Here is a 72,089-nt window from a genome sequence, read left to right as displayed (position 1 = left end):
TTCTGCAAAAAAGAATTCAAAAAAAAAATTGTAGGAAATATGCAAAATTCTAGTAGTATATAATTTTTTTACAAGATATTAAATATTACTATTATTGTAATTTATTAATTAATTGTAGTAAATTTTTATTTTTATTTTTATTGCAAATGGTCTCATCTTCTAGGCAAAGAAGGGTCATTAATCGTGAAATAGATGATTCTTCATTGCTTCACTTTCAGAGTATTTATATATCTGAGCACGTTTGAAATTGTTAAAATCACGTCGTTTTGAAGATTAGAAAGAGCCAATTTAATTTAGCTAGTTTGGAAGGTGTTCAAGTTAAAACCCTTCCTCATTTAGAGCTTCCTAGATTTGTTAGAATTTCACAGTTATCTCAATTCTCACTATTATATGTACAATCACTCCACAAGATATTTCCATTCTTTTGGAGTTTGAAGATTAATGGTACCAACAATAACACTTATTGGTGGTGACTATGTGTAGATGATTAAAGATAGCCTTAGGATTCCACTTGAGTGTGATGCTTTTGTAGGTATCTTTCTAACGATAAGTTGGCTAGACCAATATTTTACTCACATTGTGATGCATGATCACTCATTTTGCTAAAACTTACATGTTGTGGTTGATTGGACAGTTTATGTTTAATGACAACTCTGATAACAAGATTTTAGTGAGGTATTTACCTTTACTTCAGGATTTTGTTGTCATCGGTCAATATAGTTGAAGTTTTGTAGTTTTGGGAGTTTTGTATCAAGATTTCCTCGTGGCCACCAACATGATTGAACAAGTATCATTCATCCCTTCATTGAGTCCAGTGCTGATCATCTTAGTCACCTGAAAAATAAATGTAAGGGTGAGTACTCTACACTACCAAATATATACAAGCATAGAGACTCACTGTGCATGTTTCCACACATTTCCAACATCATTCAAATCATTTATCAATATACACAAAGTAATAATTTCAGTATTTCATTCTCATTCATACACAAGTGTGCTCACTATACGTTAGTCACGCTTACTGTGACACTATGATCACAGATTTCTTATGTCCTCAATCTCAAGGACTTACTCAATTTTACACCATGGATGGTTGCCGGATAGCTCCCGCCCCACGGATACAACGTGTGCAGTACTGAACCCCTAAGTAAAGGTGTTAGTTAAAAGTCAAGTCAGGAGGAAAGTGTGTGGCCTGTGGTGCACCCACGCTCACTGTAAATGTCACCATCACCCTCTCTTCTCTAAGATATTTCTACCGGCTCTATCTTCCATGCCCCAATATATCGCTAAATCATTCACAATTTCCAACCAATTCACAATCACAATCACACTCACATTTTCATGCCATTTCCACACACATTTATTCATACTCCCAATCATATCATGGCATTCGTTTTCATCAAATGGCACATATGCACACATTCAATCACATTATACTCAAACACATAATATTTTTTATCACAATATTATACCAATCCATTCATTTCATCACATACAATAGTCAACACCCAAAACACAACATTCTACACAATCTCACTACAATCAAATCAATTCCATTAAGACACACATATTTCCAACCATTCATATTACAACACATAGCAAAATAATTGATTCAAACACAATGAGATATGGTAGAGTCCCCCTTACCTCAAAATGAAGACCCACAACGTAAATCAACAATGAAAGCGTTTCCTACATGTATTTCATCCTAAATATAGGAAAAACCCTATGAGAAACCCATAAATAAGAAAAAGGGATGAAAACTTGAAACCCTAATTCATAGAACTTACCTCCAAGCGTTCCAAACATGATTTCAATCTTCAATCTAGCTCCCAAACAACTTTGGAGGCAATTTAATCAGTAAAATAGGGTTTTGAGTTGAGAGAATCAAAGAGAGTTTGAAGAGAAGGATGAGAAATGAGCTTCTTAAACCTCTCAAATACTCTTCTGGTCGTGACACTCTCGCTGCAGCGAGATTCCCTCGCTATAGTGACACCCCCTCGCTACAGCGAAAATCTCAGAAAACCTGTATTTTGGTTTATATTGAATCTCGCTACAGCGAGTCACTTTCACTATAACAAGACTACACTCAGAAATGCACTCTTCTCTGTTGCCTTCTCGCTACAACGAGGAATCTCTTACTACAACAAAAATGCAACAGAATCACCCCTTTCTCCCAAGACCCTCTTGCTACACCGAGAGTGCCACATACTCATGCTCTATGCCTAGGGCCTTCTCGCTACAGCAATAACACCCCTGCAACACACACTTAGCTTATATTTTCAATTCAACCACAAGTCCACGTTCATCTTTCAATCATATTATACAAATATATACATATCTATACGTATTTACACACATATTCATATTACCATTCAATACTCATCATTATCATATTCACGTCCAACTCATCACGCAATCAAATGCACATTCAAGCATCAATTCGCACATATATATTAATAATCAAATAATATAAAATTAAGGGCGTTACAAGACTAATGAATTTAAGCCATTTGTTTCAGACAGTTATAAATATGATTTGTAGTAGAGTCAATAATTGTTTCAAAAACAATACTATTAAGTAATAAAAATATTTTGTTAAAATATATAAATATGTACTTATTTTTATATATTTAACATAATTTTAAACATTATTTATTAGTTTCTTAACTATAGGAGTCTTCTATTTTTTTTTGTTTTATTTTATTAATCTTATAAAAAATTATAAACAATACACATTTATTATATTAAATTTATAAAAATATAATAAATATATTTTAATATTATTAGTTGCTTAGCTTAAAGGTAAATAAATTTTTTACTTTAAGTTAGGTCAGTGTATATTTTAAATTTAAAATAAAATTTGAAATGAGTATCATTTAGCTTAAAAAAATTATCAAAACCAACACCACTGTATGTCAATAAAAAAATACTATTTATTAGGAAAAATATATAATTTTTATTGATAAAATAATATTATTTTATATATATATACTATAAAAATATTCTTTTATTTTAATTATATATATATATATATATATTTCATATATTTTACGATTTAATTATATAAAATGTGAAAAGTGATATATTTTATTTCTACATTAAATTGATATAATCCTATCTTAATTTTATTTAATTAAGATGAATTCGAGTAAAAAAATAATTTTAAAAAAACTCAAGTCGAAATGTAGACTCCTAATAAAATGTATAAAACATTACTCGTATAATATTATTGACAAAACTAAATTTATATTATAATTTATTATAGCTATATGCAGACAGAAAATATATGAATTAAGACGTTACCTTCGAGTTTGAAGGTATAGGTTTGCTTGCTCACTTCTGGTTTGAGTCTCTTCTTAATTTTATTTTACTTTTCTTCATCCATTTAAAACAGTAAATATATGAGAGTAGAACTATTACTTAAAATATATTTTTTAATTTCAAAACTTATTATATATGAATTTTTATTATTATATTAATTTTAAATTAGCAACTATAAAATTAATGTTTTCATTATACTTCACTTCTCAACTTATGAAAACGAAATCAAAGGTCCAGCCAGGTAACAGAGAGGACAATGTGAAGATAATACAGAGAAAACAAAATTCATAAAAGAAAAAATTCAACGTTCTTATCCGGTGCACGCAACTAACATGATTGCGTCAACGCCAGACGGCAAAACCTAGGTGGGTCCCCCACACCTTCCACAGAAAAGTAATAAATTAATAATATTTGGTAAAAAAATAATAAATAAATAAAAATACAATATGTTTTAATAAAAATTGAAATATCAGTTACATTTTCAAAATTTTTGTATAAAGCTGTAAACTTAAAATAAGGTATTAAAGAAAGCGAGTCCCAACTCGTAAGTCACTTTGTATTCTTAATCCACACCACAGTTCCACTTCGACCCGTGGAAGCAAAGGCAAGAAAGACAACACACAGAATCTATCATCTACTTGCCTCCCTTTGCTTCACTCACACAACTCCAACCCAATTTTACTCTATAAAGATAAGAGACACACTCAGAGATTCAGAACACCCACACCCTTTTTAACTCATTATTTCCCACTTTACCCTTCTCAGTTCTTCTTCTATCTCTCTCTCAAACATAATATTCATACCCGTGAGTTTTTTAGTTTTCAAACGTTTGAACTTTATTATTATTATTATTATTATTATTATTATGTAACATGGCGTGGGTGTAACTGCCCGCAATAATTTAAATTCGTTTATTTGAATGTTTTGAACATTATTTGAATTCACAATATGTGTCTTGGATCATAATAATGATTGCATTCAAATGCATTTCAAGATCTTAAATTCAAGCGCAGTGCTTGTTACCAACTGTATATTATTAAATCCATGTTTCATTTTTTATGTGTTCTATGTGATGAATTAGTCTATGCATTATTTAAGAACTTTCTTTTTTCTCCAACTAACTGAGATTTTTAGATAAGTGGTAGCTGCACCTATCTTGTGACTTAGTTTTGTATTTATACACCGAAGGTAAAGAGAAGAAGGTGAAAAAAGAGTTGGTGTTTATTGGCATATTGTAGGATCAAGCGGTGGTGACGCATTAGGTGTTGGATGATTCTTTGTTGCATATGTTTACTTTTTGTCCATCTCTGAATACATGAAATGCATGTTCTTTTGTTTTAACTTTTTATTTCCTTTTTCATCTATATAATCTTCGTATTCATGTTAATTTCCGTTACCTTATGTTGTTCAGACTGCAGGTAGATTGAATGTTGTGACAAACAATGGGTTCATCCAATGCCTCATGCAGTGTTTCTCTGCTCCAATTGTTCATAGTGGTTTGCCTTGTCTTCCAATGCTTTGCTGCTGAAGTACATGCTGACCTGAACGCAACTCTAGTCGTAGATGCTTCTGATACATCTGGAAGGCTAATACCGGAGACACTTTTTGGCATATTCTTTGAGGTGAGGATGAGCCTGCATCTAGCAATTGATCCTTGTTATTTGTGGTGTATTATTAGAGTGTCCCCTTTTCTAATTACTTTTACTTCTGATTCCTGATTGCTATTTCTGATGCATTGTTGGAGTTTTCTTTTAAATGGACTAGAATAAAATGTGTGCCATCCAAAGGTTATACAAAAGATAAGTATGAAGATAAAATATGAAATAATGTATTGTATCAATGTTATTAGTTATTGAATTAACTGCATAGAACTTAGGATTATGTAAACAAACCTTTAAATTTGAGTCTGCATGTTTATGTTCAATTTGGTGATGCCTCACATTCAAATGTTAGAAGATGACCAATTTCTTGAAATTCATCTACAGGAGATCAATCATGCTGGAACTGGGGGATTGTGGGCTGAGCTTGTGAGCAACAGAGGTCATTTTCGTATTCTCTAAACTTTTAAATGAAAAACCTAGCACTGAGGTTATTCCATAATATTTCTTTTCTGTTGTGTGTGTGTGTGTGCTCCAATTTTTTTCAACTGCAACTTACATGTTCAGAGGCACAAATGCAACATTCCTGCAATCTGTTGTACTTGATAGGAAACATGATAATAACAGAAAAAGAAAATCAGAACAGAAGAGATGAACATAGAATTAATGAGATAAAAAAGTGAACAAGTAAGGGTACAGCCACCCTTTATTTAAAGTGCATTGTGATTGTTACCGATTAAACTTTAAAGGTACACCCTTGCTTGCTCACTTTAGAGCTTCTTTTTCTAAATTGAAGACATGCACTTGTTAGGGTTTGTGCTTTTTCTTTTCTTAGTTATGGTGTCCATCAAAACATTCTGATAGTTATTTCACTGATATTCAAGTAATTTTGTGTTTTTTTTAACAACCTGTTAATAAATATGAAATAATAATTGAGCATTTTAGCCACTCCACGATCAGCTTTCTGTTGATTTTATTTTATTTTATTTTGGTTCTCTTGTGCTTCTTCTCTTTGTTCTTCTAATGTTTGATGAAAAGGAGAGGCCTGAGGTGTCTTTTTGTCGCTTTGCTAAGGAGATTCTGCTTTAGATATGACGGATTATCCTACTTTATCAAAGTTCAAATGTGAAAAAATGAATGGTTTATTGTTTACCTTGTTTCATTATATGGAGGTCACTGTTTTAAAGTATAAATGAAAAATCATGAATTCTTGTTTATCTTGTTTCAGGATTTGAAGCTGGGGGCCCTAACACTCCTTCAAATATTGATCCGTGGTCAATTATTGGAAATGAATCAACTATAAATGTCGAAACTGATCGTACCTCTTGCTTTGACCGTAATAAGGTTGCACTTCGTTTGGAGGTGTTATGTGACAGCAATGGTGACAAGATTTGCCCAGCTGATGGTGTTGGTGTGTACAACCCTGGTTTTTGGGGCATGGTGAGACTGATTGACACCCTTTCATCAATTAGGTCACAAATCCTATATGCATATATTTCCTGAATGAAAAACAAAATTTGAATAACATTAATTATAGACTTAAAGTCTATGATGTTATTTAGTTTCAATTTCTGGGCTATAAATTTTGTTTATCCTTCTTTGATTACTTCATTCTGAGATTATTCTTTTCAATTTCTTCACTGCTGAGACTTCAAGTAATATATTTACTACTTTATTCTTCTTTCAGAATATTGAGCAAGGGAAGCAATACAAAGTGATCTTCTATGTTCGTTCAACTGGACCACTTAATCTAACAATTTTATTGACTGGATCAAATGGTGTGGGAAACTTAGCTTCAACTGTGATCACGTGAGCTCCAATTTTATGTGCTATGGGGACTAATGTGCAACCGTTTTATCCCAGAAATTATCTTTTGCATCTGTAAATAATACTAATTACTGATCATGCAGGGGTTCTGCTTCTGATTTTTCAAACTGGACCAAGGTGGAGACTTTATTGGAGGCCAAGGCAACAAATCACAATTCAAGACTTCAATTAACAACAACTACCAAAGGTGTGATATGGTTGGACCAAGTGTCTGCTATGCCAATGGACACATATAAGGTTGTGTTACATCCAGAAATTAATTCTCTTTTTATTCACATGTTTGAATGGAGGGAGTTACTTTACTTTCTCCTTTGGACTGTTGTTTATTATAAAAGAAGGATTTACTTTTACATGTGCTACTCTATCTCCACAGGAGTAAGGTTGGGTGTATCTAGTCCTCCACCTACCTCCATGATGATGGGAACCTTTTTAATGATAATGGGAACCTTTTTAATGATAATGGGCTGCCTTAAATTGTTTTAATTTGAACCCCCTAACCTTTTATGGCCAATTAGGTTGTTATAGGTGTCAAAGCTTGATTTTGATATTTGTATAGCGCATTAATTTTATGTAACTATTACTCTTGTGATTATCGATGTTAATGTGTCTTGATGATAGTAAAATTAACCTTGTTTATTCATAAGTAGTTGTGGTGGTAAGAGGAGGGAGGGGAAATTAGGTTTTCTCTTAAAAATTGCTTGTTAAGGAATCAAGTTCTTCATTCTTATCTGTTTCTTCTCTCTCTACTTTTTATTTATACATCATTCTTAAACATACCTTATATTTCTCTTCATAAGGTGCTGTGATTGCCATTGGATGTGCATGGTATGAACATTATCAAAATGATGTTTACAAAGACTTAAAATCTTATCAGTTTATGTAAATTATTCCTTCCTAATAAAAGAGATAGCTATTCTTTAGAAAGAAAATATTTTACGATGAAAACAATTGATATTGAATCAGTACTTCAATGATGGAACTTTGCTTCATTTACCCTATACAGTCATTGCCTATGTGACGTCACTATTGGTAATACTGCTTGTCCTCCCCCATCCCTATCAGTAACATCATCAACCTTGACCTGTTGCAGGGACATGGTTTCCGAAGCGAACTGGTTGAAATGCTGGCAGCTTTGAGGCCAAGATTTATCAGATTTCCGGGTATGCATATAGTGGTTCAGATTAACAAACAACATTTTTCTTATATATCTTTTATATTGCTTTTGTCCTGTGTTATGTGCTCCTATCTTGCATCTCCAAAATGTCTAGACTTGAAAGGATGGTGTGGTTAATTGAAAGGGTGGAAAAGACAGATGATAGTGAAAAACAGGATATAATAACTGATAAATACTTGTTAGAGTGTGTACAATAAAGAGGTTAATCTATTTCAAACTATTCAGCTTTATTTATTTTCCTGTGTCAATTCAAAGTGTAAAATAATTTGCATCTGAACATCAACTGGTGTATTATGTTTCACTTTCAGCTATACCTAGTAAATCCTTAGTGAGCTGTTTGAGCTAAGAAATTATGGACTTGTTTGTATCTGAACATAGCTTTTCCTGTTTTCTTTGGTACTTGCTTTTTTGTTATGTTCAAGTTGGCACTTTGCATGGCTCCAGACTCCAAAATTACTTATGCCCTTTGTGATAAGTTGTAAGCATATTATCAGTCTTACAGGAGATTATAAGTTAGCTCCGGCTTTCTATGCTGTCTGGATTTGTGATTTGTCATATTTCTCTCAGTTATTTATTTGTTGAACTGTTAAGAATTCGAATTATTAATATCCTAATTATTTGCGTTTATCCGGCTGTTTCAAAATAACTGTCCAAATAGCAATCAACTTTATTGCTCAAATAGATGGAACTTTTCTCAATTTCTCTCTAGTATGTATGATAAAGGATCATATTCTTTTCTTCTACAGAAGAAAAAATTAAGTGGAAATTTTGTTAGATGGCACTAGAAGATAAACATTTTCTGACCTGGCATACTCTAGTTCACTCTTCTAGCTTGGATATAATTCAGCTAACATCTGGAAATGCTATTTTTCATTACATGGAACTAGGTGGTTGTTTTGTTGAAGGAGAATGGTTAAGAAATGCATTTCGTTGGAAAGCATCTGTTGGACCATGGGAGGAGAGACCTGGGCACTTTGGTGATGTTTGGATGTACTGGACTGATGATGGACTTGGCTATTTTGAGTTTCTCCAAGTAAGTGTCTCGTTTTATATGTTGGTTCTGAGGATTGTGATTTTCAAATCTAGTTGAATTGCTTTCAGTTTGTGATATGAAAGTGAAATGATACATATTATTGTTGAGCAGCTAGCAGAGGACTTGGATGCAGCACCAATATGGGTATTTAATAATGGTAATTTTATGTTTATCTCTGTTAACTAAGCTTCTTACTACAGGGTGAATTGGTAAAATTGTCTTGCTTTCTAATTCAATATTTCATTTTAGGTGTCAGCCATAATGATCAAGTTGATACATCTGCTGTCTTACCTTTGGTGCAAGTATGCTATCTCACTTGTTTTTCCCTGTTTTTCCTCTTATTTTTCAGTTTTTCCTTCTTTGTTAAAGAAAGTTAACTTAAGAATTTATAGAAAGATCTTGATATCTTGATTGTAGGAAGCCCTTGATGGAATTGAGTTTGCAAGAGGTGATTCAACTTCAAAATGGGGTTCCCTTAGAGCTGCCATGGGACACCCAGAGCCATTTGACCTAAAATATGTTGCCGTTGGAAATGAAGATTGTGGAAAAAAGAATTATCGAGGTATGCATATTTTTCTTATTTATTCCAGCCTAAGAAAATGTAAAATGCTCTTTGTTGACATGCACTAACACTTTGGAATCTATTATGGATTTATTATTAATGTGTTACATGCAGATTTCTAACAAAAAGTTCTGAAATTCATATATCTTCTGTTTAATCTTTGATTGACCAGGAAACTACCTGAAATTCTATAGTGCCATAAGAAGTGCTTATCCAGATATCCAAATTATCTCAAATTGTGATGGGTCTTCTCGACCTTTAGATCATCCAGCTGATATATATGATTATCATGTAATGTCTTCAACACTATTTCTTTTATTACAAATCTCAATGGGGTTTTGTTTTTCACTTCATTTGTGTGTGTATGAAATTGGTCCACTAGTAGTATCTTTCTCATACTCTGTTTCTATAATTAGGTTTATACAAGTGCAAATGACATGTTTTCTAGGGCTAACACATTTGATCGTGCATCACGAAGCGGTCCAAAGGTTTTATGATCTCTGTCAACACCTTTTTGTTTTATTGGTTATTGGCATTACATTTGTGCTCAACCTGTTCAAATACTTTGCAGGCTTTTGTAAGTGAGTATGCTGTGACTGGGAAAGATGCTGGAACGGGAAGCCTTTTGGCAGCCCTAGCTGAAGCTGGTTTCCTTATTGGACTGGAAAAGAACAGGTTTACTGGGGCCTATGAAATTTTCATTAAATATTTTACACAGGGCCAGGTTTGGAATTTTGTACTGTTCCCCAAACCAAAAATGCAAACATATGCAACAGATTTTTTTATAATTTATGGGGAAGTTACCCTTCTAACTGAGCTTTGGGCAAGGCCAAAAACAAGTCCCAACAGGCTACATATGAACTTAAGTAAATCAGGTCTGTCATGAATGTTGTCAAGCAAGCTTGACTTATCTGTTACACAAGATTCACTTCAAGTTTTACAGGCATTTTTTTAATTCAAAGGATCTTACTCTAGTGCTGTCAATTATTTGAGCTAGTGTGTAAATCTTGCAAATCAATTTATTTCCATGAGGCAAGCCTTGGAAGTTGGCCCAATGATAAGGTTACTTCCTTGTGACTTGGAGTCATGAGTTTAAATCCTCCAAATAGCCTTCCGTTTGCACAGATAAGGTTACGGACATCTACCCTTCCCAGACCCCCACTAGGCGAGAGCCTCTTGCCCTCATTCACCCCTTTTTTTATTTAATTCATTTCCGTGTGTCCTCAATGCTTTTATCTTATTCTAGTTCACTTAATAGTTTGTACTCACCATTTTTATTTTCTCTTTTTGGTGCAGTGATGTTGTCAAAATGGTTAGCTATGCTCCACTTTTCGTAAATGCCAATGATCGGAGGTATAATGATTTTATCAGAAAGTTTCTGCTATCTATTCTTCTTTGCTTTTTGGTCTAGCTGTTAGCCTGTTAGATTATGGACTATGCTCTGTTCTGAATTCTAAGTAAAAGTTTTATTGAATGGCTCCATCGGAATGTAGACAAGTAATTTGTTGATTTCTGCGAGGAGGCGTGGTTGTACTTGTGAAAACAAAGACCATAATGAACTGCTCACACCTAATGTCTTTCAATTTCATTCAGATGGCTGGGTTTAGACCCTTTATTTTACGTTCAGCCTTCCATTAAGCCAGAAGTAAATTTACTAAATTCTAAATAGATAACTATTAGCTATAGGATGGTGTAGATTATTAACTATTTAATGTTCTGCTAAACAATTGCTTGAAGAACAAACTGTGACCTTTTTGTTCCGCATAAGTTTAAAAAAGAAATTTAGAAAAAAAGTGTCTTTTGAGGATTTCAGTACTCTAAATATCACTAGAATTTTTCATTTCAACTGCTAAGGTGGTTAACAAATTAGGTATTATTGTTCCTTGATGATGTCCAAACTAAGATTGTGTTAAATTTCTGTCCTTAGGTGGAACCCAGATGCTATTGTATTCAATTCCTTTCAGCTCTACGGAACTCCTAGCTATTGGGTGCAGCTATTTTTCTCGGAGTCAAGTGGAGCAACACTTCTAAATACATCACTTCAAGCAACTTCCTCAAATTCACTTGTTGCATCAGCAATTAGTTGGCAAAATTCTGTAGATAAGAATAATTACATACGAATAAAGGTAATGGGGACAACTTTGCATAAAACTTAAGTGTAAACCATTATGCTTTTTTGGTGTTGTGTAAAATTAAGCATAAAAATCGTCATCAAAATTATTATTCAACTGGAAATTAATATAAAGAATCCAAATTTAAACCTAAGAATTGAAGTGTAGGATATAGCTTCTCATCACATTTAGCATGAATAAATTAATTTCTTGAGACACATTTTGTTTTCCCTGTTCTTCAAAATTCTGAAGTGAAAAATATGACTATGGTTGATTGAATTTTCCCTTTTTTAAGTGTAATTTGCAGCATTGGGTCCTATGGGTGGCGTTCTTAGTTGCCTTCTTGATGCTTTTGCTAGCACTGTCATCACTCAGTCTGAAGCAATTGACTTTTTCAGGTTGTGAACTTTGGTGTCAACACTGTGAACCTCAAGATTTCTTTTGATGGACTGGAACCAAACTCATTGCAGTTGTCTGGGTCAACAAAGACTGTGCTTACATCTTCAAATGTAATGGACGAGAATTCCTTCTCACAGCCAAAGAAGGTATCTCAAGCTTCACTCTTTCCAAGCTTTTAATTTATATTTGAGCTAATTTTTAATATGCACTTCTCAATATGGTTCTGTGGATTATACTAATTTTCAAAATCCTTGCATGAACCACAGTTACTAGGAAATCATTTCAAAGTTTTGCCTTTTTTGTTTCTCTGTTTCAGTGACCTTAAACACCTTTCACAACACGAAAGTAAATTTTGTTGAGGAACCATATCAAATTAGCTTATGCTTTTGTTATTTTTTACTATGAATACAGGTGGTGCCAATCCAGAGTCTACTTCAAAATGTTGGGAAGGACATGAATGTCACTATCCCACCTCATTCGTTCACATCTTTTGATTTGTTGAAAGAATCAAGTAATCTAAAGATGCCAGGGAGCGATTCTTCGACGAGGTCTTCTATTTAAAATAATGAGGTATTAGACCGAAAAAAGATAAATAAATAAATAAATAAAGGGAAAGGAATGGGGTATAAGCAATAGTTGCAATTATCTATACAGGGTTGGCGTCTTTTGCATGTCTAATTTGTCATGTAATTGAACAATGTTGCTGTAAATAATATTTATCTGGTTTCATTTATTCTCAGCTCAAAGCATTTCAAGTGAATCTCTTTTCTTTTAATTACTCGAAACCATAATAAGTTGGCTTGTTCGTTTGAGATTAACATGAAAGCGTTCGATGTATACTATATTGCTATTTAGAATTTACAGCAAGAAAGCATTGTGGTCCCCTTTTAAATTCTTTTGGAAATAAACTGCCATCGATGATTACTTTAAAGTGTTTGGGTTATAAAATCTTTTTCAGATCTTAAAAATTATGTTTTTTGGGAATCATATTTTTTGAGATTTTTATTCTCTGCAAATGTTGAATATACATTTGATATATTTTAAATATTTTAAAAAATGTTAATACAATATGTTCTAGGAATGTATCAACATTGAATTTAATTTAAATACTATTTTATAAAAATATTAATGCTTCCTTCAAAAAATATATTGTTTTTAAATATCTCTTTACTCTGTATAATAATTGCTAAATTTTAATCATACTATTCACTAAATTTATTCTTAGTTAAAAATTTTAAAATGAAATTAAAGTTTAAAATAAAAGAATGACATAAGGTAATTATAATATGAAAAACATAGGTGTATCTGTTGTATAAAAAAAACTTTTATTATTATTAGTATTATATCAACCATCTCTAAATTTGCACCACGGGGCCAAACTCCTGCCTTTTATTTCATTATATATTATTGTGTGTGTAGTTCATTTTTAAAGTATTTGAATATTGTTTGAACAAAGATGAGAACAAAAAAAAATTCTTTTTATTTGGGTGTATATTTTTTAAATGCTTGCGTGCAAAAAGTTTTGTTTTTTTTTTAAAGTATTGTATTTAGTGTTGGATATGATGCTCATTATTTAATATTCCAATAAGTTTATCTTTAAATTTACTTATTTTAAAAAGTATGCTAACTCTATTTAACTATAAGGCTTCTATAAATGACTTGCTTTAATTTTTTAATTAAATAAACTGGGATAGGTTAGGTTATAAATGAGTTAGGCCATAGGCTCTAGAAGGGTGACATAGCCTATTTTCACCCTTACAGGAAAATGTTAGGCAGTGATAATGGCTATGTTGGTGGTAAAAAAATTTCAGTGACAGTGGTAAAGAATTCAAGTGAGGGTTGGGAAAGTGGATTAGGCTAAATAGGCGAATCTATATAACCCACAAAAAATAGTAGGTTAAATTGAGAGTTTTACACCTGTCAAATTCACCTTTTTAATTTTTTAAATTAATTATTTATTAGTTAAATACTATTTTTATTAATATAAAAATGATTTTTATAAGTTTAATTATTTTAAATTTTTTTATAATAATTTTAGTGAACTTACTTACCGATAAACGTATTAAGCTACGATTTCTAACGTACTTTTAAAAATAGGAGCAGGATGAATTGATCCTTTTTTTATCTGAACTTTTGATGGAGTGAGTTCACGTTATCCATATTTTCAAGTTAAGTGGCACTCTTTTAAGGATAAATTTTAATTAATAACTTATTAAGGGTGTGGTTTGATATATTAATTAAACGCTCACTGCTATTTTAAATGGTAATTTTTATCTTCAATTTAAATAAGTCTTTCATGATACAATTTATTTTATTGAATTTTTTTAAATATTCCAAAAAAAATAAAATTCCTCTAAATATTACAAGTTTTTTTATTTGGTTTCCTTAAAATAAGAAAGTTAATGAAAAATATATGATATTTAGATAAAATAAATAAATAAATAATCATTTGGAAAAATAAAAATAGAAACCAAATAAAAGTTTATAAATTTTTAAGAAACAAAAAAATTATTTAAACCTTTTAAAGATAAAACACTAGAAGAAATTAGAGAAGTAACTTATTAAGGGTGTGTTTTGATATAAAATATAATCAAACGCTCACTGCTATTTTAAATGATAATTTTTATCTTCAATTTAACAATAAAATTTATTAAAATAAATTAAAAATAACTTATTCTAATAGTTTTAGTAAGAAATAAACTAATAAAATTATAGGAATAATAAACTATTTTCATAAATTGTCAAACGAATCCAATTTTTTTATTTATTTACTTATTTTTAAAAAAATTATTTTCATAAATTGTCAAACAAAGTCAATTCCCATTTTTAATTCTTTCTAAAGTACATGTCTTAAGATTAATTCTTTTCTACAACCTCAACAATAACATTGAAGTGAAAAAAATTTAGTTATTGACTCAATACGTAATTAGTCTCGTCTGATTCATGAGAAGTCCTAATAACTAAGCCATCAGATTCACCAATAAACTCTTTTTGTGGCACATTCTTGCCTCCTGTTGATTCTATCAATAACACTCAGTTGCTATAATTCTTTATCAGCTTCCATATCCCACCAATTCTCTTCTTCATAAGTTTTGATCAACAAAGGCTCACCTCAATCAGTCTCCTTATGCATCATCACCCAATCGCACAACATCTACATTATTATTAAAAATTAAAGCATTATTGATATTCACTTCATAATTTGATTTCTCTTTCATTCACGCATCTGTTACGTTTTCCATGGAATTTGATTTCATACTTTCAAACTCCTCCTGATATTATGCAATATCCTTAACAATAACATTGAAGTGAAAGAAATTTAGTCCTTGACTCAATACGTGATTAGTCTCGTCAGACTCATGAGAAGCCCTAATAATTAGGCCATCAGATTCACCAATAAACTCTTTTTGTGCCAAATTCTTGCTTCCTGTTGATCTGTATCAATAACACTCAATTGCCATAATTCTTTATCAGCTTCCATGTCCCACCAATTCCCTTCTTCATAAGTTTCGATCAACAAAGGCTCACCTCAATCAGTCTCCTTACGCATCATCACCCAATCGCACATCATCTACATTATTATTAAAAATCAAAGCATTATTGATATTCACTTCATAATTTGATTTCTCTTTCATTCACGCATCTGCTACGTTCTCCATGGAATTTGACTTCGTACCTTCAAACTCCTCCTAATATTATGCAATATCTAGCACGGAATCATGTAAATTTTGTCCCAATAATTCACCCCCTATTCCCACTCCTCCATGCTTTCCACACCATCTTTGGTCTCTCTTTTTTCTTGTTTTTTTTTTGTGCTTCCTATCGTTAGATCACAGTCTTTCTCACCATCATCTAAACTTTCATCTTCCAAACCGTCCAAATCCAATGAAGCGTCATCATAACTCTTCAACGATGAAGTATTTGAATCATGATACCACCACCTTCCTTAAAAGAATTCTTTCCTATGTTCCTCAACCATCCGGATTGAGAACACAAGATCATTAACATGAATCCTTAAATCTTCATTAATCAACACATGTGTTTGATTTCGTAGGTGAACTCTTGAAAAATTCATACGTCTTCGGGAAGTCATATTACCGTCCATGCACACAAAAATCTCCTAACAGTAACACCATCTTTAAAAAAAAACGTCTCTGATCAAGCATGATATGACACGCCGTACAAACAAACCCATGTTTCCCTATAGCAGCCACCATACGAGGATGTCACCAATCAACGGCGTAAAATAGCTTAGACATGCCATTTTTATACCTAGCTATAACCTCCCCCAGATCCTTTGGACCATTCAATTCCAACTGAACCATATTGTCACCAATAGTAATGGCCTTAACATTCAGTATGATTCCTATAAAAGGAAGTTAGCAACATTATTGAGCTATTTTGGTCGGTGTAAGCTTGCCACCATCACCTTGCAGCACCTCTCAACTGTATCCTGATCAATATGGAACTCACTATGACACCATTGTTTTTTCTTAGATACCCACACCGCATTTTCGTCTGGCCCTCCAATAGCACCCTTTCCCTTCATCATAGCTTTGCCCACCAACATTACCTCTCCATTCCACCTTGGTCCCAACACTGGTCAATAGTTTCGGCACCTTTTCACACACAACATCCTGAGTTTGTCTTGTGATTTTCTGTTTATTGCTAGCTCTGCTATATTGTCATCTGCATGTTGCCTATCGTATGAAACTAAGTCTCTTTTCCATGTCATAGACATCCCTGAGCTTTGCAAACTGCACAAACTCGAATATGCGTCCATCCTTGTCTTATTTCTTCATAATAAATAAATCCTCAATGCTCTCATGCCTCTAGAATATCTCTCATAGCGCTGACACTCCATGATTATCCAAAAAGGTTTTAAAGAAAAAATGTTAGTAACATTTGTACATGACCAATGTAACTGTTAAATTTTACTTGAGATTTTTTCCGTTTAGCTGTGTCCACACCCAAACCTCCACCCCTTCTCACACACTCCTAGTCTCATTTGGTAGTACAATGCAAACTGTTCTTCCACAACACCCCTCCTTCTCCTTCAATCTCAACACTCCTCAAGATCCTTATGATTCATCCACTCTAATTCCCTACACCCAAACATCTCCAAAAAATGATTCTCCTTATAAAAATCACTTTTCTTCATAAAAAGGATTTTAAAACTATATATATATATATATATAAAGACAGTGAATTTCTAACAAATGATGATGAATTAAAATTTTTTTAATGAACAATAAATAGATTCCATCCTTTTAATGTTTTTTTGAGAGAAATAAAAATAGAATTTAAATATGAAAGAGAATTTAGAGAATCATTCTATTCCTTCAATATAAAAAATGACATATCATTTTTTTATTAAATACTAATATTTTATTAAAGATAAATTTAGAGTATAAAAAATACTCTAACTTATTACGATGACATATTATTTTTAAGTTTTTATTTTTTTATATTTTAAATTTAATTTTTTTAGAATAATAATTCATATATCATTTAATGTATTAAGGTTTTTAATCAACATACTGTGGATACTATTTGAATAATTTATGAAGTTTTAGTGTATTCTTATGTAAAAATAATTCACAGTCAATTAATTAAAATATATTATAAATATAATTTTAAATTAAATATTGTAAAAAGATTTACTAAAAAAGAGTTACTTTTTTGCTAATTTAGGGTTTTCAAGACTCATTCTTGAGTAAAGCATCGCATTTGATCTGAGGGGCTCTGCTAGGGTTTCCTTTACCCTTAGTCCCTCCTGCACTCCCATCTTGCACTGCCAAGCTCCTGGCAGTTCTCTAGTGACCCAGTCAGGGGCTTTCCTTACTAATACCTCGATCTTCTCTGGGAAACTACTGATGGAATATGCTTCAACGGAAAAACGCTCCTCTAAAGAGCAAGATCTATTGCGACAAAATACGAAAAAGGTGAATGTTTCTATTGATCGTTCCTCTGAAGCCCTTCAATTGCTCATACAAGATGTTGTCTAATCTCATATGAAAGATATTCCTAGTGTCGACTTCTCCCCCCCAGATGTTACCTAAACTTGACTCTCCTACTCTGTTGTCTTATAAAGATTCAATTTTAGGGCACAAAGATTTTGATTTGGTGTTACGTGATAATAAAATTGTTCAGTCAGTCTTAGAAGATTTAAATATGCATGTTGAATCTGATGATAATGAATCTATTAAGGATGATAATCATTCTTTATGTCCAAAGTTAAAAATTGCTTTAGAGGATTACGAGATGTGGTGCTCCCCTTGGTCCTCAACCCTAATTGTTAAGTTGTTAGGTAAAACTGTGAGCTTTAATTTTCTTAATCAGAAGCTGGGAAACATTTGGGGTAAAAATGGTCCCCTAAAAATCTTAGACCTAAATAATGATTTCTTTATGGTAAAATTTGATAATATGGAATACTATAAACATGCTCTTTTTGAGGGTCCGTGGTTAATCCTTGATCACTATTTGCTAGTTCAGTAATGGAGACCGTTATTTAGACCTAAGGATCAAAATCTTCGAAAAATTGCTGCCTGGATTAGAATTCCTGACCTTCCCTTAAAACTCTATAATGACAAGTTCTTATGGCAAGTACGATTTTGCTTAGGTACAATGCTAAAAGTTGATTCTCATACTTCTCTAGTTTCTAGGGGAAGATTTGCTAGGATATGTATTAAGCTTGACTTAAGAAAGAAGCTAATCCCTTCCTTTAAAGTTTTAGGGCAAGAATTTAGAATTGAATATGAGGGTTTACACCTCATTTATTTTAATTGTGGGAGGTATAGGCACAAGCATGAGTCCTGCCCTGAACATCTTAGTCCTAAAATTGAATGCTATACATCTGTCTCTATACCTATAGATCCCTTAGTAGAACAAAGTAGTGAGCCAATTCTCCAAGAATTGTCTCCTGTGGAAAGGACCCAAGGGATTGTTGAAGGCAATCTAACTAATGAACAGAGAAAGTATGGTCCCTGGATTCTGTTAAAAAACCTATTAGGAAAAGAAAGGGTCAATCTAGAGTCATGGGAAATTCCAATCAAACCTTGAAAGGGAAAGGCTACCCTCTAGGGTCCATATTTAATATTTTAGACACCTCTCTTCCTGAGCAAGATCAGGGATCAGTTCTCCAATTTTCAAATTCTGCCAGTCTATCTAAGAAACCAACTTCTATTGATTTGAGTCAAATTGACTCTACTAGTCCTCAGCCTTCTAGGAAAACTTGTATGTAGATAATTCTAATTTCCATCCTGAAAAAGCCTCAAAGGCTAAGGTTAGACATAAGCCAGAAATGAGCATCATTGAGAAAGGGGATAACATCTCCCTTAATAATGATGATTCTTCTTCTCTTAGTATACAAGCTTTGGGGAATTCTAATCAGGAAGAAAAAGAAGTTTTTAGATTAATGAAAAGGCTAGAACAAGAGCTTGCTCATAAAGCTAGGGATGGCTCCATTCAGGATTTGTTAGGTATAAATCTTGGAAGGGTGGGAGAAGGTTTGGATAACTTAGCACCTAAACTCCCTGACAATTCTTCTATTCATACTCCTTCTGTGGATATTGATTCCTCTATTGTTAATAATGAGCCAACCAGAGATGAGCTAAGGCCTCAACACCTTAGAGATGCTACTGTTTAATTTTCTCTATATTGCTATGAATTGTTTTTTTTTTGGAATTGTAGAGGAGCTGGAGGGAAGACTTTTCCCAAACTTATTAATGACCTTATCAAGATTCACAACTTAGATTTTTTAGCTTTATTTGAACCTAAAATTAATGTGGCCAAAGCTGATCTAGTTATTAATAAATTTAATCTAGATGGTTCTAGTAGGGTGGATGTTATAGGTTTCTCTAGAGGAATATGGTGTTGCTAGAATACTAGGAAAATGAAGGTTGATGTGTTAGAAAAGAATAAATTTTTTATTCACCTCAAGATTAGTAATGGGCAGAATTGCTGGATTCTTTCCGCTATCTATGTTAGCCCTCAAGAAGGGCTTAGGTCTGAGTGCTGGTAACACCTTATTGAATTTAGTTCTAGGCTTCATTATCCCTAGTGCCTTGCTGGAGATTTTAATTCTGTTCTATTTGACACAAAAAAAAAGCTACAGGTAGACTTGTAAATTTAAATCTGATGAATAATTTTACTGATTGTCTTAATAAATGTGGCCTCCAGGATTTGGGGTTCAAGGGTAACTCCTTTACCTGGCAAAGGGATAATATTAAAGAACAAATTGATAGAGTTGTGGCTAATGATGCTTGGAGGGCTTTATTCTAGAATAGTTCTCTTATTCACCTCCCTATTCTTAAGTCTGATCATGTGGCTTTGTGGTTAAGAATTAGGAGTAGGCATAGTAGTATGTCTCAGTCTAAACCTTCTAAATTTTTGACTCCTTGGCTTTCGCATGAGGGCTTCAAAGATCAAGTTAAAAACTCCTGGTTAGACTCCAGGTCTTGGGTTGAAAATGTTGATAATTTCATAATTAATATATCTGATTGGAATGTTACTATTTTTTGGAATATTTTTAATAGGAAGAGAAGATTGTTAAATAGGATTAGAGGTATTCATTGTAAATTAGCTTATCAGGATAACCCCTATCTTTCCAAGCTCATGCATACCCTTTGGCTAGAATATCAGCAAACTTTGGATCATGAGGAAGTGTTTTGGCTTCATCACTACAAATCCAATTGGCTAAAGTTAGGTGATAAGAACAATAAATTTTTTCATAACGTTGTTAGGATACGTAGACAACAGAATCAAATTCTTGCACTTAAAGATGATAATAATATTCTAGAATTTGACTCTTTGAAACTCCAACATCTTGTTGTAAGCTATTTTAAACAGATTTTCTCTTATCCCTGCCCTAATAGTGCCCCCCTCCACACTATTTCTAGTTTTTCTTCCCTTAAGGAGTCTGATAACTTGATCATCAATTTTGATATCTCTTTAGCATAAATTAAAGCGGCACTTTTTAGCATATGGAATCTAAAATTCTCTAGATCTGATGGTCTCCATGCTTTATTTTTTAAGAATTAATGGGATCTTTTAGGCCCCTTTATTGTTAAATTTGTTTATGATATTTTTTATAACCCCAATAACATTTCTGCTGTAAATGACACTATTATTATTCTTATTCCTAAGATTGATAATCCTGAACATATTAAACATTTCAGGCCTATTTCTCTTTATAATGTAAGTTATAAAATTATAACTAAATTGCTAGCTAACAGAATTAGGGGGCTCTACCCTATATCATCTCTGCTAATCAAATTAGCTTCATCCCTGGCAGGCAAGACATTGATAACTCTTTTATTTTGCAAGAACTTGTGCATTCTTTTAATGTCTTAAATAATCGGAATGGGTATATGATTATTAAAATTGATTTAGAAAAGGCTTATGATAAACTTAGGTGGAGTTTTATTAATGATACCATCCATGTTGTTGGGTTTAGTTCAAAATTTGCTAATATTATCAACCAATGTATCCCAACTTCCTTAATGTCTATTAATTGGAATAGTAATAGAACTAATGTTTTTAGACCAAGTAGAGGTATTAGACAAAGGGATCCTATATCCCTTTATTTTTTTGTTATGTGTATTGAAAGACTAGCTGACTTAATTAATGATAAAGTTAGTGATGGTTCATGGATCCCTTTTTCGTCAGCAGCATGGGTCCTAAAATTTCTCACCTTTTTTTCATTAATGATATTATTTTGGTTGCTAAAGCTGATAGATATAATGTTGAAACCATAATTGCTATTTTGAATGATTTTTGCAATGCCTCAGGATTATCCATTAACAAAGAAAAGTCCTCTGTATATTTCTCTAAAAATTATGGCTCAAGATCTAAGCAGTAGGTTAGGTTTTAGGAATTCTTTCCAATTCGGTAAATATCTAGGAATTCCTATTAGTCATAGTAGTCCCTTTAGGAAAGACTTTGCTTTTTTTATTGATAAAATTAGAAAGAAACCTCTATTTGGAAAATGAATTCATTGTCTATGGCAGGTAGAATTACTCTTGCTCAATTCTATATTATGAGTATTCCTAATTATTTTATGCAAACTACCTTGATTTCCAAATCTATTTGTAAAGAAATTGACATTATTTGTAGACAGTTCATTTGGGGCTCTTTGGGTGGTAGAAAATGTCACTTAATTAGTTGGGAGAAAATTTGCAGACCTAAGGGGAAAGGTGGGCTAGGTTATAGAAACATTTGTTTTGTGAACCAAGCCTTCATTATGAAACTTTGTTGGAGACTTATTAATTCTCCTAAGGATTTATAGTCCCAGGTTATTTGTTACAAATACAAATTTTCTTTGGGCAACATGCCTACTTTTAAGAATAATCAAAAGTGATAATCCCTTTGGAAGAGTTTGGCTTTTGTTTGGAACTCCTTCTATTCTGGGTTGGGTTGGACATTAGGGAATGGAATGTTAGTTAGATTTTGGAAGGATAATTGGCTGCCTAATTATCAGAACCTGTCTAGCTTTGCCACTCACCTCATCCATGGGGCTGATTTGGAGGATTGTATGGCTCATTATGTATCTTAGGGTAAGTGGGACTGGAATATGTTATGTCAGGTTCTTCCAGATTCAGTTTGTGACTTAATAGCCTAAATTAATCCTCCTTTAATAACCAGTACTCAGGACCATTTTTTCAAAACAATGACTAGTAATGGCATTTTTTCAATAAAGTCTGCATTTAATCTTATTTCTGTTGGTGCTCAGATTCCTCAGAATGATAATTGTATTTTTAATCTTGTTTTCCTTTGGAAAGTGGCCCACGGTAGGCTCTTAACCAATGCTGAAAGATGTAATCGAAATATGGCTAACTCCTCTCTGTGTCCTAGGTGTAATGAGGCTCCGGAAACTGTGATCCATGTTCTTAGGGACTGTTGGAGCGCTGCTCAGATTTGGGACCATTTTATTCCTTCTAATAAAAGGTTCTGTCTAGTTGGTTGTTTCTTAATTTGTCTAAACAAAATTCTTTTTTATGTTTTTATTGGCATAAATTGTTTGGGGTTATTAATTGGAACCTTTGGAAGAATAGAAATAATTTTATTTTCAATAATTTGCCCTTGACTAATGATGTTTTGCTGTATAAAATCATGTCTGATTTCGAATTTTTCCATTTTTGTGGCAGGAACAACCAAAATCCTAGTGCTAGCCTTGTGGAACTGTATAGCCTTGTTAGGCGGCAGCCTCCCTTTCACCAGCATTTTAAGCTCAACTCTGATAGGTGTGCTATGTAGAATCTGGGTCAAGCTATTGAATTGTGGAGAATTTTTTGGGGTCTGTAGCTTGTCATCTCCAAGAATATTCAAATTATTTGGATTGAGTGCGATAGCAAGGAGGCGATTTCCTTAATTGTTAATTTTCAAAGCTATTTGCATCCTTTATTTTCTGTTATTAATAGAATTAGGATACTTCTTAGGAGGATCAAATTTATTAGATTTTCTCATATCTTAAGAGAAGCTAATCAATGTGCTGACTGTTTAGCAAAATTAGATACTGATTTGGGTATGTCTTGCATTTATTTTGATAAGGCTCCGTCTTCTTTAGAATCTTTGTTAAGGTTGGATTCTCTTGACTTATTATGACTTAGGTTATTTGATTAGACTCCTTTGTTGTTTTGGATATTTTTAAACTTGTTTATTAAAAAAAATATTGTAAAAATTAATAATTTTTATTAATATAACAGTCTAAAAGTAAATGATAATACAAAAACAATTTATATTGTTAATTATTTTTTTAGCTAATTATTGTTAATATATTTTAAACATTCATAGCTAGGAATGTTAATGGAACAAGATGTGTACGAATAGTAGTTACTACTTAGATGTATCGGTAGATATTTATTAAAAAATATACTTTTTTTAAATAATTTAATTTAAAATAACTTATATAAAATAACGATTAAAAATAATATAATAATATAATAATAATATTATTAAATTAAACACATTAAAATTATCATAAAATAACAATATTAAAAATGTTTGCTTAAATATACATAAAAATATTTTAATAATTTTTTATACACGAATACTCGTAAGTACCTGCGAGTGTACTTATCTTACTACCTGCATTTACGCCTACACCTATTAAATGCACACATTTCCATGGGTAATGATAGTTTTATTTGTGGAAAATTTTTATATTTCAGGGTTGGTAATTTTGCCCTTATTTACAATTATAAATATATATTTTATAAATTTAAACATTTTTCTCTTAGATATGTTTCCATATTTTATATTTTATTTAATTTTTTTATAATATAAGCAGGTTTTTTTTAACGTGTGATAGAAACAAAGACACATAATAGAAATTTATATATAGTAAATTTTTATTAAAAAATTTAAAATTTTACAAGATCCAAACATTAAAAATATTAAATGTTATAATTTTTTAAAAACTATGATTTATTATTTTCTTATGCTGTCTTAAATACAGTTGTTAAAAAATATGTATGACATGCATATTTGCAAAGTTGACTTTTAATTTTAACTTTATTATATTTTTAAAATTCTATTTGAATTAATTGTGAAAGGCTTCTTCACAGTTTTAAACATTTGATTGTCTTTATATATATTGGTTTACTTCAATTTATTCAGTTCCCCATTTTATGTGATGAAATTATACTTGGAGGCTCCAGCTCATACCAGCTTCATATGACACTGGTAATAATTGTACAGTGCAGTGATAAGTATAAAATGAAAATATAGAAGTATTTAAAGTTTTCACTTTATACTACTTAAGAATATTTTGATTGAGATAATATTTTAAGAATAGTTTCCTTAAATTTAAGTAGTTTGGTTTCCCTTGCTTATATATATATATGTGATTTGTTAAACCAGGACAACATGACTCAGAGATTTTGTGACATAAACCTTGTCAATAATGGCCTTGAGTTCTTTCAAAGCTTCGTTCGCTGTTCTGCTCTATATTTTCGTGCTTTATTTTCTTGCTTTTCAACGTTGTTATTGCGCTGAGGCAAATGCAACGCTAGTTGTAGACGCTACTAACAAGGAGTCTGCAAGGCGAATTCCTGACACATTTCTTGGAGTATTCTTTGAGGTAAGCAACAAAACTAGGAGCAGTAGTATATGTACATTTTTTAAGAAGTTCTTGTACCAAAAAAATTATTTTTTTATAAATTAGAAACAAATCTTACTATTTTTTGAGAATTTTTTTTTAAGTTTGAGAAGATATAAATTATTTTTAACGTGTGAATGAAATTTTATTTATTTTTTATATTAATTTTTTTATCATTTAAAAACTTTTCTTGAAAGTGTATCTAAATTCAATCAATGTAAAAAAAAATATTCTGTTTTTAGTGTCATCACTCTATTTTATTTATTTATAGCATTGAAACTGTTCAGCATTCATTATTTTTTTTAATATACTTTTATTAATCAGAAGTTTATGTTGATTTTCCAAATAATTTGTACCCAGTCCTTTTTTTTAGACTATTATAAGGTTTTATTTATCAATATCTTTTTTCTTTATCCTTTTTATTCACTTCTTAATAATTAATTACATTGAGGGCCTTATTGAAGTAAACTTAAAAAAAAAATATAAGAGAAAAAAACAGTATAAAAAGTGAATAATTTTTTTCCATAAATTAAAAATAACTTATATTTTTCTAATTTTTGAGAAGTTCAGATAAGCTCTCTTTTTTAACTTCTCTAGAGATAAATTATTTTTAAATTGTAGAAGAAGTTTTATTTATTATTTATACTAAATTTTTTCCTTCTATAATGACTTCTCTAAAAGTTCACTCAAATGAAGCCTATAGTAGTCACTTAACTTTTGATTTTATTTTGCTTTAGTCTTTTAAAAAAAAATTCTCATTTTAATTCTTTAACTTGTAAAAGTGTTTTAAATAAGTCTTTTTTTGTCAAAAACTTTAATTCTATTAAAAAATTATTTTTTATTTTTTTCTTGTAAACTTTAGCAAAAGTAAAATATATTTCAATTAGTTTTTTGGTTGTTGTTTTTTTTTTCCTCTTCTTACCTTTCATCTATGCCTTTATGATCATTTCTCTCCTCCTTTAATTTTTTTTTCTTTTCTCTTCCTCATTATTTTTCCCTCGTAGCATTCATACTCTTTATCCTTTGGAACATTAAAAATAATTGATAGATTTTTTTTGTTGGGTTATTATGGGATCATAAGATAAAGACAGGAAAAGACAAAAAGTTAAGCAAGGATAGATAATCGTATCATACTAGCCTTGATGTCATTGTCTTAAGAAAAAAAAAAGGAAAAATTTTGTTGTAAGAGGAGTAAAAAGGAAAAAAATAACTAAAAATTTACTAAAATATTTTATATTTTTGCTCGAAATTCATAAAAAAAGAAAAGGATATTTTTTAATAAAACTGGACTTTTTTTATTAAAATGACTTATTTAAAATATTTTTATAAATTAAATAAATGAGATAAGAAAAAAAAATAAACAACTCAAAATAAAACTAAGAATTAAAGAACCAATCTGTTAATTTAACCAACATTTTATTTATGTGATATAGCATAATAATGAAACAATAATAAGATAAAAATGATAAAATTTAATAATAAAATGTTATTTATTAATCAATGAAAATTTAAACAGTAAAATTACTTTTTTTTAACAAAATAAAACTACCATATATTAGTATGTAGACACTGTGGTACCCTATTTTTTACAAAATTAAACAGTATTACCATAAACTAAACGAATCTCATTTCAATTTTCAAAAAGTTTTTACCAACTTCTATGAATTTATTTTTCAGGAGATTAATCATGCTGGTGCTGGAGGACTATGGGCAGAGCTCGTTAGCAATAGAGGTCATTTTCATATCCCTAAATCTTTCTAATTCCATTTGTTTTTAGTTCAAGGTTCATCAATTAGATTTCAATATTTTTCAAGTGACTTTTTTTTTCTATTATTACGAATTTATGTTTAGGCTTTGAAGCTGGAGGCACAAATAATACCTTAAATATTGATCCATGGTCAATTATTGGAAATGAATCAACCATTTCTGTATCTGTTAATCGTACCTCTTGCTTTAGGCATAACGAAGCTGCATTGCATATGAAGGTGCTTTGTGGTGGTGACAAACCATGCCCGCCAGGTGGTGTTGGAATCTCTAACCCGGGTTACTGGGGCATGGTGAGAAATAATTAATATATATTTACCATTCACACGTTCACATGACCTCCATATTTTATTACAAATGGTCATCATTAAATATAAAAGTCATAAGACTTTTTTAAAAAAATTATGTGATTTATTTTTAAAATTAATCATATAATTTTAATCAATAGTAATAATTCATTTATTATATGACCTAAATTTATCATCTTTCTATATAAAAATGAAATTTTTGCAATATATATATATATATATATATATATATATATATATATGTATGTATGTATGTATGTAAATGCAAATGATTGATATTGATTATATAATTTATTCTATAATTTTTCTCGAGTTTGTATTGCATTTTAAAGTTGAAATCTACAAAAAAAATTAAACATGAAATAAAGAAAAGACTCGTATAATATCGCACTTTTATTTTTTTATTAGAAAGTAGAAAAAATATTATAGTTGATAGTATAAGGCAACTTTTATCTTTCTAATATCCTTTTTCATGCTTAGAATATTGAGCAAGGGAAGAAATATAAAGTGGTCTACTATGTTAGTTCAGAAGGAAAGTTTAATTTTCAACTTTCATTCACTGGTGTTGATGGCATAAAATTGGCATCGAATAGTATCAGGTAAGTTCCTTTTTATTTAGAAGATGTAGAGATTTATGATCTACACCCAATGACCCATAAAATTATTTGTTGTAATGATTAATACAGCTAATCAGTGGTTCTTGGCAGGCACGATTTTAAAGTTAGAAAATGGAAAAGGGTGGAGACAATACTGATAGCAAGAGCTACTAATCATCATGCAAGCCTTCAAATAACCACAACTAGCCAAGGCGATTACTTGCTAGACCAAGTATCAGCCATGCCATTGAACACTCATATGGTTAGTAGTATTCACACCTCATAAAGCAATAATAAATTTAATGAAAATATGCTTGCAATGTATTGTTAGATGGCCTTCTAATAATTAAAAGTAATAAAAGAACTAAAATTGAGATACGTTAAGTAGTTCAAAAAATAAATTTACAACAAAATATTTTGGAGAATTAAAGTTAATAACGATGCATGTATTGTTTAATTTAAAGAATGACAATGAGAATTCAATTAATAAGAAAATTAAATAATTAATAATAATCATGATAAGTCACACTTGGTGCCTGGCGATGCAATATTCCAGTATTTCATTCTTGACTTGATTCTTCTCTTGAGGCAGGGTCATGGCTTCCGAAACGACCTTTTCAAAATGGTGGCAGATTTGAAACCAAAATTTCTCAGATTTCCGGGTATGTATAATCAATTATAACTCTTCGAACTTAGGTGTGCTAGTTGCTGATTCCATACAACCTTGTATTGAGCTAGAACACTTTTTGAAACCAATTGATAAAATTAATTTAATAAATAATTAAATCAGTCTGTGGATAACTGATGAAGTATAATTACATTAGCTCAATAAATGATTTAAAACAATGTCTTTGCATTAGGTGGCACTTATGTTGAAGGAAATCATCTGAAAAACCAATATCGATGGAAGGATACTGTTGGACCATGGGAAGACAGACCTGGGCACTTCAATGATATTTGGAACTATTGGAGTGATGATGGAATTGGTTATTCAGAGTATCTCCAAGTGGGTATCTCATTTTACAATTATAATTGAATGAGTCCTATACTTAGTTGAAATATTATTAATTATATAATGTTTCATGAGCAGCTAGCAGAGGACCTTGGTGCATTGCCCGTATGGGTTTTCAATGCTGGTATATTCTTCTTGTCCTAAACTCAACAATATCAGATACTTGAATTTGTCCCTTTTTTTTTCTAATTAATTGAATATAATTTAGGTATCAGCCGTCATGATGCGGTTAATACATCAGACATATCACCTTATGTGCAAGTATGATTGTCTTCTCTCGTTCTTTTCTTCTTATTTTATGTATAAATTTTTTTATTCTGTCTGAAGTTACATATTAAAAAAGAAAAGATATAGTAATTTTTTATTAAAAATTATAATTATTAATGCATTAAATTTTATAATATCCTATTATTTTCAATAAAATTTTATTAGTCATAAATTTTCACTGTGTGTTGTTAAATACACGTTAAACAAACTGGTTATGAATTTACATACTATTATTCTGAAATCTGTGCACTTACACAGGATGTCCTGGATGGCATTGAATTTGCAAGAGGCTCTCCTTTCTCAAAATGGGGTTCTTATAGAGCTGCAATGGGACATCCTAAACCATTTGACTTGAGATATGTTAGCGTTGGAAATGAAGATTGTGGTCTTTTCAACTATGAAGGCATGCAGTTTTGTTGTTTTTAATTCTTATTCTTTGAGCATATATATGTGCAAACAATTAATTATTCTTCACATATATATATTAACCGTAAAAAAAAAAATTGTATGATTCAACGATCAACACCTTTGATATTTGCACGATTCTGAAGATGTTGATTTATTCAATTATTAACAATTTTTTTTGTTTCTTTTCAGCAAATTACATTAAATTCTTCGATGCTATAAGATTAGCCTACCCAGATATTCAAATTATCTCAAACTGTGATGCTTCCCGTAAACCCATAAATCAACCAGCTGATTTGTTCGATTATCATGTAATTATAGCATTCTAACATTACTTGTTGAGTTTTCATTTGTTGCTACAACTATGGCTAGCGAGTTTATCTTTTTCTCATTTGTCAATTCTTTCCCATCCTTCTTCATGCTTTTTCATTTTTTGATAACCGTGTTTTAGTTTTTATTAGATTTATACAAATGCCGCGGACATGTTTTCTAAGTCTACTGCGTTTGACCGTTCATCACGATCTGGTCCAAAGGTTTGATTAATTTTTGAATTTTAATGAACATTTTTTCAATTCATTATTAATAGATTGTTGACTTTTGCATAATTCGATTGATGAATGCTCAACATCATTCTACAGGCTTTTATTAGTGAATATGCTGTGTGGAAAGAAGATGCTGGAAATGGAAGCCTTTTGTCTGCTGTGGCTGAAGCCGGATTTCTTATTGGGCTAGAAAAAAACAGGTTTACTATATAGTTTTTCTATGTACTTTATTTACAATTTTTTTAAAACTTTTTAACCTTATCTATGTACAATTTTTCATTGATTATATTTATTTTTGTGTTTATGATGCAGTGATATCGTGAAGATGGTTTGCTATGCACCACTTTTCTTAAATATCAACGACAGGAAGTAAATTTCTTATGCTTTTGCTGTGAAACTTCTACCCTTTGTCATATTTTTATGATGTAGGATAAGCACAATTTATTTTGGTAAATTAATTGTGGATTTCCAATGCATAACATGAAGTTTTGTAAATGTGTCATTGTAGGTGGATTCCCGATTCAATTGTGTTCAACTCTCATCAACTTTATGGAACTCCTAGCTATTGGGTGCAGAAACTTTTTATTAGGTCTAGTGGAGCAACACTTCTTAACTCAACCCTCACAACTTCTTCACCCAATTCAGTTATTGCATCTGCAATTATTTGGCGAAATTCTATACATAAGAAGAATCACCTTAGAATAAAGGTAACACAAGTTCCTTTTTAACTAAACTGAAATTCTGAGTTTTGCTATATGCAATGTCCTTGAAAGTGACAAATACGAGTATATATTAGTTCTTGGACTAATATGTTTCACGACAAAAAAAATTATTGAGTGACTCTTTTGAAAAGATTAAACTGGATTTAACAAAAAATTTCAAGAATTAATTGAAATGTTTACTTTTTTTTTAATCTTTGAACAGAATTTCCATATGGTGTTGTTTTTTTTTTTAATAGTACTTTAACTTGGAGTTGTTGACTTCCGCAGGTAGTGAATTTTGGAAATGTCGCTGAGAGTCTTAACATTTCTATAAAAGGTTTGAACTCAGAAGTTCAACAAAGTGGTTCAACAAAGACAGTGCTCAGATCAACCAATGTAATGGATGAAAATTCCTTCTTAGAGCCAAAGAAGGTACAATTTGGTTTGTGTTTACTTGTGCATATATGCATATAGTTGCCCTAGCATGTAAACTAACTCATGTCATTTTTGTGTTCTTTTTTTCATTTTAAATTCAGGTGATACCACATACAAGTCCACTTGAGAAGGCTGGGCAGGAAATGAATGTGATTCTCTCTCCTTATTCTGTGACATCATTTGACTTGTTGATATGAATCGATCAATGAATCTATTAGGAGCACAGGAATGATGTCTAAAACAAAAACGAAGACAGATGTGAAGGAGATCGTACTTTTTATTTTATTTAACTTCTTACATTATCAAGAAATGTAATATCCTCTTTTGTCCCCAAAGAATAATAATTTAAGTTTTTTCAATATTCTTTTTTACTATTTTCTATTATTTTTCCTCCGTTTTCTCTGATTAGATGTTTTTGTGGTAAAAATTATGATACATATTGGTAGTGGGTCAAATTTCCTGCAATATCACTAAAAATAATTTATTTACTAATAGTTTATATTAGATCATGTTTGAATCAAACTTCTTAATAAGTATTTAAAACACTTACTAAAAATTTAAATATCTTTCATAACTTAAAATCATTTTTTATTCCTTTATTTTTTTAAAATCACTTTCATGTACCTTTTATAAAATTTGAAATACATTAATTAATTTGAACTCATAAATTCTTTTTTATTTCTTTTATCTTTTTATTTTCTTTTTTTAAGTACTTCTTTAAAAATTTACTCATATTAGACTTTAGTTAATCTTATTAATATATATATATATATACATATATATATATATATATATATATATTATATAGAAATTGTGCTATTAAAATAATCATTGAATATACACTAATAGTCAAATACATTATACTAACAACAAAACTAGTGATGAGCGATGATATAGATACATAAACAAAATTATTTGATATATAGACTTATAATTAAGGACTAATTTTTTATTAAATAAATTAGTTCAAGATTTTTTTTAAAGTTTATTTAAATAAAAGATCAGGCTTCATGTCATCTAAAAAGCTTTTTACGAGTAATAGGCCGATTTATTTAAATAAATGTAAATAATATCATATTATTATTATTATTATATTTTTATTTAAATCTTAAATCCGTTGATTTATATATAAATGTATGCCCTTTTGTCAATTTAAGGATAAATTTGTCTAATTTATTTGAATTAAAAGCCTTTTAAAAAAATTAAATTTTGAATAATTGGCCTAGACCTTAAAAAAATCTATAAGTAATCATAACGAACTTGAGCCTTAAATTAAGAAGTTGAGATTAGGCTTAAATTGCAAAACCTAACTATCCCATAAGGAATAAAAATAAAAATAAAAAGCCACGAGCCTTAAATTTAGAAGTTGAGATTGGGCTAAACTTGCAAAATCTAACTTAACTCTATCTATTTTCATTTTTATTTGATAATAAATATTTTTTTTAATGTAAGCTTTTAGTCTAGTATTATTTGTTCACATTTAGTCTTTATTATTTCTTAATTGTTCGAATTGAATTTCCCTCCTCTAAAATTTCTTTCAATAATTATAAAAAATATAACAAAAAAATATAATATATAATTAATTTATATTAAATATATATAAAACAATAAATAAATAAAATAGGTTTTTATTATATTTTATTTATTATTATCATTTAGTAACGATAATATGTATCTTGAGATATTATGAAGTGATAGTTATAAAAATTTTAATGACTACTAATATTGAACCATATTTACAAAGATTACAAACATACTTTAACCTTAAATAAATGCACATAACATTTTTAATTAAGTAATTATGTGAGAACTATAAGTTTTAGTTTTAACTATTCGTAAATTACCGCATGATTAAAATTTATTATTCTCGTATTCTATAAAAAAAATTATTCTCATCATATGTATGTATATATCTAAACAAATTAATACAGCCAAAATGACTGATTCCTAAGCGCAATATATGGGGGTCTATGACTATGTGCATCAGAAAAAGCATAGATCTCGGATCTCACTCAAATAACTTGAGACTCGGACCTGTAATAATTTTTGCAATGTTGTGACTTATGATAAAGTTTATAAATACAAGCAAAAGAGTAAAGAAAAATAAACCAAGACAACAAAAGTGTTGGCTTATGGCTGAATCAGAATAAAAGTGTGGAGAAAAAATAAAATGATTTTTTTAAAGGGTTATTGCAGTTTTCTTTGGCTCTACCTCATCATAGTGACTTGTCTTGCATTACAATGTTATGCTGATGCTAACCAGACTTCAACTCTAGTTGTAGACGCTTCTAATAATGCATCTGGGAGGCCAATTCCTCACACTCTTTTTGGAATCTTTTTTGAGGTGGGAAAGGATTATGGTGCTAGCTAGGAACTGCACAACTTCTTCTTCACATCTTTAAAAGTTAAATTTTTTAGTGTCACGAACTTAAGGGTCATTGAAAACTTTTAAATATTGAACTTTCCTTGACAGTATAAGGTTATATATATTGAACTGAATATCCTTTTTAAGTGAAATGTTTCAAAAGTGATCAAAATTTTAAACATCTTTTACAGGAGATTAATCATGCTGGCGCTGGGGGATTGTGGGCAGAGCTTGTGAACAACAAAGGTCATTAAATTGCCATATTATCTAAAACTTCTTTTTCTATGAATTCTAAGTGATGACAAATTTAAACAAAAAATATTCATCTAACATAAAAATTCTTCTAAACTTCTCGTAGTTTCTTAGATGCCATTTCAATATTCTCGTTCTAAATGACCAAAACATAACTCTAAGATACCTTTCTGGAAACTCTTGTAGAATTATAGAGTGCAACAAATAACTTCAATTGATGGCATAAATTACTGTTGCATAGTCTACTTCATTGCATTCTTATGGCAATATAAAGTGATTGAGCATTCAGATATAAATTTGTATTTCAGGTTTTGAAGCCGGTGGCACACAAGTTCCATCAAATATTGAACCTTGGACAATAGTTGGAAAAGAATCAGATATTGTAATACAAACTGTACTTGGTTCTTGCTTTGAACGCAATAACGTTGCATTGCAAATGGATGTCCTATGTGACAATTGCCCTTCTGATGGTGTTGGTATCTCTAATCCAGGTTTTTGGGGCATGGTGAGAGTAACAAATTATGTCTCACATAAACTCCTATTTCTTTGTTCTTTACTATATTTAACAATTAAAATTATTTTTCTGTTTTGTTTTTCCAAGACAAACATTTTTTATCAAGTTAATTTTTTTCCTTGCCAGGATTGAAAATGATTTGCATATTTTAACAATGAAATTTGTTTCAGAATATTGTGCACGGGAAGAAATACAAAGTTGTGTTCTTTGTTAGTTCAACAGGACCATTAGATATAACAGTATCATTCAGAAAAGCAGAAGATGGAGGGGTATTAGCTTCTAGTTATATCAAGTAAGCACTACGTTCTAACATTCTGAAGATACTTTGTGCTCAAAAACCATTGAAAAGTATATTTATTGTATCTGAGAATGCGAGAAATATGTTGATCTTGAAGAGGTTCAGCATCAAAGTGGACAAGGATGGAGACTACATTGGTAGCTAGTGCATCAAGTTCTAATTCAACATTGTATTTAACAACAACCAAAAAAGGGGTGATATTGTTGGACCAGGTGTCTGCTATGCCTGTGGACACATTTAAGGTGAGTGTTCATGGATTTACTGTTATGAGACTTTTCTAATTAATCTAGCTGCTACTCTATTAATTTCTTACTTGAATATTGGAAACTCTTGTCTTTGTTTATTGGCAATACTTAAGTATATTTTATGTTTTTTTAGTCAATGTCAAACTTATCTTGGCACAGGGACATGGTTTCAGAAGTGACTTGACCCAGATGTTGGTAGAGTTGAAACCAGCCTTTCTCAGATTTCCAGGTATGCATATATAGATCCAAGTAGAACAAGAGATGTCACGGTTTTAATTTTATTGCATGCTTTAGTACCTTGGTGTAATTTAGAAATGCATTATCTTCTTATTATAGTAGACAATTTGAAAAAGCTTTGCCAAAAGTTATGTGAAAATGAAGTGCCATAATGATTATTGATGTAGTATTACTCTCCTTTTTTTTCTTTCGAGAGCTTGTTTGCAAATTGATTGAAAAAACAATTCTCACACTTTGTAATACAAAGCACGTCAGCCGATAAAAATGTATGGTTGAACTTAATTTATACACGTATCCTATTACATTTAACGATTTAAAATTAATTTTATATAAAATAATTTTATTCAACTTTAAACCAAAAGAGCTAATAGGACTCTTCAAAGACATTTTACCATTTTATGATTTACATAATCTAACTCTTTCCTTCCTCTAGTTTGTCTTGAAGTCATGCCATCAAACATTCAAATAACTGGCAAATTTGATGCAATTTTTTGTCTTGTAAAAGGTGGCTGTTTTATTGAAGGACAAACATTAAAAAATGCATTTCGGTGGAAAGAGAGTGTTGGACCATGGGAACAGAGACCTGGGCACTTTGGTGATGTTTGGAGTTATTGGACAGACGATGGATTTGGTTATTTTGAAGGTCTTCAAGTAGGTCCATTTAATTGGGTTATGGATTGATGATAGCAATCACATTTTGATTTTATTATGAAATTCAATCATGACATATAATTAAACCATTTTTCTTGTGTAGCTGGCAGAGGACATTGGTGCAAGGCCATTGTGGGTGTTTAACAATGGTAGTTTCTCATTTATTGCTACATGCTATGTATGTATGACATTTAGTAGTGTAAGGACCATCACTGAATTTGTCTTTTTGTGTATGTTTGATTCCATAACACAGGCATAAGCCACACAGATGAAATTGATACAAGCATGATCACACCTTTTGTGCAAGTACATTTTCTTATTTTGTTTCTTCCTCATTCCATGTTGTTGTTTCTTATTCCTTCTCTTTGAAAAAATGTTCACAATGTCACTTTTTCTTTACCTTAATTGTAGGAAGCCCTTGATGGTATTGAGTTTGCCAGAGGTGCAACCACTTCAAAATGGGGTTCCCTTAGAGCATCTATGGGACACCCACAACCTTTTGATCTAAAATATGTTGCAATTGGCAATGAAGACTGTGGAAAGCAAAACTACCGTGGCATGCTCTCACTTTCTCTCTCAATTTATTACTTGTATTTTTTGGTTATGATATTTATACTGACTAATATTATTGATTTGATAATTCTCTTATCATCTTTTTTTTATTATTAGTTATATATGTTAATGATCCTTTATTACTCTTTATTTTTACTTTCAATGTGTAATAACTGATAAATAAATGTTAATGGGTTGGTCTACTTTTTTAAAAATATTTTTTACTGATTAGGAAATTACTTAATGTTCTACCATGCAATACGGCGAGCTTATCCAGATATTCAAATTATTTCAAATTGTGATGCTTCTGCCAAACCATTAGATCACCCAGCGGATATCTATGATTATCATGTATTATCATATCTCTCACATTTAACATTCGTCATTTAATAGTTTCATTTACTTCGAAAAATAAAGTGAATATATCAGTTTCATTTTTACCTTTCAATAACCTTTTTTCATGCTCTAATATTATAATCTTACTTTCTCACCAGACTTATCCTACAGAAGCACAAATTATGTTTAATGATGCTCATGTGTTTGACAAGACACCACGCAACGGTCCAAAGGTTTGGCAATCCTCACCTTACTCTATATGTTAATTTGCTTATATTATGTATGCATCTGATACTTGAATATTAATACCTCAAGTGAAATAAATACCATACAGGCTTTTGTGAGTGAGTATGCTCTAACTGGAGACAAAGAAGCTAAGCTAGGAACCCTTTTGGGAGCTATCTCTGAAGCTGGATTTCTCATTGGATTAGAAGGAAACAGGTTAACTACCACTTAATTTCCATTAATTAATACCTTTAGCTTATTCTTGCGCTACTGGTTGAAAGTTGACTACCTGATCAGATGAAGGGATGGATGTGCTCAAATAATACTATAAATAAGTTTAAAAATTTTAATTATAAATATGTAAAAATACCAATTTTTCTAATAGGTGTCCAAGACAATATATATATATATATATATATATAATGCATTAGTATTTATTGATATCAGTTTATTAGAAAATGATATAAATTTCTAGAATAGTCTAAAAAAATATATAGAATAATTTAGAAAAAATTATTTTTATCTTTTAGTTTGTAAATACTTTTAGAGAAAATTCTAAAATATTATAAATTTTTTAGTTTCAAGATAGTTCTAAAATATTGAACTATTCAAATATAATGGTAGAAGATACATATAAATTGGCATGCTATTACATTGTAAATGTTAAGAAAAAATAATCAAACTATTATTTTTGAAATTGTAAATATTATCTCTTGAATCTTTTACTAAAACTTTTTCAATTATCATTTTTAACTTTTTTAACTAATATATTTCAATTATTTTACTTATCACGTACACCAAAGACCATAACATCCGTTAAACTTGAACTCTGCTTAGTAACTTTTTTGAGATTCATCATTTAGTTTCGTACTCATCATTCTCATTTTCCATTTCTGATGCAGTGATCATGTGATAATGGCTAGCTATGCGCCTCTGTTTGTAAATGCAAATGACAGAAAGTACGTCTTTTTACCTCAATTTCTATCATCTATCTCTCTTAATTTTCTTGTAAATCTATAGAATAAGCACCACGCTTTTTTTCATGCTTATTAAAAATAATAGTATGAAGCTAGGGAATACACAATTGCCACATTTATAAAATGATAGTCAATTTTCCAATTGAAATGCCTAATAAGAGGATTTTGTAAATGAAGTTAAAACAATTGCGGCATGCATAACGGCCACATTGAGATATATCATGTTTTGTCTTTATAGGTGGAACCCAGATGCAATTGTTTTTAACTCCAATCAGGTCTATGGAACTCCTAGCTATTGGGTGCAATATTTGTTTAGAGAATCAAGTGGAGCAACACTTCTCAAATCACAACTTCAAACACCTGCACCATATTCAACTGCTGCGTCTGCAATTTTTTGGCAAAACCCACAAGATAAGAAAACTTACTTGAAAATAAAGGTAATATATACTCTTTGCTTTATTTATTTTTTTTGTTTTCTTACACTACATGCACAAATTATACGAGCAAGTTGGGTTACATTGAATGTTAACCGTGACGTGACTAAACATTATTTGTAATAACATTGACATAAGATTAAATCTTAGAATCATAGAGGATTTTATGTAAGAGAAATTCTAAATACATTCTTGAAAATACATTTTATTATTAATTAAAATTTATAAAAATTACTTAAGTTTCACTATTAATTGAATAATTATCACTCATACTTATAGAATTTTTAATAAATTCTAATTAATGAATGAAAATACAGTAAAAGATTATGTACTTAGCACCCTTCTTTTATCTAATCACCACTCTTGTTGTTACTATAAAAATACCAATCAAAGACAAAAGAAGTAATGATAGCATTCTATCATATATCTTTCTATGTTACGGTCTTAATAAATTTAGATAAATGTTAATGCCTCCTAGAGAATTAAAAGTGAAAAACTTGTCAGAAAATGTAACAAATAAATATTTTTCCATAATTTTCAATGCAATAAAATATATTTAATCACTTTTATTCCTTAACCTGACCTTTAGCAAAATCCATTATCTGTTACAATTGTTTTTACTAGAAATATCGTCACCTTGTTGCAATTGACTTGTAAAGGTTGCGAATTTGGCGAACAACCAAGTAAATCTCAAGATTTCTCTGAATGGATTTGCGAGCTCAGATCTAACCAAGTCCACAAAGACGATGCTTACATCTGCAAATGCATTGGATGAGAATAGCTTCACAGACCCTGAAAAGGTTCACTTAACATATAGTATATGTTTATCTTTCTTTTGATACATATGAACTAGCTAAGTTATACACATAATTATAGGCTAGTATGTGGATTTAATATGCATTTATCTTATGTTTGTTTCGCATACAGATAATACCAAAGCAAGGTCCACTTGAGAATCCAGGTAATCAGATGAATGTGATACTTCCTCCAGTTTCATTGACGGTAATTGATTTGTTAAAATAATCAATTATTAGGAGACCATAGAAATAGGTAGCGATACAACTGTAGGCCTTAGTTTATTGTACGTGTTCAATGATAACATGCTCTTTATTGATAAGGGTCAAGCATGTTTGAGCATTGGTGTATAAGGGTGGCCATTCATGTACTCTCAGACCCCCCATAATTTTTTTTTTCTTTGTAGTAATGTTCAATTTTTTTTTTAAAGTTTAGATTGACTTAGTTTACGTTCAAAGTATTTTATGGTCAAAATATTAGTGGGAAATCTTTTTAAGAAAATCAAATATTTTTTGGTTCTTCAATGTTTGTGATCTTATTTTTGTGTTGGTCTTCTTTATTAACGTGGTTTCATAATAATAATAATAATAATAATAATAATAAATAACTCGTAACAGTCTCTCAATTAATTACATGAGCAAGAGAAATCCAATAAAAACATATACAAGCATGTAAAGACAAAAATAAAATAAAAAATTCTCAAAATGCAAAGAATCAAAATCAAATTATCTATACAAATATCTAAAAACTAATAACCCAAAACACTTGCTTCACCTTTAATATAAAGAATTGTAATTTCATGAAATCAAAACAAAAAAGAACAATTATAGGCTAAGTAGGAAGACCATCAATCATTTTGGATGAAGCAAACTTTTGTTTTAGCAACACACGGTTTGCAAGGGATGCTAAGGTTTAAACAAATAAGCACTTTCTAAATTAAGGAACCAATTCACCTACATATGTTAGTAATGTTCTTGTTAAATAAGGATATCATTTCAAAAAGAAAATCTTAGAAAAGTATTATTCAATCCTTTCTTGCGATATTTATATCTTTTTTAGTGTATTTCTTTTCCTCAAGTCTCAAAATACTTTTTAAATAAAAGAAATACTAATTATAAATAATGCAAAAGTAAAAATCACATATGACAATTAAAGTATTTATAACCCACAGACAGTTAAAAAAATTCTAGATAAATCAAAATCATAAACAAATCCTATGTAATTAGATACATAATATTGATAAAATATAAATTATGTTAAATTGAAATCTTATTCAAGCTAAAATTGAAAGAAATTAAAAAATATATATTAATAATTTTAATAATTCAATTATCATCTGATTCATAAATTAAAGCTAACAACTATTATTTGCTTCAATCATCTTAATATATTTTACTTTCATTAAGTTAAAATTTACAAGATCTGACTCGAGTCGCGTACATGTATATAGTAATATTTTATTATTAAATTTTTTTTTTGCATATACAAAAACTTAAATCCAAAATTTTACTTAAACGATACTAAATCATTTATCACTCAGACTAACTTCTGTTACTAAACATAATAAATTTTTCATACAAAAAAAGGTGTGTTACTAATAAACAAAATAGTTTATTAAATTTTAGACTACCCATAATTCACTTATTTTAATTATTTAATGAATTTTTTTATGTTTCTAAAATTTTATATGTTATATTTAATGGCGCGCTATTAATAAGAGACGACCAGTGATTTAAAATCACCTATGCATTTCTATTAATAAAGTACAACATACTTATATTTCATTTAAGGATGTAAATATGTAATTCGTTTGATTAATTTAATTTTAAGAATTAAATATTTATAAATTAATTAAAATTATTTGATTTAATTTGGTTAAGTATGTACATTTTTACTGTAAAACTTAAACCAAATCAAGTTGATTTTAAATAGGATTAGTTTGGATTAGGTACTCAAGTCTCTTGTTTTATTTTAAAAATATTGTAAAAATGCCACCGAAAAATATTGTAAAAAAAAAACTAGAAAAACTGGAGGAAATGAGAAAATTTAACAAAAATAAAACAAAATTTATAAGTATATTCTTATTCAGTTATATATAAAGACATAAATCTTAATTAGTTTTACTTTTAAACAATAATACATAATATATAATATATTGTCAAGAGTATGGCTGGAACTTCTTATTTCATTTTTTCAAAAACAACTGGAGTCACAATGAGACACTACCAAGGTACTTACCAATTGAGTTTATATGTTTTGTTAGACATTTCTTTCTAATGAAAAATGTTAGATAGTAGAGATTCATTGTTTGTAATACTAATTAAAGGAACTAAACCAATATACAAATCTTGTATTTTTCTTGTCTTTTCTGAAATTTAATGTGATTGAAAAACATATGTAACATCCTTCTTCTTTTTTTTAAATAATTTCCTTAAAATAATATACGTCATTAAAATATCATTAAAAAATTGGTAATAATTTGTTTAATTTTGTAAAAATAGTACAATATGGAAATATTAATTAATAAATTTAATAAATTTATAACATTTTTCAAATTCAAATTTGTCCATCAATGAAATAAAATACATTAAAAGATTTATACATCTATTACATTTAATTTAATTACATCTGAACAGTTCATTTCCCACAATCTTTGACAAGTATGACCCTAGAACGGACCAACCATCTCTATCTCCTTTCTTTCATTATCTGAAAATATCAGTAAGGATTAGTATTTCCCGCTCCACTAAGTCTCTTTTATGATAAATTATCTTAAAAGAACTAAAGTTATTGCCTAATATCCTATTCAAATTCATTACCAATAGTGAACAACTCATATTAAAACTTATCATATCCAAGCACATGCAATAACGCAACCATCAATCAGAGCATGTACAATAATTCATTCGCTATACATATATTTTTATATTGACATGTATGTTATTATACATGTATCATATCATTTCAATTAATATGTCACAATAAATGTGTTCCAATCACATCCGTCTATGTATTACAACACACATATCATAACAACATAAATCGATATATTACGATACATATATTATAATCATACGATTTCTATACTATATCACATTCATTACACTTTCACATTCATTACACTTTCATATTCATTGTCCCTGGAATTCCTTGAGTACTTCATAGCATAGATAGCTGCTGGTTAGCCGCAGCAACACGGATACACACGTGTGCCGGCAAGGTCCCTTTTAGCAAAGGTATAGTCAGGGGTTTAGGTTAGGAAATGAGTGTGAGGTTTGTAGTGTCTTTTCTCTCTATTTTCATTAATTCTTGCGCAATCGTGGGAAGACATACACTACCCTCATTTCTTCTAGATTTCTCAATCGTCCCTGTCTTCCACACCCCCAGTGTATCTCTTTGATATCTATACTTATTCTATTTCTCTTACTCAATATTTCACATTTCAATATTCTTTCCATCAATCAGCAGATCATGATACGTGAGTTACGATTTATATAAATTCTTAGATCACAATATATATGATAATACACCCTTCAGTGGATTATAATTTATATCATAATCACCCTTTTCAAGTTACTTAGACTCACGTATCATAATCACGCGTCATATTCTTTCTCAGTCATATTCCCCTTACTCGTTAATATATTATATGCTTTCAAAATCAACCAACACTTCAATCATTCCTATGATTCTGCTCATATTGTATACATTTCAGCTATCAAATTATATCTATACTTATTGCATTATGACAATCCAACATATAAAGTTATCATACAATATCATATCATGCAATCAATACAATACATCAATCTTAGCATAGAGATTACCACACAATATCACACTATACAATCAGTATAATATGCCGAAAGTCGGACACCTTCGAACTCAACCTAACTCGTACAATCTCAATATAATCTTCTAACCTAAAGTTCATTATGTCTTTTATTACTTAACTCATATACATCTTAAGTAACCAAGTTCTAAAATCTCTTAATGCTACTCAAGCCCATTTTTTTCTCTAAAAATTTTGTTTTATTAGTTTAAAATAAACCAAGAACCTTTCTATATATCAAAATACATTTTCACAGTATGATTTCATAGAAATTATGAATTATTACTAAAATAGGTTACTCAGATTCTCCTAAGATCTTTGTATATGTATATAAAACTAAAGCCCAAGAATACTCCCCTTACCTGGTAACGGTTCCTCCAAACTAGTTCTCTGAGTGATCTACAGAGAGATTCTACAATATCCACAGAAAGATCTTTCAAAAGATAAGATTTTCTAAGTATTTCGAGGGAAAGATCTTAACATGAGAAGAGAACCGAAGAAAAGTAATAAAATAGAGATCTGAGCTTCAAGAAACTTACTTAGATTTGAGAAAAACGGATGTTTGAGCTCAAACCTAAAGGAGATTCAAAGTTATTGGAAGTTTTCTCTGATAAGGGAGAGGGAGAGAATGAAGAGGATGAAGAGAGATATGTGATTTGGTTGAAAATGGAGATTTTAGGGTGAGAGTTCTTTAAATATTTCTCAAACTCATGACTTTCTCGCTACAGCGAAAAAATCAGAACTTTTCTTCCTTTGCTGTCTGTCATTCTAGCTACAGCGAGAGAAGCATCATCGCTACAACAAGAGATTTTAGCTACAGCGAGAGGGCTTCAGAATGTTCCATTTTTACTACCTTATTCTCGCTACAACGAAATATCCTACAGTTTACATCAATTAAACACTTCTAATTTCAAATAACATGCACTAATAACTAACATTAATCGCAATAATAATAAATTACAAAATGAGGGTGTTATATCATAAATTAACTAAAAATTAAGAAAATCACAATAATTAAGAAAACAGCTAGAATTTAAAATTTTATAAAAAAAAACTATTACTTAATTTTCTATTATATCCTCCATTTAATAATTAATAGTTCCCTTATTTAGTATCTTCTATTAAATACACATTAATTATTATGAATAAATTTTCAAAAATTAAATAATTATTTACGTATTTTAAAAAATGATAATAAAAAAATTAACAACCATTCAAGAAAAAAAAAACAGTCGTCAATGTTAATATATGATTTTGGAGAGAATTTACGCGTTCAGGTGGAGGGTAATTCAAAATGTAACGTTAACATGATATCATTAAACATAATTTAAAATATAATTAAGCTTAAACATTGCCAACTAATATTTGAAAATTAAAAATAATACATTTTTGGTATTTTAAATAAATTCTGTCAAATCTGCGTTATATTTTAGTGATGATTAGATAAAATTTTGAAATATAAGACTTAATTTAATGTTTAAAAAATAAATATAAAAAATTAAAATTAAAAAAGCAAAATTGCACGTCCATTTAAAAGATAAGAACTAAAATTATAAGTAACCTAAAAAAAGTTTTAAAATATTTAATTAATTCATTTTTCTAAAATTTAGAGTAAAAAATTAAAATTTTGAATATTTTAGATAAAGAAAATTAATTAATACACTAAATTTGTATAATATTAAAAGTATAAAAAATGAATTAAAAAAATTTAAATCACATGAATTAAATCAAAAGGAAAAAATATAATGAAATAATTTTTTTATTATAAATTATAAAAGTATATTGTTATATTTAAAAATATTTGTTTTTTATTTCTAATTCGGTAATTTAAAACTTTTAAGCCATACATTTTTATATTTAAACAATAAATTAAAGCTTAAGATTATTGAGTATTCCCCCAGTTTATGTTCATAGATTACTTTTATTATTAAATTTGATATCTTTTGTAAAAGTCAATTTAATAACAATATATGTTAAACTCCATCTAGAATATAAAACAATTTACCCTAATTAAAAAATTGAAAAGCATTGATTAAATTGAATCATGATGACAGAAAGGAAGAACTGTGATCAAAAGAGTTGTTAATGTAAAAGTCAACAAGAGTAGCTAGTTGCTGCTAAAGCACTAGCACTACTAGACACTGATATGATTTTGATTCATCTTAGCCAATGATTGTTACTCACCCACGCTCGTCGAACCAGTACTATAGCCATTAGCCACACTCCAGTCTCCACTTTTTATTAATACTTATTTTATAAAATGATTGTTAAGGGGATAAATAAAAAATAGAACAAAGGTTTAGTTAGTATAAAACAAAACAAAACAAAACCAAACCAAGCCTGGGGTCATCTCGATTCGACGTCGTTTCACTCCCGAACCCCACCTTTCCCAGAATCACCATTCACCACCACCATCCCCACTTACTCCTCCTAATTCTTCTATTTTATTCAAACCTTTTCGCTCTCTCTCTCTCTTGTTTTTCTCTCTCTAACATGGAACAGCAGCAGCAGCGCCACGTCAGCACTAGCGGAGCTAGTAATCCTGTGCTCCGCTACCCAACCGTGCGCGCCACCTTCACCCTCCCCTTCGCGCGCCTAATCGCCGCCGACCGCCGCCGCCTTTTCCTCTCCGACTGCGCCGACCATCGATCGGACGACGAAGACGACGGCGACGGCGGAAACTGCGCGTACTCGCGGCCGGTGCTGGTTCTGGACATGGTGTGGAACCTGGCCTTCGTGGTGGTGGCCGCTGGCGTGCTTCTCTCCACGTTCCGTGAGCGACCTTCCACTCCTCTGAGACTCTGGCTCTGTGGCTACGCCTTCGAGTGCGTCGTACACATGGCTTTTGTGTACTACGATTATCGCACCTCAATTCGCGATTCCTTGTCTCACACTTCCTATAGGTTAGTAACTCTACCTCTGTTGTTACTATTTCAATTACTGTGTCAACTAACTGAAACAATTGATTAGTTGCAAACCTTTTTTTTATAAATTTTTGTGTATCATTTGTTTTTCTCCTGTGGAATTTTTAGTGTATTTCCTTGTTTATTTTTATGTTGATTTTTTATAATTTTTTTTATTTACAATTTTGTGTGTGTGGTTTTTGGTAGTCACACGTAATTGTTAAGGTTACTACTTGAATGCACAATCTATGGTCAAGTAATTTGGTTATATATGAATTGTGACGAGGAGTTTGGGATATTATGTGCCATTAGAAAGTTGATGGTGTTGGATTTGATGTAATGATGGCTCATTACTAGTGATGGATAAAGTAGAAATTAGAGTCTGCTGAATTTTGTGTCTAAGATAGAAAGTTTAGGGGCGTAATTATGCTAGTGAGGTATGGATTACAGTTATTATTACAATAGTAATTGCCTTCTAAAATTATTCATTGATTATTATAGTGTATTAGAAGGAGTTGAGTTTACATGAACTTACTCCCTTTTCAACTTTCGTTGTGTAAATGGGTCAAAAGGAAGGTGCGTTTTCTTACTTGAGGCTGCATCTGAATCAGATGCTGAGACATTATCACCTAATGGTGATGAACTAAATGTGTTCGAAGAAATGGGGATAGATCTTGCAGACTATCTTTTCCTTAGAATATCTTTACCCCGTTTACACCATCTCTAGAATAATAATGATCTTATGTTGTCATGTGTGCTTTCCTTTCTTGTCCTTTACATTGGAAGATAATTGAACTCTCATTTCAATTTATTCTGTATTGTTTTTAGCATTCTGAAGAAATTAGAGCCTATTAACACTCTGGCATCATCTGTTTGGTGGGTATTTGGATTTTATTGGATTGTTGTGGGTGGGCAAGCACTTTTAGAAGATTCTCCGCGTCTCTATTGGTAAGTGAGAACCTTAGTTTGGATTTTGTTTTCCTTTTCTCATTTTTTTGCCCCCGGCCTGGGGGGGGTTGGTTAGATAACAAATGTTATTATGTATGCCAAGAAAGCATAATTGAAGTAGTCAAAATTTTACATGTGGGTAACCTTTTGTCTCTATGTAAAATAACAATTCAAATTTTGGTAGAGTTGAGATGAAGTTATGCAAGATTCATCTTTTTTTTCCTTTTGGAAAATCATTATTATTTCTCATTTCTAAATTTCTCAAGCTGGCCTAATAATTTTCATTTGTCTTGCTTTTCCAACCTTGAAACTAGTTGATGAAATACCATATCCCTATTGCTTTAACTAAATAGCTCTACTATATGATTTGACCCTTGGTCAGGACTAGCAATTGTCATAATGTTTCAATTTTATATATAGTTCTTGCTCTGGAAATTTGGGGTTACCTTTTCCATCACATGACACATGCAAATCCTTTTGGAAAAGGCTCCTACTTTCTTGTCTGAGATGAATTTTGAACAAAAAGGTTGCTCTTGTGAGGTTTTGGTTAATATGACTATTTCAAACTAGACCTGTCCAAGCTGTAGCTCTATTTTATTGGGATTAGGCATTTTGTTGATCCTATTGATTCAGACTTCGTCTTTGTAAAACTGAAAAATGATAAGCCCCAGCCCAAATAAATAATGATATAATCTGTTAGTATTTAACTAATACACTACCTGCGTACTTCATCTTCTTACATAGTTCTTTACTGTTATGTTTTCTAACAATTTATTGGGTATATGGGATGCTCAACGATGTATTTATCACATTTTTTCAGGTTAACAGTGGTCTTTCTAGCATTTGACGTTTTTTTTATTATCTTCTGCATTGGGATGGCGTGTATAGTTTTCTTTGCTCTCTTCTGCATCATCCCAGTAATAGCATTAGCTTATGCTATGAGAATTAGAGAAGGTGCATCAGAAGAAGATATCAGGTTACTTCCAAAGTATAGGTTTAGTCAGTCAAATTTATTGGAGATGGTTAATGACAACAAGAAGCAACTTGTTAAAGCAAGAGTAGATTCATGCACCGGAAGCCATAGGAGTGAACTTTCTCTCCATCCAGATGATTCAGTGAGTACTGACTTTGTTCTCATATCTCCCATTCAGAAATTATTTGTTGGTTGCACCTTGTAACTGATTTCCTCGTCAAACTTCATTCCCTTTACTGCACAGTTATTTTTTATGTTAGTCTGATATTCTTGGTCTGATATATCATTCTTTAATTACTCCTTTTCATTGCCTGTCTTCTTTGTCCAGTGCATTTATCTTGTTCATGCATAAGTTTTTGAAAGGAAACCTGGAATTTGCTTTAAGTTTCCAAGCTCCAAAGTAGATTTCTCGAGGATTTTAAAGACATTCTGTCAAGGACCTTAAACAGTGACATGGAGGAAATCCCCCATCTGAAATGTGGAACTAAATTGTGCCAATGTGGAAAAACATTTACGCATTTCTGATGGGGGATTTCTTCCCTGTCACTGTTTAAGGTCCTTGACAAAATGTCTTGAAAATTTGATTTAGACGATGATGGGTAGATCTAGGGTTTCATGGAGGCAAGGGAAGTGGTTGTTGAGTGGATGGGTGGATGGATCTTAATGGAAATGTTCAATACGCAAATAAATGGAATGTATTGGACTTTATAATATATGGTTGAACTAGTTGGATAATGGGTTGAAGATCGTTTTGCACCCCAGAATGCATTAATCGATACACCCTCATTGTTACCCTTGATTCGACTCTAAATTTGCTTGTGTTCGTTGATTTAATATTCATATTCAGGAAGTATTATCCTGATTCATCTAGGTTTATTTCAAACTGCATTTTTTCCTCACATGAAGGAGAACAGGGTAGTGAAAATTGATGTGAACTTGTTGCGACCTGAAAATTGCTTAGCATATAATTGAAATAGATCATGAAAGTATGAAACTACTGAAAGATAATTGAACTGCTACTGATTATGTTATATAGGAATGCTGTATCTGCCTATGTCCATATGTTGATGGAGCAGAACTGTATCGCCTTCCCTGTACCCACCATTTTCATTGTGAATGCATCGGCCGTTGGCTTCGGACCAAAGCAACCTGCCCGCTCTGCAAATACAATATCCTTAGAGGCGATACATTGGTTTGACCCTTCTTCGAGATAAAGATTGTACAACTGTGAGGTGCATTATCACTCCAAACAAACATGACACTGGGAACCAGAACTTTGATAATCTGATGACTAGTGTTGGTGTATAGTAAGTAGAAAAGAAAATGAAGTGCTCCACCCTTTCTGCTTTGAAAGGGTTCTCTAGTCTTAGGATTTCAGTATCCATGAAGCTCTTGCATCTTTAGAGTAGAATGTTCTTAAGTTTATGATGGGGGATGTATATATTGTCGGTTTCCCCATAATTTGTACTTACGAGGGGATTTATGAAAACAATTTTTCTGTACAGAGATCATCTTTTCGTTGTGTACTTTCCCCACATCTACCATCAAATAAATTCGAGTATAAAGATGACAAAATTGCAGACTAATATAAAACGTGCTCTTATTCTAGCTTGCCAAAAAATGAAATAGTGAACTCAAAGTTTGGTTTTCCTTACTTTCACTTCAAAGATTTTGATGAATTAACAAGATGCTAAGTGAACTATTAATACTTTTATCGGCTGACAGAATTTATTCCTTCAACATGCACATATAGACTCTTTCAACATGAAAATAAAATATTCATTCCTAACTTTCTTCTGAGTGATACGACCGAATTTGGTCATTTCTTTACTTATTTCTAATATTTGAAATGCACATAAAATATTCATTCCGTTAACTTTCTTCTGAATGAGATGACTGGAATTTGGTCACTTCTTTACTGATTTCTTTTCATTATTTAAAATGCACATAAAATATTCCCAAGTAATATACAACAATGCAAAATGGGATCAATTGAGAAATCCAAATAATATAGAACAATACACCTATAAAAGTTATGGCGGCGTGTATTCCTAATCAAACCCCTCTTTCAATATTAGAACCAAAGGAACTGCACATAACATACTTTTTTATAATTTTTGCATCCATTTTTCACCTTTTATCGCTTTCTTTTTTCAATCACGTCACATCTCCTCTCTCTCATAAAATAGTGGCAATGATATATCGAAAACTTAGACCGTAAGTTGATGTTTGGAGTACTATTAGATGCTGTAATCAGGCATTTGACCGTGAACAAAGCCATGAATTTGGAGGATTAACAAAAGCAAAAACCAACTGTATGTTCTTCGTTCTGGGAGGCTCTGCCACATGATACTTCTTTCTACCGTTTGGTAACTGCAAAACTTTGAACCATAAACATAATCTTTCAGTTGACCCACAACAAGAAAAACATAAACTTTTCGAATCGCTTTGTGTGATCGAGCTATATCTGCCAGCCAAGAATGAAGAGGTCAAAATGCCACCATAACATTATACTTGTCCATCGGCCCAAATGAAAAGGATTTGCCTAATCAAAATGAGTTAACCAGAATTCGGCTCTGCTTAAATTCAATCCAAAATTTGGGTAAAGAAAACATGGATAATTACATGGCAAAAACAAGATACCGAGTTAATTATCCACACTGGCATTAGAAGACACGACTCATTACATTCCTCAACTTTCTTCTGCACTAAATGATAAAATTTGCTCCTTACCCTTTTTTCATTGCTTAACCAGCAAATAACGTGGACAACACATTGCCAAGCTTTCTAAACACTGCAAAATGCGATTAACTGAGGTGCATTTGACATTGGACCAATAAAAAAGGTTCCATTCTCATCTATTCTAAAAATAGAAGAAACATAGAACAGAACCCGTTTATCATGTCCTATCCCATTCTAACCTGAATATCCAAACGCAATAGCCATTTCATCTATATGACGACACGTGAATTTCAAATTAAAACCCTAATGCAACATGAGAACCAAATTGGGGACAGTTACATGAAGGAAACCAAGCATCCTTGATTGAAGTTGACAAAATTGTCCAATTACATAATACACTGTGGACGTAAAAACAACATATAACAATGAAAATAAAAGTAGAATCAACATTTTAAACCTGCAAAAAGAACATTAAAACTGTGATCATCATACATTCTTCAACTTCTTCATCTTTGAAGGTGGCCATCTACCCTTCTTCCTCAACCTCCGTTTCCGAAGAAGCCTTTTCCTCCGCAACCTTATCTTCTTCGCTAGCTTCATCCTCAGCCTCTGCTCTTCCCTCTCCTTCAGTTTTGACTCCAAAGGAAGCTTCTCAACCGGCACACTACCACCCCCCTCTTTCTCGCTCTCCGCCGGAGGAATTGGCTCCGACCCACCTACCTCCGGTGAACCCGCACCGCCGGAATCATCGCTGGCGGCTCCAACAAAGGCCGCTTTTTTCTTCCTTTTCACGAAAAAGGGTGTCGTGATTCGAAGTCCGTTGAAGGGCTTCAGGGGCACAGCGAGGTATAGTCTTGAAGCTGACATAGTTCGAGAAAATTTAGATGCGAATGACAACAAATGTAAAAATAGACAATGATGTTAAAAGTTAAGAATTGAGAGTGAAGGGTACTTACCAGAGGAGGTGGGAAGTGCGAAAATGGAGGAAGAAGGTGGGAGTGTGATGGAATTGAAGGAGAGAAGTGCCATTTTTTTGTTTTGTGAATTTTGACGTTGTTTGGGGGAGTGAAGAAAGAGGAATGGAACTAGATTTTTTGGATAAGCTACGCCATTTGATGCGTGTCCAGAGTCCTCACACCCACACCACAATATTAGTCTCTCTCTCTATCAACAAATACCCGTATACTCTTTTTTAAGACGAGTCATGATTCAAGATTAGGGAAAAGAAAGGTTTTTTTCCTTAACTAGGGTTAATTCAGTAACAATTTATCAAAATAGTGTTTATTTTGAATAATTTCTTGAATAGGGTAAAAAGTACACGTGGCACTAATATTGTTTAGTAAGGAGAGTAATATTGTATTATTTTTTAAAGACAGTATTATTTTTAGAAGAGATGATAATGCTATTAACATGTCTTATATAAAGATAACTCAAATATTTTTACACATGTTACACATTAAACATGTTCTATAACTTACGTAGATCAGATAAATTTTTCTATTATAAGTTGTTTCAGCTTATGGTATTTGACTTTAAATAACCTCTAATAATAGTGGATATTTCTACAAGAAACACTGAACTAAAGTTCTAAGAATTTCTTCTTTATATATGAAACTTTAGTTATATTATTGTTTTGCACAGTCAATTTTTTAGGAGTGGATGTGTATTTTCTCCTTATACAATATTATATAACACACTAGTAAAGTTGACATTCATCGAAGGTATCAAAATGTGGTAATATAATTGGGTTATATGTTTTTTTTTTTTATAAGCACAAGAGTTTCATTAATTAAGTACTAGGGGTGCTTAACCCAAATTTACAAGTATTAAGTACTATATACTAAGTCTCACAAATCAACCCAAAAACAAACAATCTCTCCTTGACCTAACCTTCTCCTATATAATAAGAAGGAAAATATGTTCTGAAGTAATAGCTCCATGTGATCATGCAGGAAAGAACAACTCCATGGTAAGGATGGGTTCAGAGCACCAAGTAAGGAATGAGAAGCAGATTGTTTTAGCATGAATTGTAAGAGCTTGTTATGTCTTCAATTTAATCATCTTCATTACTTTCAGGGCATCCAATTCACAATTAGAAAAAATAATTTCATTTCTATTTTTTCAAATACACCACAATGTCAAGCTCCAAATAACCAAAGTTACTTTCCACCGTTTCTTACTCGGTAGCAGCTCAGAAAAACCAATAGCGTTCTGTACTAAAGAAGAATATGAGCATATTGAACGATTCAACCAAGCTGAAATGTCCTCCCAAATAGACTATACAAAACTACAATCTATGAATAAATGTACAGTGTTTTCTACCTCTCTTTTACAAAAAAACATATCTATCATTCTCTAAAATATGATTTAGTCCCCTTCTAATAAGATTAGCTTTGGAGGGAAAAAAGTCATGGATCACCTGCTATATAAACACTTGGACTTTATGAGGAACCCAACAGCGTCATACTTTGTTCAAAATTGGGTTATATGTTGATTGGATCATCTCAGAATGGATGATAATATGTGTTAGGGTTTATCTAAGATTGTCCAAAATATTTGCCACAGTAAGTTTGGGTTGATGATGGCAATTTTAATTGCTTTATTACGACTATATATTTGACTTTAAATTAGTAACCACTAGAGATGATTCTCATTTAATATGAAATTCAAGATTTAAAATGGATGATTGAAGATAATAAAAGTCATATGTCAAAATTGTAGTTAATTTCAACTCTAACAGAGACTTTGATAGAAACTATATTTGTATTCATTATGTCATGAATAATATTAACTTCGATTGTAATACATGATTGACCATTTAATAGTTACGCTCCTTCATTTTCTCTTTTTTCTTCACCTTTACATATATGAAATTCCTTCCCCTTCGCGCTTTACTCACCTCCTCTCTCCTTCTTTGCTTTTGAACTTCTATGAAGATTAAGAAGTTATTTGTAACATTTTCAAATGTATGAAAAGAAATTATTTAAATTAATTTTATTTGTATATTTTCATATTTTGAATGAACAAAAAAAATTAGATTTTGAGAAAAATTTATCATTATTCCAATGCATTGGTTGATCAAGGGTATACTACAAAAAAGGTTAGCAAAAAATATGATTTTGTTATAATTATAAATTATAGTTATGTTTTTGTTTTTCTTTGTAAATTTTAATTTATTGTTATAGTTAGCCATTGTTAAATTTATAGTAATTGAAAGAATAATTATTAAATGTAATTACAAAATAATTATCATAATATGTTAAATTTAGAGTAATTGAAATAATAATTATTGAATATAATTATAAATTTTAAAAATTATTAATGATTATGAAGTTAAATTAATTAATTTGAAACTATTATTTAACTTTTAGGTAAATAGAAAATTATTGTAATAATTAAATCTTTAATTAATATTTGTCAATAAATTTGAAATATTAAAATATTCAATTTCTATGATTTTATCTTAATGATGTCTTGTTTAACTTAATTAATAATTACTAGTAAATAGAGTTTATAATTTGTGAAATATGTAATGATAATTATGTTAATATTTTATTAATTAAATGTTAATAGTTAGTAAATGTACAATTGAAATTGTTCAAATCTTAAATAATTTCCATAATTGAATTTCTTAAGATGAAATTTATTCGGTTAGGTAAATTCAAGTATTAGAGTTATTAATGTTTAATGTAAAAATTATTATAATTAAGAATTGTTAACGGTAACAAATTTATTGATTTTTCTTTTAATTTAGTCAAGATATTAATTTTTATTTGATTTAAATTGTGGACTTAGTTTGATTTGTCACACAACTTGATTAAGATGGCGAAGTGATTTAGATGGCGAAGAGGTAGGATCATAAATCCTAACTCAGATTGCATATTTTACTATAGTACTTATTTTCATTGTTAAGGTCAGTGATTATTTGTTCTCTAAGCTTCACAAACAATATAGTAATTAACATGAATTTTGCTCCTCTTAATACACTGTTGACGACCTCCAAAAAATTAGTAATTATGTGACTGTAACATTATTTATCACTTTTCCTTTCATCCGTTATCAATCCATGTCTAAATATCTAGCAATTCATTATAAAACTTGTTTAACTTAGCTTAAAAAATATAATTGCATTGTGTATATCTAATACTTCGAAAAAAGTTTCACAGTTAAAGATATAACAATAAAAAAATAATACATCTTCAAAGAATACACCTAATCTAATTACATTTTTCTTTAATTTCATATTTTTTTAATTTGTGATTGAAATTGCTTGCAGTGTGATAAATGAACTACACATGTACACATGATAGAAATTTAGAGGTTGCCACCTAATATATAAATTAGACACCTTTTATATTTTTATTTTGTTTAGTATCAAAAATAATCCTACCTTTTTAATCACATAAAGATGGAACATAGGCAAAAATCATCCTTATGCTTATAAAATTTATTCTTCAACAATTACAAATACTATTGGAAGCACACCATTATTTTCATTTTAAGTTATAACAATCAGCTATGTTTGTTGATATTTATCATACAAAAAAAGTATCATCTACCAATATTATAGGATTATGAAAACTAGATATTTTACAACATTGTTTTAAGGACCAAAATAACCGGTAAAACACTCTAAACTTCTAATTCACTTGATGACTTCTTACATAATTATTAGTCTCAATTTTATAAACAAAGTTAAAAGCATGTAATTATAAGTATTCTAACCATTTGAGCAATGTGGCATAAATTCATCCTAATCACCAAATACAATTATAATAGCTTTTTGTTTTGCCTTCTATGTTTTTTTGTATGATTATATGCAAATTATTCACTAATTTTGTCTTGAATTAATGAAATTGGCACCTATGATTCTTGTTTCACCATACCTACGTGTAATATAAAATATGTTTGAGACCATTACTCGTTAAATGTCTTGTAGATTAAATATAAATTTGCTCTATTTAAAATGACATACAAAGAATGCATGAGTAAATAAAGTTTGAATCTAGCTTTTAGTGGTCTTGAATGATCAAAGCATTTATATACATATATGTATCATCCTATTTCGTAATTTTTCACTTGTTTATATTTTTAGGCAATGTTGCTCTTACTCTCCAAAGACATGCACTATAATAATTTTAATACTTCACATGTATGGTTGCTTTTGACTCAATCACAAAAAAACTTTGATGTCTTCTCATTACATGTTTTATAGTCATTTTTACATTCTCTTTAAAGTCAAAGAGTTGGCCAACAATACATCACCTTGTATCCATGATTTGCGGTCATGCAACTTAAAAAAAATTCATTTCTTGATTCAAGTGTTCTCAACAATGTCAATATATTACGGAGTTATATTCTAAAATAGAGTTTCAATAACTAAAAAAATTAACTTATTCAAATGTCACAAATACTTAACAATCTTAAATAATACATGTTGATTGTTCTTCCATGTTGAGATTTGTTGTAATATCAAGAATATTCATCATGTGAATCAAAATTATCTTTCAAATTAGTATTGAAAGAAATGTCTAATGGGATTTTGCCTTCATCTTCATCATCATAATTATCTTCATCTTCAAATATTTTATTATAATTAGTTTAAATAAAATTTGTTAAATTGTTATGACCTAATATTAATATGTTTGATAATATTATATATATATATATATATATATATGAATATTATGAATGTATCTACTAATATATCTTCTTTCATTGTACACCATCGTTCTTACTAACATTTCTACGTAAAAGTAATAAATTTAACTCTAATAGTTATGATGTCTATATATAATTCAACTAAACTTATCTAATTTTATTGTTGACGTGTACTTTGATACAATCAATATTCTCATCATTACATATATCCAAAATTGTGTCTTATCCACCACTTAGTATATATCAAAATTCATGAAATCAATCTTAAATTTATGTAATCACTAAACAATTTAAATTTTGTATAAATCCTTCTTTTTAACATATATTAAGTAATATCACATTCTATCTTAATATTTTTTTCTCCCTTCAAAAGTAATACCTTTGTAAAACTATCATTCCAATATATTTAATCACAATTTCATTCATCATGCATTTAAAAAATAATAAATAATATTATCAATTAATTAATAATTATGCATTAATTTCCTTACTAATATTATACAAATAATTTAAATATATCAATTATATAATTTAACATATATTATAACTAAACTATATCATATCACATTTATTTTACACAGGTTTATTATATAAAATTTATTAAAAGATTTCCTACATACAACATTACTTAAATTATATTTATTATTAAAAAGATTATATTAACGCATAAAGTATTATAAATACAACTAAACAATATTAATTATTTAAAAAATTAATCCACAAATATTATAACAATTACAAAATCTACTACTATATTGCTAAAGGAATGGTAACCTAATTCACCATGAAAATTTTGGAACTCATTCTTTCATTTTTGTTTAATTGCAAGGATATATATACGCTTTGCTTTGGATAAAAGAATGCATCCCATCTTATTACATAGTAGACAAAAGACTTTTTCTTGTCACATGTCCAAATAAGAACGGGTATCGTATTTGTAGTGGCTGAAGAGTATTATCCCTCACCTCCGTGTGTGTGACAGACACCATGTCATCCTACAACAATATCATTGTTGCTACAAACAATACTATCTTTTTTTAAAAAATGTTATTGTCCATAATTAAGAGGATACTGGTGCCACGTGTCATTTTTCACCTTAGATAAAGAATATGTTCCAAATAAATCTTATTTTGATAGATATTTCCTAAATTAACCTTAATTAGTTAAGAAAAGAAAGCCGAACTCAATAAATTAGATTATCTTTTAAAACAATCAAAATAATGGATGTAAATTGTAAAACTTCTAAGTGGGGAGCAAACGACATTTTGTTTGATTGGTATGTAAAACAGTAAAATAACCAAATACTGTGAATTTGATTTATAAAATAATACATGAATAATAAAAGAGTAATGTATAGATTTTATTATTTTAATTTAAAAAGGTTAAGTTACTCTTTTAGGCACTTGTGTAAAAATATATTAAAAAAAATTTTATTTAAAAAATAAAAGAAATAAGTATTAGTTATTAATTAACGAAAATAAGCCTGATAGACAAGCAACTTAGTATCACTTAAACAAGATTTCAAGTTTGAATCCATATATATGCAAAAAAAATATTCAATGATAGACTCACCTATTACGTTCAAGTTCGTGACCTAAAATCCAAATTAAATTGAATAAAAAATTAAAAAAAGTATTGATCATTAAATTTTATCATAAACTTTTATATTAAAAAAGCATGCAACTTAAAAAAAAAATCGTGACTTTTCTAAATAATTATGCAATGTTAAAAAAATTGATATAAGATTTAGATTTATTTCTCACTTTTATATAAAAAAATATATTATCTTACTAAATAGATTCTCTTCTTTACACCCTATTGCATACATAAGCAATTTTTAGATCTCAATAATTACTAATATATAAATTAAAAATTAAGTGGTAAAGTAAATCAAATTACTCCTATAAATTAAAATCAGTTTTTATTTTTTTGTTTTTTTAACTTTCTCATAAAACTTTTTTAAATTTAAAGAGATAAATAATTTTTAATTTATAAAAAAATTTATTCATTTCTTATTCTTATTGTTTTTCTTATAAAGGACTTTTCTAATTATTTACCCGATTTGAGAAATTCATAATCTTTAATTATCAACATCAGGGGCAAATTTTTCTTCGTAAGACTAGGGCACAAAATTGAAAACTGAGTGATTGTAATAAATAGTAGCTTTGTGGGTTGTTAAACTTAAGCATTGTCTATAAATAAAATTCAGCGCAAGAGACAATGTATTGTATCTTTTATGCCTATCACAACGTTGCTGAATTTACATTTTTCTGAGCTGCATACGCCGTTTACTTAATATGATTGATACATCTGAACCATCAAGAGTCCCAAAATAAATACATCACCGGCCATTTCTCTAACGCCAATTTTCAAATGCACATAACAGAACTTCGGCGCACGCCGCCGGGGTGGGGGCATAAAGTTGTCCCAAAACACTGAACAAATAACGTTAACATCAAAATCGGCATGACGAAATTTCGAAGAAATTCTCATCATGGAAGCATGTGGCAGCGAAATAAGAGGGGGTATGTGCAACAAAACCCACTGCTCCAGCACTGCAGAATTAAGAAATAAAATACAAAACTTCAAATTGTTTGCTGTAAGAACTAATACCAAAATAGGACATTGTGTCCAGTCAAAACCCAATATTATCTACGAAGACTAATAGTTCAATCATTTTTTTTTTCTTTATAGCTTTAGAGCCTGATTCAATTATTCATCCATGTTCCTCAAATCTATTATAGATAGCATGCTTTAAAAAATAGATATAGAAATCGAGAAAGCAGTGAAACTCAAGGTAGTCTTACCACAGAAAGCAATGGTCCCTGCTTAAACTTCCCGTGAAATGAAAATGAGATTGGCTTGGGATCATCTCCCGGCCCTCTTATAAATCCACTAAAACATATATAATGGAAAAATAAATCATGTCAATTGATATATATTTTCAAAAATATTTGGCAAAGCATAGACAATTTTAGTGTTTAAGACAAATAAATTCAAATTTAAAAAAATTCAAAAATAATGGACACAAACAACAGAAGTCACTCCTGTAATTAGACCATTTTCAACCATGAACTCACATTAATGATGTAGATATGAGAGGAGTCCTTCTTGTATCATATATGGCGATCAGACCCTTGTATATATCATCTCCACCTTTAAAAGACACAGCCAATCGCTCTCCTGAATTATCCCATGCTATCTTTTCAATTCCCTGACTGAATGAATACAAGATAACCTATAACCAGTTTTTCCAGCATATAAAACACAAACCATATCTCTGGCAAATCCCAACTGTTCAACAAATTATTGAACTTTAAAACAAATTCATCTATACCTGCCTGTCAATGATAATATCTCTGGCAAATCAACAGGTAACAAATGTGCATCTGGAAAGTCAACAATGAGCAATAATCAACATATTACATTATTTTCAGGAAAAGAATTGAAAAAGCACAAATCATGAATGCTACAACCCCATATATTTATCCTAAAAATTGAATTGAGCCTAAAAATTCAAACAAAAACTCACAAGAATAACCATCTCAATTTCATTGCATGTTTCTGTTCAGTTAGCAGAACAAGATTATGTGCAAACTCCCAAATATCCTTGCAAAAAAGTTTCCTGCACCTTCCTTACCAGGCCCTTTTCAGCAGTAGAGCATGAACCAATTAAAACTTCCCTTCTTTGATTAAGAATAATACTTGATTGCAATAATTTTCAGTGTTTCACTCTTCTAATATATCATGGGTATGCCAAAAGTTATACAGAGTTTAATAATAAATCCACGTCTCTAATATCAACCCCCTCTAATCCAATCAACTTAATAGTTTCTGTTGATAAATATACGTGTTTTGCAAAGTTTTCTACTTGAGTATTTATTACTTGTAGTGCACCCAAAGCAGAGGAGCACGTGTTTTTACATGGTCAGTTTTTGGCATCGAGATTTTGGGTTTACAATCATATGCTGTATTTCGGAAATATATTTTAAATTCTTCCATCTGTCACTTTTTTCCTTTTCCATCCAACTCAAATTTCATTATGGTAAAAGAGCATTTCAGTACCATTCGCCATGATCTTTGCCACCAGTTCTTTCATGGTCTATGTTAACTATAAATAGACTATTTAGGCATCAGTGTTTCGTGTCACTCTCATTTAGACCATTTTAATAAACATTATATATCCCGCTCTCTCTCTCTTTTCCCTTTTCTATCTAGTTTCTATATTTCAATACCATATTTCCATTTTGCAGTATTAATATATCAAGATACAAAAACCATAAACGGATCATCACAAGATTTCTGAATGAAAAGGTCAGATACCTAATGAGGGAGGCTTTGATGCAAAGTGAACAGATCCCAAAGTTGATGATTCAGAAAAGGCAAGGAGTATCATACGCCCATCTGGATCCCATGTTGCACCCTTGATCACACATTGAAAGTAGAAAGCAGTTAAACAGATAAGTAATAGCATAATGTGATAGCCATCAGACCAGAAAAATTATAACAATGCCAATCACTTCAGACTACGATAGTATATTTCAATCAAATGTTAAGTTCCTCTATAATTGTATCTTATCTTTATAGAATCTTTATCATTGTATCTTATTCCTTTCTCTAATTAACTCCAGTCTCGTCAATAAGTTTCTTTTTTATATATTTTTCCTTTTAGAAAATCCAGAACATTTCCCATTGAGATTTCTGAGGAACATTTGTCTTATTGTTCTCTTGTTTAGAATTATAACACTAACATGAAAGGGAATCATACCTAATATTTTTCATAAACTTTTCATAGAGAACTATAACTTGCAGTAAAGTCATAACCATTCATTTCTTAATGATGACTTTTGAAGAATAAGTTTCTTCCCATTTCACTCTCATCAATAAACATTTGGGTTCAAAAATATTTTTTAAATCATGTTAAATGAGACATCTAAATACATCAAAAGGTTATTTTACATATAGCACAAACAAGAAGGATGTTGGACTGTAGAAAGCTAGGCCAGCAGAAGGGACTGTATCTGAGTGTTTATAGTATGGAACATGTATGCCTGATATGTCCATTTCAACCATGATTTAATCAAGAAGGAACTGTTACGATGGTTCATGATAAGGTTTTGGTAAGAACAAAGTCTAAAATAATGTCGCAGGGTGCAGGTTATAAGTCTTATGGAGTGTTCGGTTGGAGCAAGATGTACCCACCTTTATGGGTGTCTCTATGGCCCTGAACTGTTTTATGTATATAAAATTAGGTAGATGATCTGCTGATGATTGCTTTAAGGAAGTCTGTTATTCCTGATATGTCAAGTGAGTGGCCTGCCTAGTTGGATTCTTAGGGCTAAGTTGGTTTTCATATTTTGCTTTTATTTTCTATTTTCACCAATAATTACAAAAAATGTCATCCTGTTTTCACTTTAAACCATGTTTTCAAATATTTGCAGAAGAAATAAATTGAATATGAGGTGATATTTTCACAATTATTAGTAAAAACAGAAGACACAATATTATTGTACATTTCCCAATTCTGGGAATTTCTTATCTCCAACCTCAAGGGAGGAAATGGATTATTTGTAAAAAAAATAGTGGGTTATAAATTAATACGGTTTCCAACAGCAAATATGAAATAGAACAAAGAAAAGAGGAAGAGAATAACTGTGATTCTGTATTAATTACAATAAAGAACATACAGAAAGGAGAAAGACTCTTTACTGCCTAGAGCAGTGCTCCTAATAGAGAAACAAATATGTTTCCTCTACCCAAATGCAACAAAAACACAATGATCTCCCCTGATCACTCATGATTCCTATGTAACAGAAATATCTCTTATTTTCTCTCTCTCTCTCTCTCCTCTAACTGCCTTCCTCACATCTCTCATGCCACATCAGCTCCTCCTCTCTTCCTTTGTGAATATACTAACAGCTGCTTGAGATTAGATTTCCCTTCATGGGCCAAAGGTTCAACTGACCCACTTAGGAATGGGGCCTTATCATAAATCAAGAGGGTTAAGGTAATAAATAAATTAGAAGACATATTTGAAAATTAATTCTCTGGATACATTTTTCACTCCAAAAAGTGGATGATAATTTTAGCATCTTGTTGAAGGTTCTCTCCAGGTGGCTGACTTCCGGTGGAGTTTCTCACCTTTCTGTTGCAAGCTTGCAGCACCACAATGTAATTTGAAATTTGCACACTTCTTGTCACTTGCATTTTAAGTATGTTCTCAATCAGAATCTTTCTGCCTTAGTTGAGTTTATATCCTTGTATACAGATAGGAAGGTTTGGATTTTTTTATTCCACTAATTCATTCAAGAGCAACTAAATTTAGAGGTTTTGGCACTATTTAATATAAATAGCCATATTCTTTAATTTCTTTTTGCTGCAAGGAGGGCCAGAGGTGTTGGTAAGATAAGACATGGTTGCTAGATAAGTTTTTAATTAACCTGCTATAGAACACGATTTTTACCCAGCTTCTATGTTGGTCAGCTCGTGAGTTTATTTAAATAACTCCTTCGCTAGATATGAGGGGGAATTTAAGGGCTTTACATGATCTCTTTTATGTGTTGCTTCCTTTCAAGGATATCTAACTCTCCAACCATTGACTCTCTCCATAATAAATTCATTTCTTTTATTATGACAACAAAAACAATAGCTTTATCCCACTAAAACTCGCCTTCTTTTATTACAATAACAAAACTGCCCATTGCCCTAAGATAAAAAAGAGTATGTTTCTGGAAATGATCCAACATTTTAAGCACCTATTGAATAATATTAACACTGCATACAATTGAAGATGATTCTTTTTACGGTATCAACATACTGTCGAATATAACAACACACAGATGAAGGTTAAGAACTGAAATGTCATATTACTGTAAAGAGCTCATTACTCATTATAGAGCACCAAAACAAGAACATACCTTGACGAAACCACTAGTTGATGACCATTGTTCTGATGTCCACGTGTTTGTCTCCCAAAGATAAAATGTTCCATCACTGTAAGAGAACATAAAAACGAAGCTGTGAATCATATGCGATTCATGTTCAACAATAAATTCATACTTAGCATTCTGCATTACAATTTTGAAGAAAAAAAGTAATCTCCAGTGGGTGACCACTTCAGCATTGATATGCCTCCTAATCCCCGTCGAATGGGTGTTCCAACACCTACAGATGATACGGAAAATAACCAAAATTCAGAATGCAGAAACAGAGGTTTGTACTCTATTATTTTATCATGATGGAAATCTAAATATAGACACAGTTCTCACCCTTCCATGCGTTAAACTCAATGCTAACGACTCAGAATCAATACATTTATCAACCTAGCATAACTAGTGAAACTGAACTTTGATCAATTCTTTTTTATAAAAAAGTTAGAGGGAGGTTGCCTCATTCTAATACCAGGCATGCCATAAGCCACAATGAGGGTTTAAATTGGTACTTAAAGTTACACATGACCTATGAATGAATTACAACAACTAGGAATCAAGCCAAAGAACTGACTCAATATAATTCAAGCTTACCATTCAAGCCAATCTCCGATTACAATTTTGATCAATTTATTAAAAATACTCCTTTAAAAGTTCAAAACTTTAATTTTTGCATGCTTAACGTTCAAAGAACAAAATAATGCAATCCAGCTGTCAATGTTTACAAAGAGCTACCATGGTACATGTAAGGATTAAAGACTAGTAGTATATCTAAGAATTTACAAATAACAATATGTTTGAGTAAACACAATTCATCATTTTCTCTTGAGAATGCATATTCATCCATGCATTACTCCATCATGATAAGACACCAACCTATAACACATATAAAATTATTTTTGCCTTTTTGGAATCCCAAACTTGTATCAATTACATCATCTGGTCAAAGTGTCAAAAAAGTAAATTAAAAACTAAGTTTGCTCTAGTAGATGCCAGGTCACAAGTCAAACAAGTAAATTAAAAACTATTAAGTGTGAAAGGATATATTTCTCTGTATTCATTTGCTGAAACAAACTTAGTTAATGGTCCACTAGGTCCTATCTTCAGTAAAGTGATGTTGATATCATTAGTCTAGGTTGTAAACATATGCAGTTTAGGGCATGTTGTATCCCCTAAAAATTGAGGAAGAACAATTGAGGCAGAAAAAGAAGAATTTACAGTGCGTTTTAAGAGTATTCAGCATACTAGTAACATCACCAAACACAAAGGATGTTTCAAAGTACAGTGAAAACAACTTAGGGAGGCAAAGATCTTTATCGTACCTTGAGCAACATCCCACACAGTGAATGAGGAACTTTCATATGAAGCAGAAGCTAAGTATGTGAAAATGGGTTAAGAAAAGAATAGTTAAGTACAAGCAATTTAAAAACAAAAAAAAAAATCCTCTTTCAAATTGCCCAGAAATAAACTACTAAAGTCCTACTGAGTTATACAGTTCTATAGACATCTAAACACTATGAAATTTTACATAAAAAACTAATTAAGCTCATCAAACTCAAAGTTGAAGTAATATTACAGACAATAAATTTGCCTCAGAAAACTTCACCTACTTCAATAAATAGCTACTTAAAAATCCATATTTTTATATTCATAAAAATTTAAAAAAAAAAACTACAAAGTTTAAAGAAAATTAATATCATATCCACATCAACCAACACTAGCCACAAATTCTTGATCTCATAATAGAAAACGGGAAAGGGGGGGGGGTTATACTGTCCCATTCATGACACAAGTAATCAAAAACATCAGAAGTGAAAAACATAATGCAACATTTTTAAATTGCCATCGTTGCCACAATTTTACTGAGTCCACTGAAATTTATGTATTAAACTCACCAAGTTGGTAACCATGGTTAATATTTTGTGTGTCTAGTGCCTACCGTGGAAAAAGAGTTACAATCATACAGTAGCATCCCTTGTAAATGAAAGAATCAGAACGACAATATACATATCAGGGAACCATGTAGCAAAACCCAAAAAAGACATTTTGACATTTTTGAGGATATCTTCCATCTGGACTCCAAGTGAGAGCACTAACATGCTCATCATATTGACTACGAAGAAAATCAACCAGGATATACCGATTCCCTGAGCCTCTAGATAAACTTCCCAAAAAGAATGCAACACCAGATCTAACAGATGCTGCATTTCCAGGATAAGAAGCAGCCCATATGCAAATCCCACTCCTGCAGCAGTAAACCCAATTCCAGTAAACAAAAAAGCACATTGTTAACCAATTGACGCTGCATCCACCATAACAACCATGCACAAAGACAGAACCTCACTTGCAACCGACAGCAAGCATCCTCCCACCATTGGGCCTCCATTCAAGCACTCTAACATCTCTCTGCGACTCGTTGGTCAAAATAATCGGATCTTTCCCCTCTATTTATAATGCCACAAAATCAACATACATTAAACACCACCCTTTATCTTAACACAACAACAATAATAACAATAACTAAAACAAGTTGCCAATAATCACAACAACTTAAGTACCAGCAGAGTCTTGGTAATCACGAACTAAAACTTGGGTGGGGCCAGATATAAAAGCAAATATATGCTTATTAGGATGCCAGCTTACACCTTGAAGATCAACCTCAGGCAACAAATGCACCTACACATTCCATAACAATTAAATAACAACACACGCATTAAAGCACACTATGTATCAAGCACTGAGATCAATTAGGTATAGCATAAGCACACATCGTTAGGGTAAAAGAGTGGTCTGAGACACTGATTTATAAGCCCTTGCACGAGTGCCACGGGGCCTTTCCTCTGAACGGTTTCTCCGGCGGTCGTTGTCGTTGCTTCCGATTCGGAAGCATCGTTCTCGAGAGGCTGAAACGGCACGGGACTGAACACAAATCCCTAATACAAGAAATGCATAAGAAATTGAAATGGGAAGTAGAAAATGGTAAAATTAGGAAAATGTGTTTAATTACAATAATTTTTCCGTAGACTTGGTTGGCTCGATCGTCGGTGAGGGCGTCGACGGTGACTGCAGATTTGGAGAGAGAGAAACAAAGTTAGAGAAACGAAGCTGCACGAAGAGATGGAATAAGAAAGAGAATGACAGTTACTAAGCTCGCGGTTGACTTCGCAGAGAGTGAGTGAACGAGGAGGAGGGAAGGAAGCCATGTTTTCCTGTTTAGAGTTGAGAGTGTAGGGTTTTAGGTTTAGCTATGTTGCCTTCCTTCCGATAAAAGTTTTTATTCTTTTTCCCGCTTTTTCTTCTTCTATTTGCACCAAAACGGATTAACACACTGCATTCAACTCCAATTGATTAATAGAGCACAAAAATATAAGTTCGGAGTGAGTAAACTATAATCCTCTCTAAATGTTTTTTCATAATCTCTTCTTAAAAATTGTCAACCTATAAATGCACAATTAGTTTGTTAACCCGTATAATTTACATGTACTTTATTATTTTTTATATTAAAAGCAATGTTATTATAATATAGGTATTAAACAAAAGTTTATTTCATTTTAATATAAAATAAACTATCACCCCTATTTACAAAATATAAAATAAAATTAATACAAAATAAAAAATCATAAAAACTTAAATAGACATAAAGAAATCTTTCAAACGACCGATGAATAAAAGAAAATAAAAAAGAATTTTAAAAAAATCTTTAAATTTAAACTCAAATTTGAAAAAAAAATGATATTATATATTAAAATTGACCCTTATAACATTTATTTAAAATTTAGTTTTATTAAGGATTATGACATTAGTTATGTGCATTGAAAAGCTTGCAAGTTAATGACAACTTCAGTCATGAGCTTGGAACTCTCATGGATCAATAGTTTAATGTTCTCTGTATTAAAGTGTGTTAAAGTGTCTGTTTCTAGGTATTGGAACACCTAGAGATTTTTTGTCCTTTTAGCATTGTTTTTTTAAAAATTTACCAAATTAGAGCTGCATGGAAACAAATTTTTGGTTTGGAATAGAAAAGTCACTTGGCAAAAGAATCGTCCAGATGCCAGATGCAACCAATTAAACAGAAAAAAAATTGAAATAATTCAAAACGAATCAACGAGTAGGGAAGAAAAAAGACACATGTGCAAATCCTAGAGTGTCTACTAGTTCAAAAGTGCCTTCAGTGTCGGCTAGTTCAAAGGCGCCTTCAGTGTCAGCTAGTTCAGGGACAACACAAATATGATTGGTCCACATTGCATAGGAATTTGACCGTTTAGGGCGCGGCTTCGTCTTCCTTTTTCCCCTCTTTTCTTCTTTTTTGTTACCGTCTCACATTACAGAAGTTTCAGACTGCCGGAAAAAAAAAATAACAAAGTATTATTAGGCACATTTGTTGGTTTCTGGTATTCAAATTTTTGAGGAAATATATAGTTATATCATAGTAATCCATAATATTGTTTATAATTGGTTGTTTAAAAATGTATTAAATAAAAATTATAGTAATCTATAATATGTATTAATTATTAAACAATAAGAAAAATTCTGATTGTAATAAATTGATAAATTAAGAGGAAAGAAAAATATATATAAATATATATAGTTAAAAAAATAAAAAACATGATAATGAAAAAATATATATGGAATGCAATGAAAATATTAAATAATGAATGTAGAAAAAATAATAATTTTTGATATTTTGATGGTAGATTGATATATAAAAAAATTTGTGAAATAAAAAATATTGTTAATAGTAAAAATAACATTTAGTTTTTGAAAAAGACTAAATACAATAATTTTATTAAAATTATTGATATGAATGAAATATACAGTTATATTATAAACATATTTTAAAAAATAAATTCATTAAAAATTAGTAATAAAATATAATAAGTATGTTATTAAATTTATTTTAAACATTACATATTTACTTGAAATTTTATGATTTAAAATTTGAGATAAATTGTATTAGAAATTAAATAATATAATATTAAATATTTATAATTTGTTAGTTAAAGAATGTATTCAATTTAAATTTTAGTAAGTAAAAAATATATTTTAATTATTAAATATTAAGATAAATTATTATAGTAATTAATTGTTAAATTAAGAGGAAAAAAATTTGATATTAAGATATACGCTTCAGAAAAAAGAAATAAAAAAACATAGTAATGAAAAAAAAAAGTATATGAAATGCAATAGAATGACCGAAATAATTGACAAGGAGAAATAATAAACTTTTTATATTTTGATAGTAGATTGAGATAAAATAAAGGATTTGTGACAAGAAAAAATATTAGATGTACTAAAAATAATAATTAGTTTTTAAAAAAACTAAATAGAATATTTTTATTAAATTTATTAAGAAAAAGAACATATACAATTATATTATGAAAAGAAAATAATTATAAACATATGTAAAATATCATATTCATAAAAAAATTAGCAATAAAATATAATAATAATGTCATTAAATTTATTTAAAACATTACACATTTATAAAAAAAATTATGATTTAAGAAACAAAATTATTATTGAATAAGAATAATAAAATTAAGAAAATAATAAATTTATTATTTAATATAAAGAATTACAAAAATAAATTAGGTGTGATAAAATTATGTATTTGTTAATTTTTTGTAAGTGTAAAATTTGATATACAATAGTAAATTTAGTGCATAAAAGTATGCTTTGTTTTAAATTTAGAGTAAATAAAAAGTTATATATAATAGTTAATTGAGTGCACGTAATTACATTTCTTGCTATTTATTATAATTGTAAAATAATATTTAAAAGTTGTTAAATTGTTAAAAAAAATATTTAATATAATAATTAAATGAAATCATTTTTTAAGTTAATTTGAAATTTTGAAATTGTTATAGTTAAATAATTGTAATAAAAATTAGGTAATAATGAAAAATAAATTGATAAACTTAATAGAATTTTTAATATATTAATTTTAATGTACATAATTTCAGTTTAAGTTGACAAATTTTATTTCAGATGGCATCATCTTCATCGCGGAGTAGGGTTTTAAATCCTGGCCCGAAAGATGGTTCATTATTGAGGTATCAGTCTGTTCATATATCGGAGAATATTTAGTATGGACGTGAGCACTCAATTTTGAAGGTGAGAAGGAGTAACTTCATACTGGTTGGGATGGAAACTGTTCCAGTGGAGATATTTCCTCATCTTACCTTAGCTGGATTTGCTGGAGTAGCTCAGTTGGCATGCTTTTCTATTAACCGACATCTTATTATAGCCTTGGTGGAAAGATAGAGGCCAGAGACGCATATCTTCCAAATACCTCGTAGAGAGTGTACTATAACTCTTCAGGACATTGCTATTCAGATAGGACTTTGTATAGATGGAAAAGCAGTTATTACAGCTGTAGGAGGTAATAGGGCACAAATTGTGGAGGACTTACTTGGTATTAGACCATCTGCTAATGCATTTATGGGGAGTAGTTTGAAGTTGAGTTGGTTGGACCAACACTTTACACATATACGAATCATGGCTAAGAACCATTCCCATGCAGATAAGGTTTCTCCTTCCACAATGGCAAACGCAATGGGAAGCACACAGTTGTTTCCATCTTGAGTCATAGCAATTAGCAAAGTTTGTCGGTACTTACTGTACAAAAATGTTTCATCAACCTGTATTATAAGCTTACAAAAGTTGAAAGCTTCATGACATTGCTTGAACGACCAATACAACTGATGAAAAACTCGATATCTATTATCCACGATGTGATCTTCAACATAATCATTTGTTTCAATTTTGTATATAGATCCAATAGCATATAATTGCATGTACTCTAGCCACCTTGGCAATGCAGCATAAGATTCGTCCCAATCACCAAATACATTAACTATCGCTTTTTGTTTTGCTTTCCATGCCTTCTTATACGAAATTGAATATCCAAATTGACCACTAATTCTCTCTTGAATTAACGAAATAGGCACTAATGGTTATTCTTTCACCATACCTGCATGTAAGATAATAATAAGGGAGTTTTTCAATTTGTTGGGATGTAATAGGATGAAAATTAGTATATTTTTTCTATTTCAAAATATTAAAATTTAATATAAGATTTGACATACCAAGAATGCATGAGCAAATAAATTTGAAATCTAACTTTTGGTAGTCTTGAGAGATTGAAGGATGTGCGCGTGTATGGGGACTACCCTACTTTATAATTTTTCACTTGTCTGCATTTTTTGGCAACGATGCTTGAACTCTCAAGGGACATCCACTGTTGTGATTGACACACTTCACAACATATGTTGTTGATTTTGACTCCACCAAAAAAAAGTTTGATGTTTCTGTTAGATTTTTCTTATTCTGTTATGTAATTTCCATTTGATGTAATTCTATTATGAAATTACCATTTTCTATACAATCTTGAATTACGTTGTTCTCACAATACAATACATGGTTCTCACACAGTTAAGGGTTTAGAGAACACTAACCTGAATCCATTATTCCTTTGTATTTTTCTCAACTTTTCCTTTCTCTTTTAGCTCCTCTCAGATGGTTGAGAGAAAGTTTCTTTTTTACAATTACATGAGCACACTTAGAGACTGTGAAAGTGATAGAGAGTAGAGAATGTCGTAACCTCTATTTGGTAACCACTCTTTTATTTATCTGAAGGGAGAGGGGAGGGTTTCCTTATGATTGTATTTATAATTATTCTCTTAATGACTCTATATTTTATATTTAATCACTATCACATTAAATCATTAATTAGAATCATGTTGTAAGTTACATAGGCCATTTTAATAAGATTATTAAAATAATCTAATAGTTTCCTCATGGCATAATATTTTGATAGCCATTTTTACATCTTTTTTAGTGTCAAATAGTTATCCAACATATTATGCATCCTTCCTTCCATGATTACGCGTCATTCATACCAAGAAAATCTAATTCTTGATCAGGGTGTTCCCAATTAATATAACTGTAATGTAGGATTATATTCTAAAAGGGCAATGCAGTTTTTGTATTACAATAATTCATTCGTCAAATTTATACTCTCATTAACAATTTATATATTACTACAGATGTAAGTTATGAAAATCTATCTTTTAAATCACTATCTAAAATCATACCTCCATGTTGTTGTTGCGTTGAACTAACTTTTACAATACCCTCCATATTGATCATTGAATCACATTCATCATCTATCTCAGTATCAAAAAAATTATTTAATGAAATATCTTCTTCATCTTCATATTCATCATCTTCATTTGTAGATCGTACATTATAAACTTATATTATTAATAGTATTTGCAGCATCAATTTTAAAAATTTAAAATTATCAACTTCATATTACCTTTTCTTCTTGCATAATCATCATTACTTCCATGATTGAGTGAGCGTGATAAATTCACTTCTAACGGACGTGCCACAACAGAAGATATTTCACCAACCACAACATCCACATATAACTCAACTACATTCCTATGATGTGGTTGTTGACATGCACTTATTATACAATCTATGTCTTCATCATCACATACATTCAGAGTTGTATGGTATTGACCATTTGTCCCAACTAAAATTTGTGAAATTAATCTAGAAATTACGTGACAACTAGACAATTTTAATTTTGTGTGAATCTTCCTTTTAAACATCTCAAATGTGATTCCACGTTCTATCTTAATCATCTTTTTCTCCCCTTAAAAAATTATACCCTCATTTCCTTCATATATTCTACCATTTGAATATAATATAACAACAATTTCATTCATCCTGCATTAAAAATAAGTCAAACTTATTTAAAAATTAATATAATAAAATTATATTTAAAAATTCATTTGTAATTACAAATATTTAAATATTTATTTTTTAACATTATATTTTATCTGTCTTATTTTCAAACATAACAAAAAAAATTAAATTACAACATTAGCACTTAAAATATTATCCAAATATAAAATAAATATTATTATTCAAAATATAAATTCTTAATACCCAATAAAAAATTTATATATTTATAATGCTTAAAATCTAACCTTATTGCTCTGGTTACTATTTCTTCTCCAACTCCACACTGCTATTCAATCCCCAGCTCCACAGTTATTGTGTGAAGGTTTCGTATTTATACATATATAAATTTGGACAAAAGAATGTATA

The 72,089-nt window shown here is 30.3% G+C and overlaps 5 protein-coding genes and 1 pseudogene across 7 annotated transcripts; 4 read left to right on the top strand and 2 right to left on the bottom strand.

Annotated features, from left to right (window-relative positions):
- The first annotated feature begins 3,847 nt into the window (after nt 1-3,847).
- Nucleotides 3,848-12,837, top strand: LOC113863825 (alpha-L-arabinofuranosidase 1-like). Of its 3 annotated transcripts, XM_027497555.1 has the most exons (18): nt 3,848-4,129; nt 4,736-4,946; nt 5,310-5,364; nt 6,151-6,362; nt 6,610-6,731; nt 6,833-6,986; nt 7,840-7,909; nt 8,811-8,956; nt 9,068-9,113; nt 9,206-9,258; nt 9,374-9,518; nt 9,691-9,809; nt 9,935-10,006; nt 10,090-10,193; nt 10,815-10,871; nt 11,446-11,644; nt 12,028-12,174; nt 12,440-12,837. In XM_027497555.1, the coding sequence occupies exons 2-18, from the start codon at nt 4,767-4,769 to the stop codon at nt 12,587-12,589; spliced, it is 2,031 nt and encodes a 676-aa protein (XP_027353356.1). In that variant the 5' UTR covers nt 3,848-4,129; nt 4,736-4,766; the 3' UTR covers nt 12,590-12,837. The 3 variants fall into 3 exon arrangements, 2 of the variants coding, with proteins under 2 accessions (XP_027353356.1, XP_027353357.1); XR_003504565.1 differs by having other exon boundaries at nt 3,918-4,129; nt 10,090-10,683; nt 11,446-12,174; nt 12,440-12,605; XM_027497556.1 differs by lacking the exons at nt 11,446-11,644; nt 12,028-12,174; nt 12,440-12,837 and having other exon boundaries at nt 3,891-4,129; nt 10,090-10,242.
- Nucleotides 12,838-24,932: 12,095 nt separating this feature from the next.
- LOC113862202 lies at nt 24,933-31,581 on the top strand (annotated as a pseudogene).
- Nucleotides 31,582-33,327: 1,746 nt separating this feature from the next.
- On the top strand, nt 33,328-39,266 carry LOC113862201 (alpha-L-arabinofuranosidase 1-like). Its single transcript, XM_027495315.1, has 17 exons — nt 33,328-33,501; nt 33,714-33,768; nt 34,083-34,279; nt 34,459-34,580; nt 34,684-34,828; nt 34,991-35,060; nt 35,574-35,719; nt 35,823-35,868; nt 35,973-36,025; nt 36,131-36,275; nt 36,504-36,622; nt 36,766-36,840; nt 36,942-37,048; nt 37,735-37,791; nt 38,048-38,246; nt 38,903-39,043; nt 39,171-39,266. Exons 1-17 carry the CDS (start codon nt 33,328-33,330, stop codon nt 39,264-39,266), a joined length of 1,947 nt encoding a protein of 648 aa, XP_027351116.1.
- Nucleotides 39,267-45,264: 5,998 nt separating this feature from the next.
- Nucleotides 45,265-49,271, top strand: LOC113863162 (E3 ubiquitin-protein ligase At1g12760-like). The gene is made up of 4 exons (XM_027496623.1): nt 45,265-45,773; nt 46,602-46,721; nt 47,542-47,836; nt 48,731-49,271. Exons 1-4 carry the CDS (start codon nt 45,364-45,366, stop codon nt 48,890-48,892), a joined length of 987 nt encoding a protein of 328 aa, XP_027352424.1. The 5' UTR covers nt 45,265-45,363; the 3' UTR covers nt 48,893-49,271.
- A 402-nt stretch (nt 49,272-49,673) lies between these two features.
- On the bottom strand, nt 49,674-51,536 carry LOC113863185 (50S ribosomal protein 5, chloroplastic). Its single transcript, XM_027496659.1, has 2 exons — nt 51,333-51,536; nt 49,674-51,236 (listed from the first exon to the last, which is right to left on the bottom strand). The coding sequence occupies exons 1-2, from the start codon at nt 51,403-51,405 to the stop codon at nt 50,863-50,865; spliced, it is 447 nt and encodes a 148-aa protein (XP_027352460.1). The 5' UTR covers nt 51,406-51,536; the 3' UTR covers nt 49,674-50,862.
- Nucleotides 51,537-58,173: 6,637 nt separating this feature from the next.
- LOC113863271 (aladin) lies at nt 58,174-66,259 on the bottom strand. The gene is made up of 14 exons (XM_027496796.1): nt 66,112-66,259; nt 65,974-66,029; nt 65,735-65,899; nt 65,525-65,642; nt 65,311-65,410; nt 65,032-65,211; nt 64,289-64,347; nt 63,114-63,201; nt 62,955-63,030; nt 60,361-60,460; nt 59,375-59,426; nt 59,118-59,255; nt 58,845-58,932; nt 58,174-58,592 (listed from the first exon to the last, which is right to left on the bottom strand). The coding sequence occupies exons 1-14, from the start codon at nt 66,167-66,169 to the stop codon at nt 58,530-58,532; spliced, it is 1,341 nt and encodes a 446-aa protein (XP_027352597.1). The 5' UTR covers nt 66,170-66,259; the 3' UTR covers nt 58,174-58,529.
- Between the last annotated feature and the right edge of the window lie 5,830 nt (nt 66,260-72,089).

Source organism: Abrus precatorius, unplaced genomic scaffold (assembly GCF_003935025.1).
Source record: "Abrus precatorius isolate BTA unplaced genomic scaffold, Abrus_2018 Scaffold3, whole genome shotgun sequence".
Lineage (NCBI taxonomy): Eukaryota > Viridiplantae > Streptophyta > Magnoliopsida > Fabales > Fabaceae > Abrus > Abrus precatorius.
Note: the sequence above shows the minus strand (reverse complement) of the source record. Positions and strands in the feature narration are given on the sequence as shown.

What these genes read in the sequence shown, in the direction of transcription:
- LOC113863162 (XM_027496623.1), top strand. Translation starts at nt 45,364, where the DNA reads ATGGAACAGCAGCAGCAGCGCCACGTCAGCACTAGCGGAGCTAGTAAT. An exon ending in GATTCTCCGCGTCTCTATTG is followed by an intron (nt 46,722 to 47,541) that starts GTAAGTGAGAAC and finishes ACATTTTTTCAG; the next exon opens with GTTAACAGTGGTCTTTCTAG. An exon ending in CTCTCCATCCAGATGATTCA is followed by an intron (nt 47,837 to 48,730) that starts GTGAGTACTGAC and finishes TATGTTATATAG; the next exon opens with GAATGCTGTATCTGCCTATG.
- LOC113862201 (XM_027495315.1), top strand. Translation starts at nt 33,328, where the DNA reads ATGATTTTTTTAAAGGGTTATTGCAGTTTTCTTTGGCTCTACCTCATC. An exon ending in AGAGCTTGTGAACAACAAAG is followed by an intron (nt 33,769 to 34,082) that starts GTCATTAAATTG and finishes TTTGTATTTCAG; the next exon opens with GTTTTGAAGCCGGTGGCACA. An exon ending in GTTATTTTGAAGGTCTTCAA is followed by an intron (nt 35,720 to 35,822) that starts GTAGGTCCATTT and finishes TTTCTTGTGTAG; the next exon opens with CTGGCAGAGGACATTGGTGC.
- LOC113863825 (XM_027497555.1), top strand. Translation starts at nt 4,767, where the DNA reads ATGGGTTCATCCAATGCCTCATGCAGTGTTTCTCTGCTCCAATTGTTC. An exon ending in AAGATTTATCAGATTTCCGG is followed by an intron (nt 7,910 to 8,810) that starts GTATGCATATAG and finishes ACATGGAACTAG; the next exon opens with GTGGTTGTTTTGTTGAAGGA. An exon ending in ATTGGACTGGAAAAGAACAG is followed by an intron (nt 10,194 to 10,814) that starts GTTTACTGGGGC and finishes TTTTTGGTGCAG; the next exon opens with TGATGTTGTCAAAATGGTTA.
- LOC113863271 (XM_027496796.1), bottom strand. Translation starts at nt 66,169, where the DNA reads ATGGCTTCCTTCCCTCCTCCTCGTTCACTCACTCTCTGCGAAGTCAAC. An exon ending in TGATTACCAAGACTCTGCTG is followed by an intron (nt 65,411 to 65,524) that starts GTACTTAAGTTG and finishes CATTATAAATAG; the next exon opens with AGGGGAAAGATCCGATTATT. An exon ending in ATCAAAGCCTCCCTCATTAG is followed by an intron (nt 59,427 to 60,360) that starts GTATCTGACCTT and finishes TTGACTTTCCAG; the next exon opens with ATGCACATTTGTTACCTGTT.
- LOC113863185 (XM_027496659.1), bottom strand. Translation starts at nt 51,405, where the DNA reads ATGGCACTTCTCTCCTTCAATTCCATCACACTCCCACCTTCTTCCTCC. An exon ending in CGCACTTCCCACCTCCTCTG is followed by an intron (nt 51,237 to 51,332) that starts GTAAGTACCCTT and finishes GAACTATGTCAG; the next exon opens with CTTCAAGACTATACCTCGCT.